The sequence below is a fragment of the Castor canadensis genome, chromosome 3 (assembly GCF_047511655.1).
Source record: "Castor canadensis chromosome 3, mCasCan1.hap1v2, whole genome shotgun sequence".
Lineage (NCBI taxonomy): Eukaryota > Metazoa > Chordata > Mammalia > Rodentia > Castoridae > Castor > Castor canadensis.
The window spans coordinates 112363441-112435529 of record NC_133388.1 but is presented as its reverse complement, the minus strand read 5'-3'; the positions used below and the strand labels follow the sequence as shown (position 1 = coordinate 112435529).

Genomic DNA, 72089 nt, shown 5'->3' with positions numbered 1-72089 from the left:
GTCTTTCTTGATCTTTGTCTTCAGTAGTTTATAATTTCCTTGTAGAGGTCATTCACATCATTTGTTAAGTTTACTCCTAGGTACTCAAATTTTTTTTTTTCAGGCTATTGTGAATGGAATTTTTTCCATATGTTCCTTCTCAGTTTGTTCGTTGTTGGTGTGTAGAAAAACTAATGATTTTTGTAAGTTGATTTTGTATCCTGCCACCTTGCTATAGCTTTTTGTGGTGTCTAGGAGTTTTTGGGTAGAGTTTTTTGGGTCTTTAAGGTATAGGGTCATATCATCAGCAAATAGGGATATTTTGACAGTTTCTTTATCTATTTGTATTCCTTTTATTTCTTCTTCTTATCTAATTGCTCTGGCTAGGAGTTCCAGTACTATGTTGAATAGGAGTGGGGACAGTGGGCACCCTTGTCTCACTCTTAATTTTAGGGGAAATGGTTTCAGTTTTTCACCATTAAGTATGATGTTGGCTGTAGGTCTGTCATATATAGTCTTTGCAATGTTGAGGTACATTCCCTCTATTCCTAGTTTTCATAGAGCTTTGTCATGAAGTGGTGTTGGATCTTGTTGAAGGCTTTTTCTGCATTTATTGAGATGATCAAGTGGTTTTTGTCTTTGCTTCTGTTAATGTGTTGTATTACATATATAGATTTGCATATGTTGAACCACCCCTGCATCCCTGAGATGAAATAGCCTTGGTCCTGGTGAATTATCTTTCTGATGTGTTGTTGGATTTGGTTTGCCATTATTTTATTGTAGATTTTTGCATTAATGTTCATTAAGGAAATTGGGCTATATTTCTATTTTTTCAAGGTGTCTTTGTCTGGTTTTGGGATGAGAGTAATATTGGCTTCATAGAATGAGTTAGGCAGTGTTCCTTCCCTTTCTATTTCAGGGAACAGTTTAAGGAAGGTTGATATTAGATGTTCTTTAAAGGTATGATAGAATTAGGAGAGAATCCATCAGGTTCTGGACTTTTTTGGGGAGACTCTTTATTGCTGCTTCAATTTCATTTTGTGTTCTAGATCTATTCAGATGATAAATATCCTCTTGGTTCAGTTTTGGATGGTCATAAGTATCTAGAAATCTGTTCATTTCTTCAAGATTTTCATATGTTAAACATTTAAATGAGCAAAATTTCTTATTCAGAAAGGGCAATTCATATGCAAACTAGAGAGCTAGGGAAATAAAATTACAATATTATTTTTATTACTTTTACTGTGGTCTGGGTTGCTTAAGTTTTCAAGATCCATCTTTGTTCAGATTCCTGAGTCACATCAACTATTATGAACAGCACATGTAACTCAGCAACAGATCTGGAAGTGAATGATAGGAAGATAGTTCCAGGAGGAGAACATGTTGGCACTTCATTAATGAAGTCCTCCCTGGCTGCCTTCTTCCACATGCACTGCTGGTTGCCATGCAGATTTGGCTTCACTGATGAGGTTCACTTTTCTGTGCTTCTGTAATTCTCAGTTATTCACATGGCATTTTCTGTGACAAATTTCTATTTTTAGGGTCTTGTAATAATTTGGCTGCAGATATAATTTGATATGGAGCAAAAGAAATTGCAGCTTGAGAACCTCTTTTGACCAGATTTAAATTGAAAAAAGGAATGAAAGCCACTTTGGCAGCTTTAATTTACACAATTGTAAAGACATATTTGAAAATATGTTAGACCTATATGACTTTAATTCAAAACACTGTCTGTTACAGCTGAACCCCTGGATAAAGCATCAGAGCTCTGTGCATGCACCGAAGTTGCCAGTGACATGTCCTTCATTTACTTATGATGCTACTTTCTTATCTGCTTATTCCACACAAAAGTTACTCAAACAAAATCTTAGTACCCATTTTTCAATAAATAGCATTGTAGAAAAGTAGACAATCTCTAGGTCCTGAATATTCTCTGATAGAAAGAACTAAGCATATAAGAGGCAGCAGTCTGTTCTTCTCCTTGAAGCCCTAGATATTTATTTTGTTTGTCTTGGATGGAAAAAGAAACAGCTCAGAAATTTAATCATTATCATCAACACCACAAGCACCATTACTGTCACCACAGAGGATTAAAATCAATGCTTTGTCTCTAGAAATCATTCCAAAATGATACTGCTGCCAGAGGAGATGGCAAACTTGTGGCTGTCAAAGCTGGTGACCAGGAATTGTGCCTCTGGAACTCTAGGCACCAGCGCCTCACTACCACAGCTGTGATCCCATGTGCAACTATAACAATGTATACCATTAGCTAATGACAGGGCCCAGGGACTCATCCTACTTACCTTTTGGTACCATCATGAAATGAGCAGCACATCTATCTTCTCAATGCTCAAAAGGGTTATGACTTACCCTTTCTGTAAAAAACCCAAAGCCAGTCTCTACCTACTAGGCAGCCTGAAAATAGCCACATATTGGACAGGTCAGAACTTTTGCTTCACAACCTTTCTAAGCCTGGACAACTCATCATCACTATCACCCTCTTTCCAATGAAGCAACCAGCCAGGGCCAGCAAGCAGCTAGTATCGGGTAGAGTTGTGCATGTCCATGTGCAGATACGACTGCCACCTTCCCAAGATTCAGAGCACAGTCTTATAAAATAGATGTTTTACACTAAAGTTCATAGGTCAAGTAGGGAAAAAAAGAGGAATCTTTGTTTCATTTCCCTCATACAATTTTCACATCAGTTTTTGACACCCAAATCCAAACTCACCTGCAATCCAAGGAACTTGGGGCAAAATTTAGTGTTTTGCATTCCAGTCTCCACAGTAAAGGAAGGCATTTTTTTTAAAAGAAATTTTTGATTCCAAGACATATATTCTGCATCTCAACACACACACACACACTCACACACACATAAACACATATATCAGATACTTGTTTTTATATGCACTTAAGTATGCATACACAAAGACTCTACAATAATAATGATTCTTACTAAGTATCATATACCCTAATATTTTCTATGTGATTCTATTCTCACACTTATCACCATTGAGGGAAGTGAATCTGTTCCAGACTGTGAGAAATCTGCCCTACATAGGTGATAAAATTAATGCTGACCAGCAACGTACCCTATCTATGACAGAATGTCAGAGACAGTTTTGTTTGACTCACTCACATTTTAAACAAGGAAATGAATTGATTGCCCTAAAACCATACAAATATATTAGTAGTATATTTGGAAATAAAAATAAAATAATTTGGCATCTGCACATATTTTTCGAGAACTGATCATTTACTGAGATTTGCCAACCATATCTTATCTCAACCTAGAAAATTCAGAGATGTAGACTCTATGATCAGTCTGATAATGAAAAGAAAGTTGACATTCAAGGAAGAAAAAAACAGCATGCAAGGTGACTCAGTCATCTAATAACAGATCTTGGACATGAATAAAGATTTGTCAGGACTCATGCATGGTCCTGCATTCTAAATTAGTCACTTAGATTAACTTAGTACACATCACTCTCTAGCCTTCATTTCTTTTACTTAGAGGTCACTACATAAATGCTACCAAAAGAAAATGTTATGGAACTGAAAGTTTATTGCACTTGTGTGTACTTAATAACCCCCTATGAATTTGCACATTATCTATTAGCAAAAGTAATGATTAAAATAAAAGTGACAATCATTCCTTTGTCATAGAGTCTTTGATTTCTGCCATTGCTCACATTAGGGCCAATGAGGTTAGATGAGGCCAGTGAGATTAAGCAATTTCTTCAAGGTCAAAAAATGGTAGAGGCAAGTTCAGAGACAGATAACCAATCAGATGTTAAGGTTCACAGGTAAACATAAAACAGTAGGTTGTGGGCATTCAAGGAAGGGAAAGCATACCTATTTGGAGCTAAAAGAAGTTTATGAAGATGATCACATGAAATACATTACTTTAAGGATTAGTGGAATGAGCTATGTGACAAACAATGAAGAAAAATTTTTCCTTATTTGATTATTGGTAAGAAAAGTCTCCAAGGCCAGGAAAGGACAAAGCTCACATGTGGAAGTAAATCGATGATATCTGTGTATGGAGAACTTCCAACTACAATCTCTTTTTTCTTCCTCCCTTTTATACTATCAAATGTCCTAAAGGCTAGTTTTCATTCATCTTTAAGGATTTAGTTTAAATATACCACATCCTGCATATATTTTCAGAACACAGATGCCCTGTAATTTGGATACCCATATTAGCAAATATTTAGTTCAACTATTTTTCTCCCCAAACTGATGTGAGTTCTCTGAATGCACAGTGTCTGGCAAGACATAAAATCTCAACAAATTTCTGAATTAGAATGAATTACTGCAATCACTAATTTTATACATTCATTAGGAATATTTCATAAGAATATCTCCTAGTTACTGTGTACTGCTTCTCAATGTCTTGATAAAATGGTGATCCTGGTAACAAAATGTAGTCAAATTGGAGTAACTATTTAAATATAAATACACACTCACCATATGTGTATGAGTAAAACAAATATTACATGGTGAGTGTTAAGAGCTAGTTTGTATCCCATAAATTTGTAAGTTGAATTCTTAACCACTAGTGTATCAGAATGTCACTATATATTTGGAGACAGGGACTTTAAAAAGATTATTAAGCTAAAATGAGATTATGTGTGATTGCCCTTATCCAACATAGCTGAAGTCCTTACAGAAGGAGGGAATTAGGACATATACATGAATGGGGGAAGTCCCTGTGATGACAGGGTGAACACAGCACTCTATGAGCTAAGAAGAAGAGATCTCAGAAGAAATCTACCTGCTGACACCTTGGTCTCTGTCTTCTAGTCTTCAGAACTGTGAGAAAATAAATTTGTGTTGTTTAAGCCACCTGAAACTAGCTTGGGCACACCCAGGTTTATATTCCTTAAATAAGAAAATGCCCTTATTTCATTTTCCAGGAAAAGGCTCCAGAATCTACTCAAAGTCAGTTTGAAACTGGCTTTTCAAGAACGGACAGCTCAGAAGTCTCCTTACCTGGATTGTTATCATTTGATTTCACAAGTTCAAAATCCTCCACAAAGAGCATGACTCTCACCTGTACCTGTAAAGGGCAGGATAACCATTTACTCCTGCACAAAAGAAGCCTAACACTTCTCCTCAGGCTGTCAAGTCAGCAAGCAGCATTTTCCCTCTTCCATCACATAAATTCCCTCAGGACCAACCCATGGGGAGATGGATTTGGCAATTACCCAATAAAAGTTCATTGCTATTGCTAAGACACTGTGCCATAGTATTGACTTCTATGCGTGCAAGGCAGGTAACCCTTAGTTGGTGATACTCCACTCTATGATATTTCATTACAACAGCACTAAAAAACCTAGATAGTAATGCACGAGAAGAAATGAGTATTCCAAGTCAGCAACCATCAATTCTTATGCTGAACTATGGGTAAGCACGTGACTTCCAAATTTTGAAATACCACTCATCAATTAAACTCACTCTCATTGCTATTTGAGCTGAGAGGACAGTGCTGTGCCCTCAGTTCACCACATAGTACTGTGATGCTAAATGTTTAAGTCACATTCTGTGTGAATAGTATGGATATAAATTAGGCAGCAGTGAGTAAATGGATTTTAGCAGGTAGGTTAGAGGAAAATACATCATAAAAGTGTGTTTTTCACAAAAAATTCACTCACAAGCCATGAGTGAGTTACATATCTCTACTGTTTCATTCCCATAAAGGCATTTCTACACTTTGTCCTCCAATAAGGTAATTTGTCTGTGTTAACACATAACAACTCCAATTCTCCATTAATTTTAGTACAGGAGCATGTATAGGTGAGAGAAATAGCCATTTCTCTTCAAATCATTCTGCATACAGCATGCTTTCTCTAATGTTCAGCAACTCATTTGAACACAGAATCACCTGGTATGAATATAATAATGACTAACATCATGGAAAAATTGCTTTTCTATAATGCACACTTTGAGTGGTGTAGCTCAGGAGTTTGACACTTGCATTCAAGAGACAAGCCTTGAATCCCATTTTATTTTTCTGAATACCTCTGTGGACAGAGGTGATCAGATAAGGAGAGGATTAGGATCCTTCCTTACTTGGTGTGCAATCCAGTCTTTCACTCAATGGTATGGACTTGGACATCTTTTCCCAGTTATTTTCTGTGCTTTCCAAACTTTCAGTTATGATATTCCACAACTTGAAGGCTATCTTTTTTGGCTAATTTCTTGCATCCTCATATGAAAAATTCTTCAACACTTACTGGGGCTGGTCAACCCTGTTAGTTTCCAAATTTAAGGTCTATAATTAAGTTAAGTTAGAACTAGAAATTAATCACTTAAAGTCAATTTTAGTTTTTTTCTTTTTTGTTTCCATTTAGTTTTGTCAGTACTGCTGTGGTTTTATCAGTTGCACTGTCATTTAAATAATCAACATTTGCTCTGTTAATCCCCCCATCTTTAGTCTTTTTTCCATTTTGTTGATTTCTATTCATTTTTCACTCTTATTTCTATTCATTTTTTACTGTTGTTTATTTTAGTATAAATAACAGTAAAGTTTATTAGGAAAGGAATTTAGTATAACAAGATAAGTGTGGGGAAATGGGAAAAAAGAGAGAAATATTTCATGCCCCCTACGATATGGAAATGGGAGCAGAGACACCAAGAGTAAGCAGATGCAGGCAAGGATCACTAGAATCCAGCCTCAACTGCCTTCTAGTCTTGATCCAGATCAAAGCAAGTTTGGTGTTAATTTTTTTTTTTTTTCTGAGGTACTGGGGTTTGAACTTAGGCCCTCACGCTTGCTAGGCAGCCAATGCTCCACTTGAGTCAATCTGCCAGCCCTTACACTCCTATCTCTATTATTTTTTCCTTACCTCCATATACTCTTTTTAGTTCTGTTTTCTTAAAGGGGAGGCCTACACAGTTGATCTTAAACATTTCCTTTGAATGTAAAATTTCAAATCAGTGCATTTTATTTTGTATATGATTTAGATTTCTTTTACCAATATTCAATGCTTCATTTCTATTGCCTCTAACTGAAAGTCTATTTTGATTGGCCTGGTGATTTTTTCAATCTGCACATTATTTACAAAAATGCAATTTAATTTGCAAATATTTGATATTTGTCTTACTATTATTTGCTTTTAATTTCTCATTTCTTTCCCTTAAAGCCAGAGGATGTGTTTTGTTTGGTTTGAAAACATTTAAGTTTATTGAAACTTGTTTTATGGTATGGCATTTATTCTATTCCAGTGAGTACAGTGCTTGAACCTGAGAAGAACAAATGTATCAGAGTTCTTTATCATCAGTTTCTTAACTATCATTAGGTCACAGAACTTGACCTTGACCACAGTTGATCATCTGTTTTGTTTGGTGTTCTGGGAGAACTTAGTTAACAAGATTTCTCCGGAGAGACTTTTCCTCCCTAATCTTCTTGAGTCAAAGCTGAGTATTAGACACCATCTGGTGCTCAGGGAACTTGTTCTGACAGCTGTTCAGCCAGCACAGCAGGAAGAGGCCAGGGTATGGGCTGAAATGACTCTCTTTCTAGGAGGGATCCTCCTTAGAGTTGGGGACACCTTTCTCCTTTCTTATACCTGAATTCAGGCCAACTCAGTTATTCCTTTGATAAAAAGAGTTTAGATATTCTTGTAAAGTTCACTTTATGTTTTTTGTGGGTTTTGCTCATTTGTTGTCTTTTGGTGCACCCTTTTTGCTTTAGGTTATTTTCAAATAGGGTTTCCCATTTTTGGCTGGGTACAGTATCAAACCTCTTTGGTCCTCCTGCCTAGCAAGAATTATAGCTGTGCATTATCACACCCGGCTGGATTGTTTGTTGACATGAAGTCTCATTAACTTTTTGCCTGGACTGACCTCAAACCTTAAAGCTGACAATCTCCACCTCCCCAGTAGCTGGGATTATAGGTGTGAGCCACCATGCCACAGTCTAGATTTGTTTGAAAGTTTGTAAATAATCTGTGTAAGGTGGCCTTGCATCTAGAGCATTTATGGTTTTTGGAAAACTTTGTCACAGACAACCAGTAACAATTAAACCAAGGCTGGAAATCCCAGAGCAGACAGTATAATCTATGTCTATTTATATTTTCTAATTTATACCAATTGATAAATAGAAATTTCTAAAGCTTTTGAGTAGGCTTTCCCTTTTAAACATTTTTTTTTTTGTTTTCATTATGCCAAAGTTTGATCATATATTTTGTAAATCATTTAACAGGCACACATTTCTGCTTATTTCTACTTGATGAATTAGCCCTTTCCTCATTGTTCAGTATTTCTTTTTACATCTCTAAATACTTTTTCTCTGAAACCTACTTTATATCATATTAATATTGTCACTCCAGCTATCTTAAACTTCTGTATGTCTGGTACAGTAGCCCATGCCTCTTGTGCTTTAGGGTTACATTTCAAGACACCACGGAACAGCACCAAACCCTATGTATACTACAGGTTTTTAATACCTAAGAGAAAGCTTAATTTAGAGCAAATCTTTCTAACTAAAGCAAATTGGACACATAAGACTATGGTCAATGGAAACCTTCAGGATGTAGTCCTTTCTTGCCTGTCCTGGCTGTTTCACTTCAGCCATGTTGTTCCTCTTCCTACAATCAACACCCTACACCTGCTCTGTCCTAGGCACTTGGCTTTGTGCTTTCCAAGTATTCAGGGTAAGTCATGTCCTCACATACTCAGGTCTTTAATATCTCTTCATGCAGGCTTCCATTACCCATCTTACAATGTAGCCACCAACAACCCCAGTATTGTCTTCCTCTAACTTTTTATAAAATTCCTTTTCTTCAGGTCCTCATCTCTACATGAAACTGTACTACATGTAATTATTCTTCCTGTCTCTTTATCTGTACTCAAAAAGACTTGATTGTTAATTCTACTTCCAAGTCTAGAACTCTGATTGACATTTCAACTCTAGTTGAAAAGGAGAACTATTTCTAATAACTGATGTTCAATGTGTGTACAAGGGGACAAGCTGGATTAGAAAGTCCTCAGTATAAATTCAATTCATATCGCTTCACTATATTGTAACTGTGCCTGTGGTGCAGCAGATTCAGAACAAAAATAATAGTCTTAGCTGCCTATTTTCAAGCAACTGAATTGCAATATCTGAACTCTGCTTCATATGCAAACTATATTCTCAGAATGCAGCTGGCGTTGATGAGTAGAAATGGCAAACAAAGTTGTGGAATGCTCACTTGTAAAAACAAATGTCCTATGGGCATCGCACCAGTCATTCCTCTCTCAGCAATGCACTTTCTATCAGCAAAACATTTAAAAAGTACATTTATAATTACCAAACCCATGCAATAAAGCATAAGTTATCCATAAAAAAAATCACTGGGACTTTCTAAATCAGTATTTAAAATAGTTCTGTAAGGATGAGTGCATACGCAAGAGCTACCCTTGCTTATCGATAATGAATGGGTGGTCCAGTTGAGGAGACAGTTGAGGATTGGAAAACATGTTTGCAGTTTATTCCCACTCTGTGTTAGAGTACACTCACCTGCAGGTATCTTTGTATTATTAACAATCTAGCCCAGGTGAATAAAAGTAAAGACACAGGGATATTTGTTTTACCAATTCCATGGAGGAAAATAACTGGAAGACAAATGTATACAGACCATGTATACAGGTTGTCAGGAAGATTGTAATGCAGAATTAGAGCAGCTTTTTATAATCAATAGAAGGATTGGACAAGTGTTTTACTCTGTCTTCTTAGAAGACCCTGAATCTCAGAGAGCTAAGCACACTGCTGCAGCATGGAAAGGAGAATATCAGAATTACTAAATGAAAACCCACTGCCCATTCTCTGACCTCAGAAGCTGTCATAGCTAACACCACTCACAAAACTGTTGGCAACAGAAAACTGAAGCTCTGAACTTGCTACTCAGGAAACTGCAGACAACCCCATAGGACAATACTATAGTGTAACTTTCTGGTTGAGTAAAAATACTGAAAGAAGTTACAATGTTTGCTTCAATTCCCTTTATAAATCTCCAAATAAAATACAGCCTGTATCTAGAATCTCAGCTTGAAGAGAATGTTAGAAAGGTAAATTTTAGTTATTAGACTTTACAGCAGAGGTTGTGCTAGAAGGGATACGTGCCAATCAAGCAGTCACAAGTGTACTATATTCAAATGCTCCTATTTACTCATACTGAAAACCTAAGGGAGTGATGTCAGGGAAGAGGATAGAGGACAAAGCCGTGTGGATCCATTTTTCCATCTAGACAATAATTACACTAGCAGAAATATACCAAAGTATAATTTTGACATTTAGAGTCTTTATAACTGCTGATATAACTAGGTGAAGACCTGGCTGATAATTTGTGTTACTTCAGGTCAATTTCAGTAACCACACTCTCCCTGCCCCCATCTCCATGGCATACAGCTATGCCCATGGTTTTCATTCATATTGCTTGAGCTAGGCTCCTCATGGTTGGAGCTCTTTGATTGCTGCCTCTCCTGGCTAAGATACAGCATGCAGGCAGAGGAGCTGGTCTTAAGTGTTTTCTCTAAGGTGCTAAGTGAATACACCTGTTTCTTTCTTTCTCCTTTTCTAATTGTCTTCTTTTGTTATCCAGATAATAAAAAGAACAGGATATTCAAAAGAAACACTACATGTTGGCACTTGTAAAGCTACCTCAGGTACCCAGCAAAATATGCAGAGTCAGACAGGACCTGAGAAGACCTTAAGCTACCACCAAAGCCTAGCTGTCAAGCTACCACCAAAGCCTGGGTGTCAGAACAGAGGAGAGATCTTCCATAATTAAAGAAAAAGTTTTGGAGAAGAGGAAAAACCCAGCCCCAAAGCTTCCTCACTATAGGAATAAAATGTGTAGCTAAAAAAAAAAAAAATTCTCAAGACAAAGAGGAAAATGCAGACTATTTGAGGAACAACATGAATTGACAGGAACTACCCATAATAAAGCCAAGATGTCAACTGTACTAGACACTTTTAAAACAATTGTCTTAGGGATTCACAAAAAGTTAAAGAAAAAAATAAAATGAGAGTAAAAGATTAGAAATATTTAGAAGGAAATATAATCCTAGGTGAATCAAAAAGAAATCTGGAGATGAAACATACCATAAATGTCATAAAAAAATTAACCAGAGTAGTATAAAAGCATATTTGAGCAGGAAAAAGAAAAAAAAATACACGAACTTGTAGAGAGAACAATCAAAATTATTGAGTCTGCAGAAGAAAAAAAAAACATGGAACAAAGCATAAGGAAATTGTAGAACACTATCAAGAGGTTAAACATATAAATTCTTCAGAAGGAGAGATCAAAAAGGGCTGAGATAATATTTTAAAAATACTTTTAAATAATATTTTTAAAACTTTCCAAATTTGAGGAAAGGCATGGATTTAAAAATCTAAGAATCTAAATTATCTTTCAGTTGCATAAACTCAAAGAGGTCCACAGAGAGATATAACAAAACTGTTGAAAATCTGTGACAATTGTAGAAACATATTAGAGAAAATTCAACTTATTATATAAAAGTGATCTTCAATAAGATTTAACACATTTCATGGCAGAAATTTTGAAGTCAGGGACAACTTGTTACTATATTCAAGTGCTTAAAGAAAAAAGACCTCTCAACTTCCAATTTATCTCTAGCAAACTTATCCTTCAAAATGGAGGAAAAATTAGGACATTCCTATAAACAGAAAGTGATGGAGATTTCTTTTATCACTAAATCTTTCTCACAGGAAATGTCAAAGGAAGTTCAATTGAATGTTTACTTGATGGGAGTGTGAACTATAGGACAAAATAAAGTCCTCTCATAAATATAAATACATAAGCAATTAAAAACATAGCATTACTGTCATTTCATTTCATGACTCTAATTTTTGTTTCTAAACTACTTAAAAGACAAATTCATAAAAATAGCTAATAATCTAGGTTATCAATTATACAATGAATAACTCTGATATGTCACATCAGTAGCAAGAAGGGAGTCTTTGAGCTGCAGAGCAACACAGATCCTGCATGCTACTGAATTGTTGGCGTAAATTGAAATTAGATTGTTAAAATAATCGCTATGGTGACCACAAAGAAAGTGCTTAGAGAATATACAGAAAGGAAGTGAGAAGGGAATTAAAATGTTTCACTAGAAAAGATTTAATTAAGCAAAATTGAAGGCAGTAATGGTTGCATTAAGGTACAAAAACAGCTTAAGGCATGTAGAAACAAATAGCAAACCTGTATCAGTAAGTCCATTCCTATCAGTAATAATTTTAGACAGAAATGATTCAAGCTCTCCAATAAAAAGGAGATTGACAGAATGAATAAGTAAAAACTGTGACTGTGTTCTGGCTAAAAGAGCTCATGTTAGAACTAAAGGCATAATATGTTACATGTGAAAGGATGGGAAAAGGTCTCCAAGCAAGTATTTTACATACAGAACTGGGGTAGCTATGATAAAATACAAAAGAAGCTTACAAGAGAAAAATAAAGATAAACTGCATTAGTTAAAAAGTTCAGCACAGTAAAGGAGATGTAATTATGAACATTCAAAGAACTAGTAACAAACATTAGTAGAATTAAGGAGAGATATTCAGAGCGTTACAGTCAGACTTGACAACTGTAACACCCCAGATTCAATAATAGACAGAACAGCCAGATGCCCAAGAAGTAAGGAATCGAAGCCACAGAAACAAAATAAGTCAGTCAGCTTACAGGCACATACACAGCCCTAGTAGAATATGTACTCTTTTTTTTTGAAGTAAAATATAATCTTTAATGTAAAACTAGTCTCATGCTCTATAATTGGTAAAATATCTTCAAATATCTCACAAATACACTTATCAGGACTGTCTGATTATTTTTGGTGTTCACCCAATAAATCCAGACAATAAACATAATTGTTTCTGCACCCAATAATGAGCATTGATTTCCAGATCACAGGAGACGAGAAAACTTCTCCAGGAAGCTCATATACACATTTCAGATGTCCACTCTGAGAGTCCAAGACCCAGAGTTTTCCATCAGTAGATGCTGCTGCCAGCAATACGTCACTGCTATGAGCATGGTCGTGGAAAGCAAACGATGTTGCATATACCCTTGAAGTTGTTTCCAATTTCCACTGGAGGTGACCATTCACATTACAATAGTAGATAAAGTAATCATGGGAACCAAAAAATATTTCATGCTCTGATGCGGACGACACAGTGATGAAAAGATTGGTCCACTGGTAGAAAACTGCTAAACCTGTTCTCCCAAGTGAGTAAAACAGAGTAAATTCCCATCTATATAGCCAACACAAACATACTGTCTGCAACACCGTGGGGAAGAGAAGAATGGTTTTCCACAGGAATGCTTCCAAACTATGTTCCTTGTAGCAGGATTAACAGCCAGTAAAAATCCTCCCAGTGTAGCACAATATAGATGATGTGGAATCAGGTTCAAACAAGGAGATGAAAAGACAGTTCCTTCACATTTTAATTTCCAAGCACACTTCTTTTTATAACTATCTAAAGCATAAACATGATGGTCATGAGATCCAATGAAAACGAGTCCTGTAGCTGGATCCATGGTTGGTGAGCTTTTGACAGCATCTTCAGTGGTAAAGACCCAGTATTTTTCTCCACTGTTACTTTTCAGAACATAAACCAATCCATCATAACAGGCCACTACAATAAAGTTTCCACACTTTGATAAACATGCTGAGGATTCAATTCAACCACCCAAAATCTGTTCCCATTTCACTTTCCCAGAATAAAGGTCAATTGCCTTCATTCTATGAGAATGGGAACCAATATACACAGTGATAGATGACTTATTGACAGTTGGTATTATAACCAAAGGGGAAGAATCTACACACTTCCCTGTGTCTGACTTTCACCTCACATGAAATTCCATCTTCTCAGCCTCTATCACAGGTTTTTCCTCTTCAGAAACTTTTGCAACACAGGACAGATCTTTTGACTTCCCAATAAGAGCTGGAGAGTTTAAGCTATTCAACCTTTGAATATTAATCTGTGAAACTAAATCAGAAGAATAGGCTGGAAGGCAAATGTTCTAACTTAGTTAAAAACCTATTAGTATTCAGAGACAAAATCTGACCCACTTGGCTCAGTGCAATAAAAGCAGTTGTCTCACTGTCATAATTTAAAGGCAAGCTAGACTTCTGATGTGAAGATTTTCCAGTTGCTTCCTCTTGACTCATGTTGCTGAGTTTCCTTTTTGTGGCATACCTCTTGCTGAATGTCAGGTCTTCATCCACAAACACTGTTTGAAGAATGTGATTATAAATCTCTACAATGGAACTGCTGAGAATAATTTCCAGAAGCCCAGGTACTGATGTACCAACAAGACTTTCAATCTCATTGAGGATCTGTACAGACTTGAAGGAATCTCCACCATTATTTGAGAAAAGTGACTCATGAGGAAACTTTAAAGTATCTTATGAAAGACTCAGAATAGACTTCCACAAATACTATAATTTTTCCCAAAGATCTTCTTTTCCATGGGGTTTAATCTCAGCCTTTAAGTTTAGGTAGTTTAAGTAAATCTTGTTTAACTCAGAAACATCAATTTTGCTATGAGATGTAAATGGTAGAGCATCAATCAGAACTAGTTCATCTGGGATGGCATGATTTGGAAGATGTTTCTGCAGTTCTTTAATGATGCACTCCTTTACTAAGCCATCTTTGGACACTATGAAGAGAATTAATTTTTCCTGATTGTACCATGTAACTGCACAAGATTCCACTTGCTGAAGTTCTTCAGCAACCTGTTGCACAAGTTCAGTGTTAAGATGTTTGCCATGATGCTTAATCTGACTGTCCTTTCGTCCCAAGAAAAATATCTCTCCATCTTTCATAGTCACAAAGTCTCCTGTGGCTCGCATTGTGCCAAGAGGAACTGCCATGTCATCATCAAGAAAACACACTCTGTTCTTCCCACATAAAAATACTTGGCCATTGCCTTCTTGAATTGTGAGACCATTTGTATCTCTGACTTCAACTAGTGTTCCAAATAGTGGAAATCCCAGTTGTACAGGCAATTCACATTTTGAAGTAGGATTAAAACTACCCTGGAATCCTGTAAAAAGTGGTCCAAGTTGACACCTCTGTCATGCCATAAATATTTGTGTCTTATTGCCTTCTCCTCTATAGCTTCTGAAAATAGTCAATGATGGAAATGGCTCCCCACCAAGAGCTAACACTCGAAGAGAAGTACTGGCTGATAAAACAGTTGACTTGATAAGCTGAGATCCAAATCTAAGCAATGTTGGTTTTGCCTGTAAAACTGTCACTCTGTGATGAGAAAAGAGAACACCAGCTGTGGGTAGGTAACTATGCTATCAAAGACACGAGGGACATGATGGGGAAAGGGTAGCCAGCATCTTTAATAAATGGTTCTGGGAAAATTGGATTTCCACATGCAAAAATGGGAAATTGAACCCTTATATGAACCACACCCAAAAATCAACCCATAAAGGACCTGAATGTATGAACAAAAACTGGAAATTGCATCAAAAACTCAATCCACAAAAGCAAAACAATTAAATATCCTTCATTGTAGAGGTGTTTTGCCTCATTAGTTATGTTTGTTCCTAGGCATTTAATTATTTTGAGGTGATTGTGAATAGAATTGTTTTTCTAATTTCTTTCTCAGCTATTCATTACTGATATACAGAAAAGCTATGGGTTTTTTTGTGTTGGTTTTATAGCCTCCTATTTTGTTGAAAATGTTGCTTAGATCTAAGAGTCTTTTAGTGCAATCCTTAGGATCTTTTAAGTACTGGATCATATCATCTACAAATAGGGATAATTCTGTTTCTTCCTTCTTATTTCTATCCCTTTCATTTCTTTCTCTTGCTCTGTTGATATGGCTAGGAATCCAAGACCTATTCCTTATTTTAGAAGATATGGTTTCAGTTTTTCCCAATTTAATATGATGTTGGCTATTGGTTTATCATATATAATATATAACCTCACTATGATAAATGTTGAGGTGAATTCCCTCTATTCCAACATGAATGGAACACAGGGACAGTTTGGAGGTGGTGTCCAGTGGGACAGGAGAGGACAAAAGTTCAGGGTGATGGGGGAGGATGTGTGAATATGTAGAAATGCTGTCTACTCATGTATGAAAATAGAATAATAAAACTTGTTAAAAATTATTTTTAAAAGAGGGAAGGGTACAATAGCAATATAGAGGATGAAGTACACAGTTGGTCTCCAGAATCATATTGGTTTGAGACATTTGAATTCCAAATACTGAATTTCTGTTTTTATGGAGGCATTATAGTCAGTTCTAGATACTGAATTCCCTAAATAAGTGGAACCTAAGTTCATGGATATAGAAAGAAAAATTTATTCATGGAAATCATTAGGTATGATAGTAGTGGGTGCATTTACTCAATCAAGTATGAAAATGTCACAGTGAAACCTCATTATAAAATAAATATACATTAATAATTTTTTTGAAAAAATAAGAATAAATAAACAAACATATGTAACCACATCAAACCAAAATCCTCTTCTCAGTCAAGGAAACTATCAACAAAATGAAATGGCAGGCTACAGGATGGGAAAAAATATTTGCAAACTATATATCTTATAAGGAGTTAACATGTACAACACATAAAGAATTCAAACAACTCCACAGCAGGCTTATGAATAATCCAGTTTTTAGAAAGGAAAATCTTTCACCCAACAGACAAGAGAGGAATCCACCCTCTTTGTTGGAGGTGTTTTTTATTATGTGAATGTCTAATATTCATTCCCCCATTTGTTGAGAAGAAGGTTCTTTAGACATTAAATGATCTTTCAATAATCATTGTTGGAGGTAAAATTACATTACAAAAATCTCTATATTTTAGTGTATATATTTGGTGATGCAGGGAACATTCAAATCCCAATAAAACCATCACCACAATCATTATGACAAACACATTGATCACCTCTAAAAGTTTTCTTGTGTCCTTCTTGATGACAAGAACACTTGTTATGGAATACATTCTCCTGACACATTCAAAGTATGTATTGTTAAATTTAGACTCTATGTTACACAATTGGTCTCCAGAATCATATTGGTTTGAGACATTTGAATTCCAAATACTGAATTTCTCTTTTTATGGAGGCATTATAGTCAGTTCTAGATACTGAATTCCCTAAATAAGTGGAACCTAAGTTCATGGATATAGAAAGAAAAATTTATTCATGGAAATCATTAGGTATGATAGTAGTGGGTGCATTTACTCAATCTTCTCTGTCATCATAATAGAAATTGTAGCAAATGTTAATAATCATTTCAGAGAAACTTATAGGCTTAGTCTGTGTAATATAGGTATTTAGGCCAAAAGTAATGATGTTCAGGACACTGCTGATGAACAAGCACTCATAATGTTCCCAGCCAGTATTGCCAGCAGAAGCTTGGTGGACTCTGAACATAAATGCATATTCAGAAAGTGTGCATTTCAGTAAAGGAAAACTGCTTCTCCCTCTAGGATAGATATGCCCAATTTGAGTAAATTGATGTTGGTTGATGACTGTCTTCCATTCTACTTTGCACGTAAGAGTTTTAATTAATTTTCATTATCTCAGTACAATTATCAATAGTTTATCTTTTCCTTCTAAAAATGTTCTGATTAAGTGATAAATTATATTTCTAACTTCCATACAAAGGATCCAGCTTTGGTTTATTCTTTGCACAATTTTTAGTAGTGTGTTAGTCACATCACCCTTGGCCCCAAGAAGTCAATATGTTTTAGCCTTTTCAGAATCTGCTATGGCATCATTCATGAGGATAAAATTTAACACTCTAGGGATAAGTCCTGATAAATCTTCAATTCCATTTCCATGCCCATAGTCAATCCATCTCCTAAATGCTTATCTTATATAGGAGATTCATTCTGGATAAACTGCTGTAATAATTTGAATTACTTTTCTGTTGTGTGTCATGGACAATTGCTTTCATTATTCAACAACATTTGAATTCTCAGTATGTTTGTCCTATGTCTAGGAGGATAACCACCCAGACTTCCACCATTTAATGTATTGGTCATCGAATGCCCAGGGAGCAAACATTTTATTAATCAAGGTTTGTACAGAGACAGTATTCACTACAGTTATTTATGAAAGTGAATTACTTAATACACTTGTGCTCACAAAGACCTTGGACTTGTGTGACAAGGTCCTAGTTTGGGAAGAAAAATCTCCCAAATTCACTCATCAGGATAACCACTCTCTATGACACTAGTGAATTTGGGACATAAGAAGTCCACTATTGGAACTGCTGAGTCCAAGATCAAACCATGATAGCTAAAATTCAAGAATCAGAGATCAGAATTAGAAAGTGTCCCCATGCTACAAACATACATTTCTCTCTACCACTAGTGAAGCCTGTGGTCAGTACTGAAAACTTTAGTCAGCTACTCCCATTCTCACACCCAGAAATGAGAACCTGGACCTTGGAGTCTTACTGCAAGAAGAAAAAGCAAAGTAAAACAGCAAGAAAACAACCCAAAAAGCCCATCTTTGCAAGCCCCTCCACAGCTGCAAATGCAAAACAAGGCAGACAATGGCCTCTTTGTGATTTCTATGTTCTATTTTCACAGGATGCATCTTAGTGTTGAAACTTAATTTTTATCTGGCACCTTTGCTGGCCAAAATTGTGGGAGTGTGTATCTTTGCTTTTCATGTTCTTCAATAGAGGAATACATTGTACAAGAGAGAGAAAAATGGAACCTTAATGCCAAGAGACAGTCTTCACCCACATGTGCCAACCACAAGCACACATTTTATGTCAGCTTGTGCTTTGTCTGTGAGCTTCTTGATGTTGGTGCCCACAAATTAAACATAATTCATACAGTACATAAAGACTCAATAGATATTTCTTTAATTGAACTGGCAGATAAGGTGGAAATACTTACAAATATAAAGCTATACATGTATAATAACAAAAATGATGTTTTTCTGCAAAGAAAATCATGAATGGGGTGAGGCAGGTTTTAAACTAAGCCCTACATTGGAGAAAGGAAGTCAGGACTGCCTTTCCAAGAGGAACTGTTGTTCAGTGAATGGATATAGCAATGTTATAGAAAGACTTAATTGTTTTTACATGCCTGAATAATTTCCATATGGAAAAAGATTTTATAGATTAAGCAGAAGTAGCTAAAACTCGAAGCATGAGGGGAGGATACATTTTAGGAAACAGTCTTTCAACTTAATCTGAGAAACAGATTTCAAACTTCTAAAACCTTCAAATAAGATTGCCTGGTGCTATGTGTGCTCTCTCCTGGATGGTGAGTACAAGGTGAGGACAGACTGAATGGGGGCCTCATTTTGCTGACTCCAGGAGACTAATTGCAAGAAATTCTCCAAGCACATCCCTTCAAAATTGTTTTCTTGCCATGGTCCTACATTTATTTGGAAAAAAAAAATGACTCCAAGATCAAATACCTAAATACCACCCATATTTAATACAGAACTCTTGGAAATTTGAGCACAATGATGAAAATTATATTCAAAAGGATAGATGAGTATAAGGAGTGCTCCAGAACCCAACTATTGGTTAGTATTTGTCTCTGTGCATATCTGGGGGTGTGGTGTCCAGTGCCTCAGGAATGCTAGGCAAGTGCTCTACCACCGAGCCCTTGCCCTTGGTATTTTGAGACAGGATCTGGCCTTGAACTCTGGATCCTCACATTTCTAATTCCAAGTGTTGGGATCACAGGCCTGTGCCACTAAACTTGGTTTAGTGTTTGTTTTTATTGCAGTTCACAGTTACAATAATAAATAAATGAATAAATACTTCAGGAAAAAATATTTAGCTTCCAGGAAAAGAAAAATCAATGAGAAAAATTTCTCCTATGATCTAAATAGCATTTCAAATGGATAAGATGAAAAAATGAGACAGATAGAAGAAGGAGGGGAAAAATAATATCCAAAGTGTAAGAAACCAAAGAGGAAAAGAAGAATGAGGAAGAACAGTAAAAGAAGGGGAGAAAAAGGGAGAGTGGATAGTTAGATTCTACCACAGACTTGGCCTCTAGAATGAGTAATAGTTTTTTCCCCTTGAACTTTTTAATATTTTTATTGTAGAATATAGGACATATTCCAGAAAAAGGAGTGTACAGTCTGGGAGTGTAAACTTTCAAGCCTCCCTTAGGTTTTTAAGCCCATCTCAGTGTTTGTTGAAAACTCTTTGGGGTGATGGGGATATTCCTACCTGGCCAGGCTGTTACACCTATTTAGAAGCCTGGGCCTGAGTGCAGGCTCCTCAACCCCTTGGAGCTCTGCTCTCCAACAGCTCTCCTCATTGAGAGATGCCGTTCTGAAGGAGCAATTTCTTTTACAATATTTACTACCTAGTGGCTTGGCCAATTTGGAAGAGCCACTGTTTAATACTGCCTTGAAGAAGAGGCTCCACTGCAGTATGATACCCTTCATGGTTACTTAAGGAAAAAGAAATCTTGAAGAAAAGCATGACTAGACAGCTACCTTTTCACCAGCCAGTATAGTGAACACCACAAAGAATTAGAAACACAGACACTAAAAATCATTAGATTTCTACACAGAGAAGGGCTTTGCATGAATCCCATTTGGTACCAAAAAAGAAATAAGTCTGATAAGTTACTGTGTGCCTGCAGAGCCATCAGTGGCCGAAACAATGGCAAAACCCACAGCTAGGACATCCATGGGGTAATAGAACACTCCATCTACAAATTCTCCATTGGTATTTCTGTGTTCCATAGTAAGTGAGGAAAGCAAGTAATTGTTTAGGTGGAAGAAGGCAATACTGCCTTGGGGAGTTATACAAATACATTATTTCAAAGGTAAAGATTCAGTTTTCATCTTATTTTCCAAGGATACTTCTTCACTGTGCAGGGGAAGATGACAGGAAACTTGGACCTGAGGAATGCCCTGTCCAAGCCTCCCTATTTGTAATGCACACAGCAAGTCTTCTGGTGGCTCAGGCTTCCTGTACATTATTATTTTAATATCATGCATTATTTGTACCACAGGTAACCATCACAATTTCTGTATATTAACAGTGTATTTGAGATGTATTCGCTACATTGGCTAACATTCTGGGTCACAGCATTGAAGTGGTTTAAGGAGCAGAAAGGAGGAAAAGTAGAAAGATTTTCATAATGGAAGCTCTATCAATGTTTCTGGTGTTTCAGGAATACAGACAAATCTGCTCTGAAATGTATTAGAGCACAAAGAAAAAGAGAACACTCCATATTTGATACCTGTCCAGCATTTCAGTCTGTTTCTTCTTTAAAAACAAATACTCTGAAATCCATATTTTTATTTTCAGATATTTTCAGAACTATGACTCAAAATGTCAGGTATCTAGAAAATTACAGTGTGAAGTTCCAATCTTTGTGAAATATTTTCTTAATTTTCCCTGTCCTTTTCTCAGTTTTCAGATGAGGAAAATGAAACCCGCAAAGCTAAAGTAAATACCTGGGCACTTAGAAATATAATACAAACACTCATCCTGCTTGCCACCTTTTGTGATTGAAAGGGTGGGAATGAGAGACTTTTCTATACTGGAAATATAAACAGTATAATGTGACACTGGTTGGAGTAGAGAGAGCCTGATGGTATTTAGAGTTCAACAAAAGTCAAGAGTTAGAAGAAGAGTTTCTCCAAAATATTTGGGAAAATACTATAGAACAGAGACATACTCCCATGTCATCTCATTTTTTAGCCCCAATATGATAAGCTGCATTCTTACTGACTTATATTTGACCAAGAATTGCTAAGGTGGCCAGTGCATATTAGTTTTCCGATGTGTGTGTGTGATGAGGATACATTGTGAGCACCACTGTTTGAGCCAGTTTCATTTGTGGGGATTTCCCAATATTCTTGTGCTTAAACCTTGATAGTTCAGGCCACTCACTTGGCATGCCTCTTGATGCAATCTAGAGTCCATAACATGAACTGTGTGAAGCTGCTTTTCAGAATGCACAGTAGACTACTTTACAATAACCTCTTTTCCAGTAAGTAGAATGAATGTGCTCTAAAATTACAATAAAAATGCAGCATAGGGAAAAAGCATATCAGTAGCATAATCAAGTGTTAATATTGTATATAATTGAATGATAGACACTTTTATGTTATTGACAGTGTATTAAGTTTGCTTAAACCAGCACCACCAAGAACACATGAGTGATGTGTTGTGCTGTGACATAACTATGGATATGTCAGTGGACTATAGGATTTTTTCAGTTTTATTACAATCTAATGGATCCACTGCATATATGTGGTCTGCCATTAAGTGAAATGTCATTATTTGGCAAGGTGGACCTAATTTGCTTACACTTAAACCTCTAACCATAGACTGTAAAACTGGCTGCCTTTGCATGTATATTCTATCTGTCACCCATGATCTGCTATAAATTTGAATAATTAATTTTCAAGTTTCAGGCCTGAAATTCTTATCCCCACTTTTTTTTTAAATTTTAACCTTTTTACATTTACTTACATGTGTATACATTTTTTGGACTATCTTCCCTTCCTCCCACTTGTGGGCCGTACCTGTTCTTCTCTCTTGTACTCCAATTTTGGCTGTTTCTATAACTTGGCTATTGTAAATAGTGTTGCAATAATCATGGGTGTGCAGGTGCTTATGGAATAATCTGTGTTGCATTCCTTCGAGTATATCCTTAGGCATGGTATTGCTGGATCATGTGGCAGATCTAAGTTTAGTTTTTGAAGAAGCCTCCATATTGTTTTCCAAAGTGATTGTACTAGCTTACATTCCCACCAGCAGTGTACGAGGGTTCCTTTTTCACACATCCTCACCAACATTTTTTGTTGTTGGTTTTCTTGATGGTAGCTATTCTAACAAGAGTGAGGTAGAATTTTGGTGTGGTTTTGATTTGCATTTCCTTTATGGCCAGGGATGGTGATCATTGTTTCATATTGTTTTGGTCATTTGGACTTCTTCCTTTGACAAAGCTCTATTTAGTTCAGTTGTCCTCTTTTTTATTGCTTCATTAATTTTAGGGGAGTTTAGTTTTCTGAGTTCTCTGTATTTTGTTGTTGTTAGTCCTTTCTCTGGTGTGTAGCTAACAAATATTTTCTCCCATTCTGTGGGTGGTCTCTTCAATTTAGAGACCACTTCTTTTGTCCTGTAGAAGCATTTTAATTTCATATAGTCCCACTTGTCCATCCTTTCTCGTAGTTGCTAGGCTACTGGATTTCTACTGAAGAAGTCCTTGCCTATACCTATAGCTTCCAGAATATTACCTGATCATTTTGTATTAACTGCAAGACTTCAGGTCTGATACTAAGATCTTTAATCCACTTTGAGATGATACTAGTACAGGATGATAAACATGGATCTAGTGTCAGTTTTCTGCAGGCAGATAACCACTTTTTTCAACAACATTTGTTGAATAGGCTCCCTTTTCTCCATCATATGTTTTTGGCAAGTTTGTCAAAAATAAGTTGGGCATAACAGCATGGATTCATATCCAGGTCCTCTAGTCCATTTTATTGGTCTTCATATTTGTTTATGTGCTGGTATCATGCTGTTTTTATTGATATGTCTCTGAGTATAGTTTGAAGTCAGGTATTGTAATGCCTCCAGAATGTCTCTTTTTGCTCAGAATTGCCTTGGATATTTGTGGTCTTTTGTGTTTCCAAATGAACTTTAGGGTAGATTTTTCAATCTCTGTGATGAATGTTATGGGGATGCTGATGGGAATTGCATTGAACATGTAGATTACTTTTGGTATTATAGACATTTTTACTATATTGATTCTGCCATACCATGAGCATGGGAGATCTTTCCATTTTCTGTAGTCTTTCTTGATCTCCTTCTTCAGGGATATGTCGTTCTTCTTGTGGAGATTATTTACATCTGTTGTTAAATTTATTCTTATGTATTTGATTTTTTTGAGGCTATTGTAAGTGGAATTGTTTTCCTATATTCTTTCTCAATTTATTCATTGCTGGTGTAAAAAAAGCCTACTGGTTTTTTTTAAGTTGATTTTGTATCCTGCTACATTTGCTGAAGCTGTTTATGATGTCTAGGAGATTTGGAGTGGAGCTTTTTTGGTCTTTTAGGTATAGGATCATGTCTTCTGCAAATAGAGATACTTTGACTATTTCTTTACCTATGTGACTTCCTTTCATGCTTCTCTCTTTATTGGTCTGGCTAGGAATTCCTGGACAGCATAGAATAAGACTGGGGGTTGTGTGCATCCTTGTCTAAGTATGATGTTGTCTATAGTTTTGTCATATATAGCCTTTACAATGTTGAGATAAATTCCTTCTATTCCTAGTTTTCTTAGAACTTTTATCATGAGGTGATGTTGAATCTTATCAAAGGCTTTTTCTACATGTATTTATATGATTAAGTCATTTTTGTCTTTGCTTCTATTAGTGTGCTGTATTACATTTATTAATTTGCATATGTTGAACCATCCTTGCATCTCTGGGATGAAGTCAACTTGGTCATGGTGAATGAGCTTTCTGATATGTTGTTGGATTTGGTTTACCATTATTTTATTGAGGATTTTTGCATTGATGTTCATTAAGGAGATTGGTCTGCAGTTCTCCTTTTTGGATGTGCACTTGTCCAGTTTGAGGAAGAGTATAGTGCTGGCTTCATGGAAGGAGTTAAGCAGTGCTCCTTTGCTTTCTGTTTTTTGGAAAAGTTTAAGGGTGGTGATATTAGTTTTTCTTTGAAGGTCTTATAGAATTCAGCTGAGAATCTGTTAGTTCTTGGACTTTTTTGGGGGTGAGATTGTTTATTGTTGCTTCAAGTTCAATATGTTATAGATTTCTTTACATGGTTGATATTCCAGTGGTTCAGTTTTCAATGGTCATTAGTAACTAGAAATTTGTCTACTTCTTCAGGATTTTCCAACTTATTGGGATATAGGTTCTCAAAGTAGTTTCTGATGATTCTCTGGATTTCCTTGGTATTTATTTTTCTCTCTCCTTTTTCATTTCTCTTTTCACTTCTCATTTTAGACAGATTTGTCAGTGGCTTTTCAATCTTGTTTAGTTTTTCAAAGAACCAGCTTTTTGTTTCATTGATTCTTTGTATGGTTTTATCAGTCTCTATTTCATAAATTTTCACTTTTATTTTTATTATTTCTTTCCTTCTGCTTGATTTCAGTTTTTCTTGTTCTTGTTTCTCTAGCAGTTGGAGATGCAGCATTAGGTCATTTATTACATGTCTTTCTGTCCTCTTAATATCTGCACTTATAGCTATAAACTTTACTCTTAGGACCACTTTGCTGTGTCCCATATCTGGTAGGAGGTGTTTTCACTTTCATTGGCTTCCAGGAACTTTTAGATTTCCTTTATTGTATCTTCAATGACCCACTTATAGTTGAACAATGTGTTATTCAGCCTCCAATTATTTGCATATTTTCTGAGTTCTGGTTTTAATTCACTATGCAGTGGTTATTTCTATTTTCTTATATTTTCTGAGGTTTGCTTTGTGCCCTAAGATATGATCTATTTTGGAGAAAATTCCCTAGGCTTCTGAGAAGAATGTGTGTTGTGTTGTTGTTGAATGAAATATTCTGTAGACATCAGTTAGGTCTATTTGATTTATGGTGTCATAGTGTTCTAGGATTTCTTTGTTGATTTTTTGTTTGAATGACTTATCTATTTGTGATAGAAGTGTATTAAAGTGAGGAAACTACCTCTGTGATGTAGTCTAAATGTGCTTTTAAGGCCTTTATTTCATATTAGATGAAATTTGGTACACTGACATTGGGTTGGTATAGGATAATAATTTGTATTTCCTTTTGATGTATTTACCCTTTTATTAGTATGGAGTGCCCTTCTTCATCTTATTTGACCAATGTAGGTTTGAAGTCTACTTTGTCTGATATAAGTATTGCTGCTCTTTCCTGGGAGTGCCATGGCTTGGTAAATCTTCTTCCAGCCTTCACCCTAAGCTAGTGCTTATTTCTGTCAATCAGATGAGTCTGTTATAGACAACAGATTGTTGGCTCTTCCTTTTTAATCCAGTTTGCCAAATGATATTTTGATCAGGAGTTGAGTCCATTGACAGTCAGTATTAATATTGATAGGTTTGCAGTGATTCCTGCCGTTTAGCTGCTTTTGTTATTTAAGAATTTGATACATGCAGTTGAATCAGTGCTACTCTCTGATTATTTGTCTTTTCTTCTCCTATGGTTTAATACTTCCCATCCTCTCATGGTTTCATTTGCTTTCATCTTCTGTGTGCAGAATTTCCTATAGAATCTTCTGTAGTGGTGACTTGGTGGTCATATATTGTTATGGTTCCTGTTTATCAAAGAAGATTTTTATTGTTCCATCAATTTTGAATGACAGTTTTTCTGAGTAGAGTATCTTAGGACTGAAATAATTTTCACTCAGTGCCCAAAATACCCCACTCAATGCTCTTCTTGCTTGTGAGTCTTCCATTGGGAAATCTCCTGTTATTTTGATAGGTTTACTTTTATACTTTCTTTGTTTTTTTCTGCTTTATAGCCCTAAATATTCTTTCTCTGTTCTCTGTGCTTGCTGTTTTAATGATAATATGTCATGTGGAAGTTCTATTTTGGTTAAGTCTGTTTGGTATCCTGGAGGATTCCCGTATCTGATGGGCAAAACTTTCTAGAGATTTGGGAATTTTCTGTTACTGTTTTATTGAATATATTTTGTATCCCTGTAACTTGCACTTCTTCTCCTTCTTTGAAGCCTATGATTCTCACTTTTGTTCTTTTGATGGAGTCACTGAGTTCTTGCATATTCTGTTCAGAGCTCTTGAGTTGTTTGACTAAGATTTCTTCTATTTTTTCTTTGTTTTTTATTTTATTTATGTGCTCTCAGATTCTGTCTTCTACTTGTTCTGGTTTATTGGAGTGGCCTTCCATTGTGTTTTTTGTTTGACAAATGGGACATTTTATTCTCAAGAATTCTGTTTAACTCCTTTTTCTGAACTTTTCTATGTGTTTGTTCAACTCATCTTTTGTTTTGTGTTGTTATCTTTAATTGATAAATCTCTTTTATTGTGTCCTTTATTTTACTTTTTTGCCTGCTGAAGTCCTCTCTAAGTTCTTTTATTTGTTTCTGTGTCTTCTCCAATTCTTTATTTTTGGTATCTTGCAATCTCTTGAATGCATCCTGTGCATTCTGGTTAACCATATCTAGTATCTTCTCCATGGATTTTTAAGTGATATCTTCCAAGATTTCTTCTTTGAGGATTTTTAATGTAGGTGTCACTGCTTAGTGACATTTATCATTGTTTTGTTGAGACCAGGAAATGGATATCCATTTTCTTCATTTCCCATTGAATCTTGTATTGAATTACTTTTTTGAGGAGAGTGGTTTCCAACCTTCTTCTTCCCATCAACCCACTTGGTGCTGTGCAACTATGTTTCTGGTAGGCTAGTTGGTGGTTTTGATTTCCTGATTTCTTTCCCTGATTTAATTTTTGTGTTGTGACTGACTTAATTCTTAACTAGGTTGATGTATTCTTTCTGCCCCTTTCTTGCAGGTGTAATTTAGAATAACAAATTCACAGATTCAATGCCAGACCAGTTTTTTACATATTATATAGAAAATTCCTTGATGATAATATCTATAAACAGTGGAAGATGGGAGGGGTAATTGTTATTAGTCTAGTTACTGATTTTGGGGTATTGGTGGAAGGTGGCAGTAAAAGGGGTGAGTGGGTGGAGGAAGAGGTATTCAGTTGCTCAGTTTTGTGGCCCTTGTATGTGTTTGGGTGTATTTCTGTTGTTGTAGTGGAGGGTACTTGTGTTAAGCATTGCAGGTGGCTGGGGTTGTATATAGTTGATATAGCTAGCTCATCAGTGGGTGGTGAGTATGTAGGAGGGAGTCATAGTGTGATGACAGGTTGGGGAAGGATAGGAGGGGTAGTTGGATATGGGGGAAAGAGTGAATGAGAAGGGGCAGAAAGAGTAGTTGGGAGGGAAAACAGTGGATTGTAGTGTAGGAGGAGGGAAAGTAAAGAGGGTAAGAATGAGAATAAGAGAATAGTGATGGTGAAGTTAATAATGCAGGAATAATAATAATAAAAATGAAACACAATAAAAAACATCAGATTCAAGAACCACAGAAAGTTTAGTCTTTTGGTAAAGAACTGGAGTTATTCCTTAGGTGTCCAAACATGGTATTGGTGAACAAGTGGAAGCTCTGATGGTCTCACCAGATGACTGGCTTGTGAATAGTATTTGGCCCTTCTGTCCACAAGATTAGTTGGAATTGTGAAGTGAGGTAAGACTTCAAGCTCTTGCAGGCTGGTCAGAGCTATTGTTTTTGCCAGACAGCTGCTGTGCTGTTCTACAGCTGCAGCTCTGATTGTTCATCTCCTTCTGAAGCAAGGTTGTGCAATTCAGTTTTGAATGCTCCCCTCTGTCCAGAAATCAGGTCTGGAAACCACCACCTGCCCTGCTTTGGAGGTTGGCCTGTCACCCCACCCCCACTGTCAGCCTTTGTGCTTTTCCCAATCTCTGCTGAGTGCTTGTGGATCCTCTGGGAGGTTGGCTTCTCACCCCACCTCTGCTCTCATTCTTTTGTGGCTTTATTAGCATTAGTTCACTGAGAGTTTTGTGCTGAGAGTTTGGCTTCTGGCTCCACCCTCATTCTCTAGGGTAGGTTCAGAATTCCACTCCCACTTCTTCTATTGGTGTTTAAATACAGTTAGCTTTTGATGTTTTTCAATTTTGCTGGAGTGGCAGGGAGATGTTCAGTCTTCTCAGGGGCTATGCTGGATTGTTTTCCTGGATGGTGGGTAGGGGAGTCATGTGGTGTGTAATGCTCACCCAGTCATTATGCAGTTTCACACAAGCAGCATTGGAGCCAGCTGGCAGGGAGAAATGACTCCATATTTTGCAGTCCAATGCAGCACAGGGAGGCTTTCCAGGGGCTAGTGGTTCAGGATGTTGCACAGTTTGATTCTGATTGATGCTCTGTCTTCTGCTTGTTGGGAGATAAATATAAAGAGAGAAAAATAAGAAAAGAAAAGAGAAATGTCTGGGGTACTTTAATCCCCAGGGACAGACACACTTTGCTGGCTGTGCTACATGGGATTTTCATGGCTGTTAGGTGCAATGAAATTCTGAGTTAATGGTCAGTCTTTTTATTTTCACCTAGTGTGATGGCAGTTATTATTTTGGTTAGGGGAAATCAGAATTACCCAAGTGTAGCTCCAACATCTCAAGGAGGTGTCTGGTGTCATGGAGCTTAGGATTTCTGGTTCCCTATTCTAGCAGACATTTAGGATCTCTCTGACTCCCACCCTTGGACAAAACTTCATAAAGAGTTTTCAACCAGAAATTTCAAAGCATTCCTTATCTTCAAGATGCTGACATCTTGAATATGTAGTTAGCTAAAGAGAAAACTATGCTGGTTATTCTCCCACACACTTGCCCAGGAGACTTCCCTCAATTGGTAATACAGGCTTTTCTTTGCTCAATATCCACAAAACAACAGTGGAGCTTAAACTCCATGATAAATTATTCCTCATTACCAGAGTTCAATTTTCTGTCTACACAGAGAAATGGACAGTCTAACCAACAATACATCTAACTACAGCTTTCTTGTGCACAGCAAAATGTAGCTGCAGCAGGACCACATTTAAAATGGTTGTTAAATTCCTTTAAATAAGTCAAAAGTAAATGTTAGGAGGTTTTGTAATTAAGCATGTCTTAGCTAACTTTAAGAGATAAAATCAATCTAATATGCGTTCTGTTGTCATTTATTTAAAAGGCTTAAATATTTGGCTATTTATTATCTTCCTTGATGTTGAACATCCTAGTGGGTACGATGTAGAACCTAATTGTAATTTTGACTTGCATTTCCCTAGTTATTAATGATGTTAAGTATAATTTCATACAATTATCAACCATTTACTTTCTTTTCACTTTTTAAATTTATTATTTACTTATTTTGTGTTTTGCCACAGGGTCTCACTATGTAGCCCACGCTGGCCTCAAACTTGTTATCCTCCAACCTCCGTCTTCCAAGTTACTGGGAATACATGCATGCAGCATCATTGGCAAAAATCTTTCTTGAAGAAAGATCTGTTTAATTTCTTTGCCAATGTTTCATTTGTATTATTTGTCTTGTCATTTAGTTTTAAGAGATACTGATATATTTTTCTATATAGAAAACCTTCACCAGATACATGATTTGTAAGCATTTCTCACTTCATTTTTGACTGTGTCTTTTGAAGCACAAAAATATTTAATTTTGATGAACCCCAAAGTGCCTATTTTTTCTTTTCTTTCTCCTGCATTTGATGTCCTACTTAAGAAGCCTTTACCAAATCTATCAAGAAAATGTAATCTTTTGTTTTTTCTAAGAGTTAAGTCTTAAATTCATTTTCAGATATTTTTGTATATCTGTATATTTGTAAGGTAAGGAGACAGTTTTGTTCATTAAAATGTTTGTATCCAATTGTCTCAGAAATATTTGTTGAAAAACTATTCCTTCCCCAACAAATACTCTTGACATCCTTGCATTTGGAATCTCCATTCTAACCCACTGAAATATAAGTCTATCCTTCTGTCAATGTTTTAATTATTGTTGTTCCGTAGTAAGATGTGAAATTGATATACCAAAGACAGGACTATAAAATAGGCACAGTATGTGTGGTGTATTGTGAGGGAGGAGCAAAGGAGATTAAGGTGAAGAAATATGGTTGATAGACTTCATATATTTATATGAAATAAAAGAAACCTCTTGCAATTGCTTTAAGTGGGACGGGGAAAGGGTTAAGGGGGAGAGATAGCAGGGGATGATCTACTCAATGTATAATATAATGCTATTTTGAATTGTCACAATGAAACCACCCTTTACAATGAATATATCATAAGGAAAAAATTTTAAAACAGTAAATGTTGGACTAGTATTAAAAATTAGCCACAGGTAACTAACAATTCTTAGACTGAAGAGAGCCTTTCAAGCACCAATGCAATGTCTTCTCAAACATTAAAGTTTCAAATGCATAATCTCTGTCCCTGATTTCTCAAAAAATGAGGGAAAATTATACTTTGTCCTATATTAGTTTTTTTTTAGATTTTAAGAAATTTGATCAGCTTATTTCATTAACATGTAGTAACTGTATATATTAATGAGATTTACTGTGATATTTTCATACATGTATCATTATGCATTGACCATACCCATCCATCCTTCTCCCACCCCAACTCCCTAGCACTTATCCCAGTCTCTGGTAATCACTACTCAGGATTGCTTTGATTACTCAAAATTATTAAGTAATCATATTGCAGAATTTGCAATTGAGTTTGAATTCTCAAATTCCATTTGAAGTTTTTTTTTTAGTACTGTGTCTTGAACTCATCACCTAAACCTTGAGTCACTCCATTAACCCTTTTCATGCTAAGTATTTTCAAGATAGGGTCTCACAAACTACCCGGGCTGGCTTTGAAACATGATCCTCCTGATTTATGCCTCCAGTAGCTAAGATTACAGTTATGAGTCACAGTTGCCTGGCTTCCTTAAAGTTTTAGGAAATAATTTTCTATTTGTATAAATACTAAGCTAGAATTCTGACAAGGATTACATCAAATCTGAATATCAATTCAAGAAGTATTGGGGTTGGTGGAGTGGTTCAAGTGATAAGAGCACTTTCCTAGAAAGCATGAGGCCCTGGGTTCAAATCCCAATGCCACCACCAAAAGAAAAAAAGAATGAATCATATCTTCATTACATGCATTCTTCTGATCCATGAGCATGGGATGGTTTTTACTTATGTGTACTTTTAGTGTTGTTCAACAGTGATTTATATTTTTGAGTGTGAAGGTTTATATCTTCTGGGTTAAATTTATTTCTAAGTATTTTTTTTCAAACTGCTATAAGTGAAACTACATTTTGAGTTTTACTTTAAATTTGATTATTGCAGAATACAGATAAACAACTGGTATGTACATTGATCTTATGTTGCCTTACAACACTTGTTTTTTCTTTGTAATCATATTTTTCTGTACACTGATGCCATGTCATTTGCAAATATAGTTTTATTCCTTTCCAATGCAAGAAACTATTTACTGCTTTTCCTTGTCCAGTGTTCTGGATAAAAATGACAACAAAATGCTGAAGAGATATGGCTAGAGTAAACATCTGTGTCTTTGTTTTGAACTTGAAGGAAAACATCCAGTTTTTAACAGTAAGTATTTTGGTATTAAGTATAGTCCATAAGTAACATCTAGCAAATTGAAGAGGTTACTTTCCTTCTATTCTGTTGCATGTTTTTATTTCAAAATGGTGTTAAATATTGTCAAGTTATTTTTCTGCACTTACAGAGATCATTTTGTTTCTGTTTCTTTTTCTACTGGTGTGTATATGACCTCGATTGATTTTTAGATGCCAAACTAACTTTGCACTCCTTTGATAAATGGCACTTGGTCATTGTGTATGTTTCTGGATTGAATCTGATAGTGCTCTATTATGGATTTTTCCATCTACATTCATAAAAGCTATTGCTGTGTATTATCCTTTTCTTTTCTTGATTTTTTCTTTTGTGATGCTGCTGATTAAACCCAGGGCTTCACTCATGCTGGGCAATCACTGTAAAATAGTACAAAATATTAGGAGGCAGCTTTAAGACAAATTTACCAGAAGGATCAATTTCTCTCTAAGCCCAGCCATGGCAGAATCCTATAGCTTTTGGTATGCTTTGGTATATTATGTCTTCATTTTCATATATTTCAAAAATATTTTGTAATTTCTTTTATGATTTTTTCCTTGATTCATTGGTTGTTTAGAGAAAATGCTTAACTTATACATATTTAATTGACTTTTCCTCTTTCTGACATTTACTTGTTGAAGTTTATATTTTGGCTGAGAATATGATTTATTCTGGAGTATGTTCCATGTGCACAAGAACAATATTTATTGTGAGATTATTTTATGAAGTGTTCTATAGTTGGCTATTATATTTAGTTGGATTATAGTACACATGTATTCTACTTTTATTAATTATCTCCACTGTCATTTAATAAGTTATTAAAAATGAGATATTGAACTCTCCAAGTGTTATTGTTTCTGTATTTCTCTTCTAATTTCTGTTAGTTTTTACTTCCTGCATTTTGGTTTTCTGTAACTAGGAACATATATCATCACAATTGTTATTGTTTCTTGATGGATTGCTACTTTGTTAGCTGATACAGTACAGGGCAGGACAAAATAAATACATCCTTGTGGTACAAAAGTGACTAAAACAAGGTGAGGTGTGCTGTTGTGTGCACTTACACAACTGTGAATACACCTTCAGTACTAACACCAGAGTTTATAGCTTTTGGTATACTTTTCACCCTACTAGAAGAGGAACTCTTTGAAAATAAGACTGTATGTCTTCTTTATTTGTCTACTAAGTGTTGTAGATCATGACATTTTATATTAAGGTAATGCTGAATGAATGAATGGTTGGATTTTGAAGATGTCAATTGTAATGCAAAGGGGGAATGTGAAGAACACAGGGAAACTGTAATTCAGTCTTCAGGGGTTTACCATGTACCAGGAACACATTGACCTTCATCTTCCAACTGTTATTTCAATGGCAGGTTGGTATAAACTAAGAACTACTCAGGCTACCGGTTTTTAATGACTTCTCCGTCATTGCTCACATGAGGAAGTCCCTGAACCTTGCAGAAATCAATCTCTTCATTAATTAATGTGCTTCTTGTGTCCCAAAAGGTAAGGAATAATAAATACCACAGGACGTGTAAGTGTAAGATGGGAGGTCTATTAAAAGACAGGATTAAATAGACCTTTGCCTTTGCGACCTACAAGATCCAAGGCATTGATCCATTTTTACCTTTATGTTTATTTTTTCCATCTGTAAAACAGGACAGTAATGGCAAACTTTAAAGATTGTTTTCTGGAGAGTATGCAATGCATTTTGCACAGTACCTGACTTATAGAAGGAAACACTTAAATGGGAGCTACTGTCATTATGGAAATGTGATTACTATATGATATTTCTTAGAGAAATTCTTGGGCAGTGAAGCCACATTATTATCACAAAGAGAAAACTTCAGCAAATGATTAATTAACAAAAAGTCAAATAAAATATCATTCTTATAAAAAGCAAAAGGCCAGAATTAGCAATATGTCCTTTTGCCTAAATAAAAATGCCAGGCACATAAGTACAGGAAAATGTTACAAATAGGGAGTATAAGATAATTTTTAGCTTGGTGCCAATGACTTATACTTGTAATTCTAGATAATTGGAAGCTGAGATTAGGATTGTGGTTCCAGGCCAGCCTGGGCAAATAGTTAAAAAAGCTCAAACTCTAAAAAAACCATAGCAATATGGGGTGCAGGTGTGGCTCAAGCAGTAGAGTGCCTGTATTGACAGCACAAAGACCTGAGTTCAAACCATAGGCCCACCAAAAAATTAAAGAGATTAGAAATATATGATTAAAAAAGCACTAAAGTATATTCAAAGGCATATTAGCAATTCTGACAAGAGTCAAAATAGAGGAGTTCTTCTACCAAATAGAAAATAGGCACAGAAAAACTTACAAATCATCATGATTTCTTTGGACAATCCAGATCGGTGTTGTGAAGATGAAGTAACTAGCTTTTAGCTAATCCAGTGGCATGAAAATATTAAAAATGTTTATGCCCGTGGAGGCTTCTGCACAATAGTTTCAGAGTAGTTTCTTCTTCCTCCACCTTGACCTCCAAGTTCTTAGAGGAGAAACTGGACTGATTTTTTGCACTACAAATGAAGTGAAGAAAGATGGTCTGTGCAGTTGCTATGACATAGATTTAAACAGAGAAATAATCAGTCTTTTCCCAAGAAACTCACAAGAAGAATTATGTGATTTACAAGAACTAAGGCACCTGAAATTATTTTAGATTAGACTGTACATTATCAGGAAGGTTGCTGCCATTTCAAAATTCAGATGTTATCAAAAGTTGGTGACAGGGGCACAGAGTCAGACACTGAGTACCTGGTGTGTATCCCTGCAGATATTGCTAGTGAGAACAAAAGAACTTAAACAGTAGGAGCCTAGGGCTCTTCTGTCTAGTAGTTTAATAACAATGCATGCTTCACAAAGTTGTTGTAGACATTTAACAAGCTAATACATGGAAAGTGCATAGACTAGCACACAATACAACATAAGTGCTAAATAATTGTTCAATAAAATCAGTAAAGGAAGTACATATGGCTTTATTGAACAAAGACTATACTTTCAAAATATATGCCACACAATTGTAAGTTGAATAACTTTTAAATAACACATTAACTTAACCACCATCAATTGGATATCATTAATCATATCAACACTAATCCTGTTACTCATAAATATATTTGTGATCACTTTTAAAGAGGATACATGGACTCTGTCTTCAGGGAATTTAGAATCAGGGGTTGAAAGTATCACCATTCAAGTGTCACAATTAAAACTGTAAAGCTGCATGTGACTAATAAAACATGATTTCTAAGATCATTCTATAATTGTTCTTTAGTCAAAGAGGTAAAGAATTTGTATTCTTTTGTTTATTATAAAAATAAAAACATTTTTATTTAAGAAGAAATGTGTTTTTTATTATATACTTCAGTACTTTACCTGCTCTTTGTCACTTAATGTATTTCTTTCATAGGAATTATGTCTGCCAATATGAAAAAGAGACCATATGTATATACACATACATATATATAAATACTATATATATAAACATGTTCATACAGCATATATACACATATATGCACATATATGTGACATAACTAAATATGGCTAAATTATATATGACATACATGATATATAGACATATTTTCATGTGCCAATATGAAAAAATCTATACTTTAAAAGGTATTTTCTACCTGAGAAATATTTGTCATACCTGGCTTAAACTCCAGTGAAATTCCAGCATGCATGCTTATGTCTGGTTGCTGTCATGTGTGAAGAACTGTCAAGTGTCATTGCTCCCTGAGCTGTGGCAGGAGATACACCTTTAGTAAGACTGTCACATTTGGGTGCACATATCTATGGATGATTGTATGAAATGCAGCCCTCTTTTCCAGTGCTGCAGTACACAGCCATTTTTTTCTTTCATTTATCATTATCATGATGTGGGTAATATGTGACATTTACAAACTTTCTTACAATGTATCAAAGTTGAATTCATCCCCTTTCTCATTGTTCTTTATCCCCCTCTTCTTTAGTCCTACAATCATTGCAGCAGGTCTCATTTTTCCATTTACATACATGTGTACACAATACTTGCACAATATTCAACCTCTTACACTGTCCCTGCATATCCTCCCCACTCTCACTGCTGCCAACCCCCCAGGCAGAACTTTTCTGCAAAACAAAGGCCAAAGAACATGTAGATGTCTGAAGACACTCCAGACTTCATGGTCAGCATAGGCAGTTGTTAACTATGCACACATGTGGCATAAAAACTGAAGCAGAATTTAAGTCACATTCACTGGCACACACACACACATACACACACACACACACACACACACACACACATACACAGTAACAAATGACAGTTGATCCCAGCAGTAAGGGAAGAGAAGACTTAAAACAATAAAAAGTCACAGTTATGAGCAGTTATGAGTCAGACACTGACTAAGTGAACAATTGGGTGTATATCAGTTACTAACACAACCATATTAACATTTTTTCTACTACACATAAAGACATTAAGATTCTGAGGGCTTAAAAACTCCTTAAAATGCATTGGTAAGCAAGCAGTCTAGTGGTAAACTCTTGTCCTGTGGAAACCATGGCATGATCTGAAAGTTTGTGAACTCCTTAGCATAAAGGGGACTATAAATTCACAGGAGGTGTCTGCTCCCACCATGGTCTTTAATTTTGCATGTGCTTTGTGAAGCTTGACCTATATTTGCAATATCTTAAGTGTACGTTATCAGCCATATTTTCTCATGCCTATTCTAATATACTGCACACTTTTGAGTCTAAATAAAACACATACATATCATATTACCAAGTGTAGAGATATTAGGATGAAATTCACAAGACTCAGACCTAAAAGATCATGAGAAATAGGAAGGAAAAGGAAGGTTATATAAGAAACAATTGTATTTATGACAGAAACAACAAATCAGAAATTCTTTTTACAAAACATATCATTTTTGCAAGAGATATATCAGTAAAAAATGCTCTAAAACACATATTATAGAAGATATTTAAAACCCAATCTCTAACTAAGCCTGACAAATTGTTATTTTGCATTTGCAGCAAAATAGACTTCACCTTCCTTGGGTAGTGATAGGAAGAAATGAAAGCAGTGTTTTCTCATTTGTTTTCATTTGGAATGGTCTTTGAATGAAATTGAAAATTCAGCTTTCCATCTTTTCTGTCTGAATCTTCACTTTTGACAGTGACTTTTATCAAGTTATACTTCAATATCTACCTTTCCTAAGATGCCCCTTTTGGGTTGTGAGAACCACTGCAGACTTACAGAGAGTGAGAGAGGTAACAAGATGATATTATGAAAAACTTCATGCCAATAACCAACAAATGAGCTGCAATGACAAAACCATTATTTGCCAAAACTGACAGAAACATGAAATGTGAAATGTGAATATCCCTACTTCAAACCATCTTGAAAGCCCTTCCTCACATAGAGCGGTAGGCCTGAGTCTTTACCAGTGATTCTAAACTTTTAGGAATAGAATTTATCTTTCACAATCTTCTTTCAGTAATAATTAAAAGCAAATATATTTGAAATCTCCTTTTGATGTCAACATATTCATGGAAAGAAAAGAAAAGGAAAATTTACAAATCAATCTCTCTTACAATGCAAATTTCCAAAATCATTACTAGGTAATATAAAAATATCAATAAAACACAGCACAGAAAAAGGGTGAATATATCACATTCATATGAAAAAATTTAGTGCCCAATTATAATGAAAAAATATTAAAATCTAGGAATACAGATGATTATTTTGAATTCATGAAGACTATAACAACATGAGACTGGACTCTATACTTTTAGATTGAAATATAAGATTTCTTTATTGCACAGAAATAATTTTTAAATTCACCTCTCACTGTATGTTGCCTTGAGGTTTATATAGAACAACTTATCCTGTTATATATTGTATTTTTAAAAAAATTTTCTTATTTTCCTATAATAGCTGTAAAGAGGAGATATATTGTGACATTTTACATATGTGCTTACAGTATATCTTAATTAGATTCACCCCCTCCATCATTCTCCCTCTTCTACCCTCCACCTTTCTTAGAATAATTTCAACAGACTTCATTGTTCTACTTTCATAAATGATACAAAGTACATCACTCATATTCACTTTTCCCCCCTCTCTGTTTACCTTCTCACTTCCCATGACACCCATCCCCTCACAAGTACAGTTGTACCTTCCTGACCTTCATTTCTGTAAAGAGGCTATGCCATGATATTTCATACATGTATATTTCATTCTTAAATCAGATCAAGCATCTATTACTTTCTTTTTTTCTATTGCCCTGCTCCCCATTATTCAAATAGCATACAGTGCATATACTGTCTTCATACACAGATGCATTGTATTTCAATATTACTCACTCTATCATTTTCTTCCTATCCTATCTCCCTTTAGTACCATCAGTCAGACCCAGACCCACTACAGTCACATCTTCTCTCTGTATATATAAGATTATATGTGTGTTTATGTGTATATTTATCTTATAGGTCTAGCTTCCAAATGTAAGGGAAAACATGTGACCTTTGTCCTTCTGAGCCTGGCTTACTTCACTTAACATGATGACCTCCAATTCCATCCATTTACCCACAAATAACATAATTTATTTCTTTTTTGTGGCTGAATAATGCCCATTATGTATATATACCACATTTTCTTAATCCATTCATCACCTGTGGGATATGTGGGCTTTCCCTAAGCTTGGCCATTATGAATAGTGCTGCAATAACCATGAGTGGGCAAGTGGCTTACATTCCTTCAGGTGTCTGCCCAGGTATGGTATCACTTGGTCATATGGTGGGTGTATTTTTAGTTTTCTAAGGATCCACTATACTGCTTTCCATAGAGGTTGCACTAATTTGCATTACCACGAATGGTGTATAAGGGTTCCTTCCCCCTGACCCCTGCATCCTTGTCAGCATTTGTTGTTGATTGTGTTATTGATGATAGCCACTCTGGTAAGGTGACCTCTCAATGTCATTTTGATGGGCATTTCATTTATGGCGAAGGATGCTGAACATTTCTTCAATTACTTAGTGGCCACTTATCTCTTCTTTGGAGAATTGTCTGTTCAGTTCATTTGCCAATTTATTCAATGGTTTGTTGCTTCCTTGCAGGGTTTGTTTTTGAACTCCCTGTAGAGTCTGGCTAAAAATGTCACATCAGATGTAAAGCTGGCAAAGATTTTCTCATTCTGCATGTTTCTTCTTAAGTCTGGTGACTGTTTCTTTTGCTGTGCAGAAGATTTTTAGTTACATGCAGTCTCACTTGTCAATCCTTTCTCTTAATTTCTGAGTTATTGGATATCTATTCATAAAGTTATTATCTGTGCCTGTATGTTCCACTGTATTCCCTATTCTTTCCTATAGTAGATTCACCATCTGACAGTGTACATTAACATGCATTGTTCACTTTGAATTGATACTAGCACAGGTGAAAAACTCTGAACTAGTTTCAGTCTTCTAGAGATGGATATCCAGTTTTCCCAGCACTTTTGTCAAGTACACTATCTTTTCTTCGACACGTGTTTTGGACTTTTTTGTGGAAAATAAAATGAGTACTGCTGCATTGGTTTGTGTATGGCTCTTCTATTATATTTGTCTTCACATCTATCTTTATGCCACGATCATGCTGTTTTTATCATATGGCTCTGTAGTATAGTTTGAAGTCAGATACTGTGATAACTCCAGAATTACTCTTTTTGCTCAAGATTTGCTACTTTGTTGAATGTGTTTATAAAATATAAGTGTTTTTAGTGGAGTTTTTAGGGTCTTTCAGGTAAAAGATCATATCATCTGCAAGTCAGGCTAATTTGACTTATTCTTTCCCTGTTTGAATCCCTTTGATTTCTTTCTCCTGTCTTATCACTCCAGCTAGGTTCTGGTACCACACGGAATAACAGTGATGAATGTAGACACCCTTGCCTCATTCCTGATTTAAGAGGAAATGGCTTCAGTTTTTCCAAGTTAGTATTTTATTGACTATATGTTTGTCATAGATAGCCTTTTTAATGTTGAGGAATGTGCCTTGGATTCTTAGTTCCTTCAGAGCTTTTATCATGAAAGGAAGTGGCCAATGGCTTTTTCTGCATATGTTGAGATGATGATTTAGGTTCTGTCTTTGATTCTGTTTATGTGTTGTATTACATTTATTGATTTATAAATCTGTGCATCCTTCCATACCTGTAATGAAACCTACTTAATCATAGTGTCTAATCTTTTTTACGTGTTGTTAGATTCTGCTATCAAGTATTTTATTTAGGATGTTTGCATCCATGTTCATCAGGGATATTGGCCTATAGCTTTTCCTTTCTTCTATGCATCTTTACCTGGTTTTGGTAAATAGGGTAATACTGACTTTGTAGAATGAGTTTGGTAGTATTCCTTCCTTTTGTATTTTATGGAGTGGTTTGAGAAGCATTGGTGTGAGTTTTTCTGTAAAGGTGTTGTAGAATTCAGCAGTGAATCCATCAGGACCTGGGCTTTTCTTTTTGGAGTTTCTTTATAACTTTCTTAATCTCATTACTTGTTAGAGATTTGTTTAAGTTTTTAATGTCCTCTTGGTTTAATTTTATTGGGTCATGTGTCAACCTACTCCTTTTTCATTTCCCAGCTTGCTGTAGTATAGGTTTTCAAAATATTCCTGAATGAACTTCTGAATTTAATTGGGGGTCTGTTTTAATATCCCCTCTTGTGTCTCTGATTTTATTAATTTGGATCTTCTCCTTTTTTGATTTTTTTTATTTTTCCAAAGAAACAACTTCTTGTTTCATTGTGTTGTTCTTTGGGTCTCAGATTCATTGATTTTTGCCCGGATTTCTATAATTTATCTCTTTGTAGTACATTTGGGATTAGCTTGCTCTTGTTTTTCTTACAGTCTGAAGTGGATCATCAGATCATTTCAGATCTCTCTAATTTTCTAGTGTGAACTGCCTTCTTAAGACTGCCTTTACTGTGCCCCACAGATTCTGGTAAGTTGTATCCTAATTTTTTATTTGAATCTAGGAATTTCTTAATTTCTTCAATGCTCTATTGACTGTTCAAAAGAATGTTGTTCAATTTCCTTGAGTTTGAATGGTTTGTGGTATTCCTTGGTATTGATTTCTAAACCTAATGCACTGTGGTTTGTTAGGATTCAAATTATTATTTTAAGTTTTTTGTATTTGTTGAAATTTACCTTATGATGTAAGAAGTGATGTATTTTGGAGACATCACCGTGGCCTGCTGAGAAAAATGTGTTATCTATTGCAATAAGATGGACTACTCTACAAATGTTGGTTAAATTCATTTTGTCCACAGTATTGTTTTGATCTAGGTATCTTTATTAATTTTTTTGGATGTTCTCTCTGTAGATGATAGTGGTGTATTGAGCTCTCTCATTATTATTGTATCTGGACCAATCTTTTTCTTCATGATCAGAAGTGTTTCTACTATGATCTTAGAGGTTCAATGCATATACATTTAGAATTATATCTTTGTTTTGGAATGTTCCCATTATTATAAGTAGTGACCTTATTTATTTCTTCTAACTGCTCTTTGCATATGCATAAAAGCGTTTTATTTGATATGAAAATAGCTACTCCTGTCTGCTTTTGATCTCCACATGCTTTGTATAACTTTTTCCAACCTTTTGTATTTAGTTTCTGTGTGTGTTTGTTTGTGGGATGTGTTTCTTGTAGAAAAAAGAATTTTGGATCTTCTTTTAATACAGTCAGACAATCTGTTTCTTTTGGTTGGAGAGTTAATTCTGTTTACATTTAGGGTTATGATTGAGAGGTATTTACTGATTACTGTGTTTCTATTCCATTTTTTTTCAGGTTGAGTCTCATATTTATTGTTCTTTACCTTTATCAATGTTGATCTTCAGGTTGCACTGGTTTACTAAGTTTATCATGCTTGACACCCACCTAACTCTCCTGGGTTCATCAATTTACCTTTTGAGTTTTATTGTTTCCTGAGCTCTCATGTATGTGACTGTTTTTCTTCTCTTCTGTGTGTTATTCCCTTGAGTGTCTTTTGTAATGTAGGACTGGTGGAAATGAACTGCTTTAGCTAATCCTTGACTATGAACGTCCATATTCACCATCAAGAAAGAATGATGGCTTTACTGAATATATGTATTCTTGACTGGCAGTTATTCTCTATTAGAGCTTGAATTTTATTGTTCCATGCTTTTCTGGCTTTTAGAGTTTGTGCTGTGAGGACTGAGATTATCCTTATGTGTTTATCTTTATATATAAGTTAGCATTTTTTCCCTTTACCTTTCAGCATCCTTTCTTTGTTCTCTAGTATTAGCATTTTAATTATAATATAATGTATGGGTGATCTTTTGTAGTCATGTCTATTTGGAGGTTTAAATGCCTCCTGTACTGGGTATCTATATCATTACACAGATTCTGTAATTTTTTTCTGTCATAATTTCATTGAATTGGTTTCTCATGTCTTTAGTTTGTATCCTTCTTTCACAGTGTCAGTTCTTATGTTTATTTCTTTTCTATATTCCAGAGTTTGTGTATGATCCAATCATTTGTGTTCATTTTTTGTGATTGTTTATGTGTACTAACTCCTCAATCTTGTCCTGATATTTTTCCTTTTGTTTGATCTTGTATGCTGATAATACTATCCACTGTGATTTTATGAGGTTTTCATTTTGAACATTTCTACTTGGTTACATTTCATAATTTCTGTTTTTTGCTGAATTTCTCTTCCATGTTACTCACTTTCATTTCTAGGTCTTAGACTAATTTCTTAACATAATGTATTCATTTATTTGAATCTTCTTTCAGGTCACTGATCAGTATTAACAGTAGGCTTTTGAATTCTCTTCTGACATTTCAGCAAATTTGTTATCTTTGGATTCAATTGTTGAGTTGCTGTGATGGGATTTTTGAGAGGAGACATTGCCTTAGCATCTCAAATTTAAATTTTTACACTTTGATTTGAGCATATGTTAGTCTATGTTTCTCTTTTACTTTCTGGCATAAGCAGAGAACCTTCTGCACTAACAAGGCTAAAACTTCAGCAAGAAATGAAGTATTTGAATGATTAAGAAACAATTGGAATGCATATCTGTTTCCCCACTAATGTTGTGTGGGAACAAAACTCTGATTTCTAGGGAGATGATTTGGGAGCTTAACACAGGTGGAAAGATTTCTTTATTTATGAAATCATTTACCAAAGTATTCAGGACAAATTATTGATTATTTTCACAAATTTTTCCTGAAAAGCTTATAAATGCTTAGTTTTCAATACAGATATTTTCCTAGAAATTAATTATATAACTGCACACTTAAATTACAGATGTCTAATAGTGTGAATTTATTTTTCCATTCAAACTGGCGCTATTATCCTGACATTTTAAATATATCATTCATTATAAAATAATTATTTAGAAATGCCTAGATGTTTGTAAGCATTCAAATCTCAGGTCTAGCACTTTCTAGTACTTTAAGCTTTCATTATCCTACTTCCTTATAAGTATAAATGCACAAACTGATATCCACTTTGCAGTATGGATATTATTACTAAGTTTGAACTGACTACAGTGATGTTTTACAGTATCATGTAGCATAGTGGAAGTAACATTAATTACACCATGGGAAAAAAGAGAGGGTTGTGTCCACATTAGGCACTAATGTGGAGTCTGAGAAAGCAGGTCAGAAATTGATCTGGAAAACAGCCATAAACAGCTACTCTGAATGAGAGTTAATAAATAACATCTCAAGGAGCATGCACAATAAGGAACTCACCTTCCTACAGGTAGTCCTGACTACAGTCCTCAAAGTGTGGGACATCAGGCAACTAGTCATGTGTATGTTCACATCTCCACTAAGCCAGTTATAAATACCGGGTAGGTACCAACAACATAAATAAAGGAATGGCAGTGTTGAAGACCTGTAGGTACCCAAAACATGTGTTCTAAATTTCTGGCCCCTCTCAATGCTTCTGGATATTTAAACTGAGCAAAGCTGATGTTCATTCAACTTGTCCAGGAGAGACAAGTGTACTGCATGTGTCTATGTATTCATATGTGGTCACTGGACAATAAGACAAGGAACGTCCACCTGGGCTCCATGGCTCAGAGGGTTGTTGTGGGAGACTGAGGCAGTGGAATTAACCTTGACATGAGCATGGCTATGTCAAGGTCCTCTTGGTTGATAGGCCCAACCCAGCCAAGGGAAGGCAAGGTTCAGCAAGTCTGCCTTGCAAGAAAAACAGGACATGCCGACCTAGTCAGGATAGCCTGCACTAAATAACAACATACCACAGCTGCTCTGTTCCTGTCACCTATACGAATGGACCCATGAGAATTCAACCTGGATTTCACCCTGCTTTCCATACATGCTGTATAAGTAAATGTGCTTGGAGGAAGGGGGGGTCGCCAGCATTTCTCATCAGGAGTGTTGGACCCATCCAATTCCAGCTTTCTCTATGTCTGTCTTTTTGTCTTTTTCTGTATCCTCAGTTGCCCCCAGTCAGGTCAAGGAACCTACTCACCCTGGGCATGGGAGTTGTATGCAAAAAGGTCACATAATTAACTTTGTCATTCAAAAGTCACTTTGCACTTGGGAATTATAGGTGAGGGAGGTCCAGGGGGTGGTCAACTCCCAGGTCTGACACACTTAGCTGGCAACACTGAATAAATCATTCAGCCTTTCCTAGCCTCTACTTTCCTATATGTAAAATAAAAACTAATAGAACTTCATGCAAACTAGAAAAATTATTAGAAATAATATATTGAAAACACTTGCACACAGCATGGAATATGGTGTAAGTTTGTAGATTATAGGTGTCCTTAGCAGAAGCAGTAGCATTAATAACTAATTCTTTTTAACCCATGATGAAGCTGATATTGTGATTGTTTCTTAGCAATTTTACTTGCGCTTTCCTAAAGAAATCCTTGCACCATCACCAATATAAATGCTACAGCTGGTACTTGTTAACAAATCTTAATTACTTTATATTTAAATTTTAAACTGTTAAACAACTGAGAAATATGTCACAATGTCCTGTCTACATTTCCCACCACTTCATGTGAGCGAGTGACACTCTGTTCTCTGGGACCACAATACAATTACTGCATAAGTTTTAGATGAGTCCTTTCAGCCTTATCTCCTGTGACTGAAAGAATCTACCAGTATTGTAGGAATGATAACAGAGCATAAAAAGGCAGAGGCAGGGTAAAATTTGAATACTTTGGGAACAGTGATTACAGGTTTTTCATGTGGAATGGGGCAGAATAGAGAAGGGAAGAAGGAAGGAAGGGAGGAAGGGAGTAATTTCCATTTTAAAACCTTGCACAAATTACTACCAACTTTCATATTAGCTCCATCTTGGTTTTTTCCCAATACTTGAAATTAAAATTTATCTCTATAATTTTGATCTTGGCAAATTGAACATAATTAAGAACTATTTTCTAAATGAAAATTGGGAGATTAATTTCAAAGACCATGATTTTACCATTTTCTTTCAGAACAATAATTTGATGTCCACTTAATACTAAAACAGGTTAGTTCCAACTTTGGTCTTTAATTATTCTAATTTACAGATGGCAGACTGCAAATCAAAACAGAAAAATGACCTGTGTAGGACTTCTGACAGGGAAATTTTAGGGCATTGTTACAAACTCAAGCAGATGATCCAATTTGATTTAAATCTTCAAGAAGAGGATTCTTACAGGAGATGAAAAGAGAAGGCAGATATCTACAGAGAGCCTGTCTATGGTCAGGTCTCTGTATCTTCAGCATCTTTGACATTGATCAGCTGTGTGTGTCTTGGAAAGGCCCAGATAATCTGTCTTAGCTTGGATTCCCTTCTTAAAAGTGGAGCCTCTCCTTTGTAAGTATGTCATATACCACTTAAAGGACTAAATGACATAATGGAAAATAATAAATTGGCCAAAGTTTAAAAGTAGGATAACCAAAACAAATGTGTCAAACACCACTATCTGTCATTTTAAGAGTGGGGAAATGCAGTTGCCACAAGCTGGGCCAGTACCTGGTGTGAAAACCAAGATCAGGTGATTTGTATGAAAAGTTCTCCTGCAGTGACTGAAAAGAACTCCCAGGAGCTCCCCTTCCCCAGTCTGTAGGAGGGTCTCATTTTAGAGCTGAATAGGATGGTTTTTGTCTAATTACAGTAGTTTCCCCTTATCCATGATTTTCCTTTCCTTGGCTTCAGTTATCCAGAATCAACCATGATCTGGAAATTTTAACTGCAAAATTCCAGAAATAAAAAATTGGTAAGCTTGGAATTGTGCACCATTGTAAGTTATTACTTATTTTACACTGTCATGCTCAAGATGTGAATCTTTTCTCTTTCTAGAGTATCCACACTGTATACTCTACCCTCCAGAGAAAATTTAACAATTATCTCAGCTATCTAATAACATTACCTGTTTAGGTAATATTCACTTACTTGACAAGGCCTTGAAAGTCAAGAATAGTGATTCAGGCAATTGTATTACAGGATATTTTTACAATAGTTCTGCTTTTCTGGTCCCTATTATTAATCACTTATCATGGCTAATAAGGTACAATCACACCATATTCATAGGTATCTATGTTGGTTAAAACAGTTTACACAGGGTTTGATACTATCTGCAGCATTTGACATCCATGGGAAGTTTTGAGGTATATTCCCCATGGACAATGGCACATTCTTGTTCTTTTAAAATCTTCTCCTGACTTAGTTTACAAGCACTTAGATCCTACCTTCACACATTTAATATCCTCTAGATCAGTGAATATGTTACTAAGATTTCACAAAATGCTGAGGGATAGAAAATATAAATAAGTATAATATTTGGATTATCAGGACTCACGTGTGACTTGTGGTATTGGAATAATGGCACCATCACAGGCTCTGTGTCTTTTTTTCTTTTTTTCATGAAAGAGTTTGTAAAAATTTATTGGATGTTTCTTAAGGATGAAGAGGAAGATTTTACACTACATATTACAACAAAAACAATCTGAATATTCTCCCCTGCCCCTACCATGCCCCACCCCACAAAGTTCCATTGCATAAAGTTGACACTTTTTTTTTTTTTTTTGGCAGTACTGGGGTTTGAATTCATGGGCCTCACACTTGCTAGACAGAGGCATTACCACTTAAACTACTCTACTAGCCCTACTTTGTGTTGGGTATTTTCAGGATAGAATCTCAAACTATCTGCCCTGGCCAGCCTTGAACCATGTTCCTCCTGATCTGTTCGTCCTGAGTAGCTAAGATTACAGGCCTGAGCCACAATGCCCAGGCCCCCTATTTTCCTAATCTTAAAATCACAAGCCTCAGCTTTTCTCCCTACAACTCCCTCACCTTTCATCCTCAGCCTCTATTCCTTCCCTCTGCACCCTTTCATCCTTTGAGTGAATGTGTTGCCAAGGATCAAACTGAGGGCCCCTTGGAAGTGTTTTTAAATGAATCCTTGATGTGACCATTTTCTTCTAATTTTATAATCGGGTATCTTCACAATATTCTAGAAGACAAGCTAATCATGGTGGTACCTTATGGATGCCCAACTGAGGCTCCACTTCAAATTAATCAGCATGAACTTGAGAGCCCTGGTCCACTGCTCCTCCATGTTTAGATGGGCCTGATGGAGCAGCACTCCCCACTGCCAAGGGAATCCTCCATCAGTCCTCCCTCCATGTGGATCATGTAGGGCAAGCAGAGACCCTCTTTGCCATTCTCCACCTTCTCCTTGAACTGCTGCATGCAGTCCAGGAAGTCCATCATTGCATGGTCAAACTTGTTATTCAAGAAAACCTTCAGGCTGCCATCAGAGAACAGGGGTAGCCTGGCACAGTCTCCTGTCAGAGACTTGAGGTAGGAATGGTTTTTGCAGGTGATGAGCTGATATCTCTTAACGTTCAGGCCAACCATGTTGTACAGAGCAAGCAGCAGCAAAGTCACCTGTCCCCAGGAAGCAGTGATCTTGTTTTAGCCCATGGGGACACCGGGGAGGCAGCCCAACCTGAAGTTATTGATGATGCCCAGGGGGGCCCTCCTCCCAGATCTCAAAGGTGGGATTGAAGATGTCCATCTGCCTAAGTCGGCACAGCTGGCTCTGGGCATGCCTCAGCTGGTTCTCCAGTCTGCTCAGCTGGTCAGTGAGCTCCAGCTGTTGCCACTTGAGTGCATTGTAGTCCTTGTGGTGCTGCCTCTCCTGCTGGTGCAGGTCACTGGTCTCTGCCTGGGCTGCCCTCAGGTCTGCTTCTGCTTGCACACAGCTATTCTCCACAGCCTCTAGCTCCTTAGCCAGCCGAGCCTCCTCCAGCTCTAGGCCCTGCAGCTCCATCTGCAGACCCTTCCTCTTTGTCTCACCCATCAGCAACTCTGTCTCCAGGCAGTGTCTGTAGTTCTGACTGTCAAGTTCAACAAAAGTTAACTTGGTGTCCAGCTGCTTTAAAAGATTGTCAGTGCACTCCTCACACAGTGGGTGGTCCACATCTTTCTGTACTGAGAGGGTGTCAAACAAGTTTGCAATAGTCTTCTGGACACTGCTCAAAGTTCTTATGAAGACAGCATGACCAGGAGAGTGAAGTCATCAACACTTTTCTTGAAAGTGTCAGAAAGGAGTTTACTGGAGGCTCTGGACTGTGGCTTTCCTCCATCTGTCATCTCTGTGGATGGGCCATCCTCCTCCAGGGCATCTGCTAGCCCCCTCTGTGCTGAGTCCTGTACCTCTGTGGGCTGACTGAGTTTCAGAAGCTGATAGCAGTGCTGGCACAAGAAGCGCATTGAAGACATCATGGAGATACTGACTCTCACCTTGCCACCTCAGTTTCCTACGGTTCCTTCGTCCAGCTCTGTGTCTTTATTAAGCAAAATAGGCTGAGTGTTCTAGGAAGAATGATGGAACAAATAGTCTTATTTGGGTAAGGAAATAAACATTTCCTAAATGGTTTTGTAGAAACTTACACAAGTTTGCATGGAACTCTGAGGTCTGACTGCTGCTGGGCTTTGGGAAGATGTAGGTCAGTATGTTTACCTTATGTTGAGAAGTTCTAGCCATTCTCCATTTAAAACCAAGCAAAACATTAAACTCATGCAACTCAGTGGGTCCCTTTAGCTTATTTGTAATGTTCCAGAAGTAGGTTTTAGATTTCCACTCTTCTATGTTCCTTCCAGTGTATAGATATTTTTTTGTGATACTGGGGTTTGAACACAGGGCCTATACCTTGAACCACTCCACCACTCCTTTTTTTGTGATTTTTTTTTTTTTTAAAGATAGGTTCTCACGAACTATTTGTCCAGGCTGACTTTGAAATGCAATCCTCCTGATCTCTACATCCTGAGTAGCTAAGATTGTAGTTCTGAGTCAACTGCACCCAGCTGAGTGTACAGATTTATGTAGAAGGTATAAGGGATGAGAGAAAGGAGAAGTTCTCAGGGAGGAACCAAACTTTCCCTTTGGTTATCAGGCATCAGTACATGCAGGTGCCCATGAAGTTCTGGGACTCATTGTGTCCTTCCTCTCTCCTTGCCTTCTCAAGAAGCACCTACTCAAGCTGGTAGAAAAATAGCTTCCTACCACCCATCCACTGACCACCCAAAATGTCCCCAGTACTCAGGCAGAATCCCACTTCCCCGACACAAGGACAAGCAGGGCAGATCCCATGTGTGTGGAGCTGGTTATCCAACCTCAGCCACCTGCACTCACTATAAACTCCTGCTACGACCAGTTCTGAAATACGATTTATATAAAATGGCAGATTGCACAACATGCAATGAACTGTATATGGTTTCTCAAAAAGAAAGTGCATCACTGCACTACAACTTCATGAAAACATGTATTCAGGTATTAATTTCTGTCTCATCCTATTTGGGAGTTTTTGAAACTCTTAGGAGAATCTGTCAAACCTCCCACATTCTACAAAACTGTGTTCATGAACATGGCCTCATCTTTAGCCATAGGCTCTATACTAATTGCTAAGAATTTTATTTTGCTATTTGCAGATGTTTCAGAAATACATTAATAAATACAGACTCCATCATGCTTTTTGACTCTTTGTGTTGTGGTAGCTTTGGATACTAGTGCACCCACTTAGCTATTAATAGATTGTGATGAATATGTTAGCACTGAGAAAAACTATTTTGGGCATGATGTTCTTGGGTTTTGAGTGCATGTGTGTATGTGGTGTAGCCATGCCCCAGTTACTAACACAAACCACAACCAGAAGCATGCAGCCAGGGATCAGGGTAGGCACCAAGCACAGGGACTGATACTGACTCAGTGCATCTGCCTGTGCTGCACGTAACGAGGCCACAGCCTACAAACTGTCACTCCAGGTTAAGGAAAACTTACTGTTCATTTTTGAATACTGTTCCAGTCTCCCTAGACATTTCTCACATCATCCAGGATACAAGGTAGTGGAGCTCTTTGCCTTAGAATACTCAGTATGATGCACGTTCACTTGGTGGTAGACACTGTGGGCTTTGAATTCAGCCTTTGTTGGTTCAAATACTGGTCCTCCAACTTCCCAGTGAGGCAGTCTAAGTGGGTGGCTTTAACCTTTGGGAGCCAGTTTCCCCATACCTGAAGCCATTCCTTCTGTCCCTCTGCTGATCCCCTCTCACTCACATTCCCCATCTGCTCACCTTAGGAATTTACTGGGTTTTTTTGCACAGGGAATGAGAAAATCAAATTAGTTAATGCTACAAAACTGTTTATACAGGCTCTGCTGTGGACAATTATAATCAAAACCTTCCTTGTTAGAATCCCCTTGTTTTACTGAGTCCTAATCTCTACTTATAAAACTATCAACCACTCAAAATCTGTCTCTAACCAGGATATGTTCTTCCAGGTCACTGCAGTATTTCTAAGTTAATTGTGTCTTGAGAGCTGAGCTGTTTGTGAGAACAACTTTATTCCAAGTTCTTTCCATACTGACAGCCCTTCAAGCAGCTGTTAGGTTTCTAATCCAAATTTAAGGTACTCTCCAAGTTGTTTTACATTGACATTTATTCTAAAGGGTTTTCATATTCATTCAGTGCCCATAACATCAATGAATGGTTGGTAAAAATTCTGGCATGGCTCATCTCCTCATATAGCAGCTTAAAAATATTACCAGGAGCTGAATTAGAAAAATTCATACAATTCTGATTGGGACCCTCCACACTCAACAGACGTGTGTCCACTCCCAATGTTGGGTTCCAGAGCAGCTTTAAAGCCTGACTGAGGCTCACAATGCATTCTGTGTAAGTGCCACATGCCATGGCACACACTGTCATTCTATATGAATGTATGTGTGTATTTGTTTATTGTTGTAAATGGTTCAGAGCTTGGAGAACATCATTTCTAAAACAAAATGTGATAACTTTTTAATAAGATAAATGAAAAGAACCATAGGAATTGATCTTATATACTATTGACATCTTTCTAGACTAAATAGGCTTATATTTGGGTATTTTATGTGAAATCTTTTCCTAAAAAGTAATGCTGTACTTTCCCTTTGAATCTGTTTTTAAATGTCTTTAGCTATTAGTGATCAGTAAGTAAAATCAGACCATAGAATCCAAAGCAACAACAGCAAAATAAAACCTAAAACACCCAGCATCACCAAGTGTTCTGTTTTTTTAAGTTCTTTCTGTCAAGACTGAGCAAACTTGGAGATTTAAAGTATCTTCTAATTATCATATCTGATTTCTTTCATTTTTTCAAGTACTGTGGGAATTTCTTAATGAAAAAGTCTTAAAATACTCTTATAGATATGAGTAAATATATAAAAAATTAATAGAGATTTAATGTTATCATTACAAACATTAAATTCTTTATGGTAACAGTATTCAAAACCTCTCTTCTTGTTATTTGGAAATATACATTATATTTCAGTCACATTACCATGAAATAAAAACCAGAAATTATCCCTCCTACCTAAATATAATTTTGTACTCATTCACCAATCTCTTCTCCTCCCCATCTTCCCATTCATGCTTATACTCTTTTTATTAAGATATCTGCCTTGTGACATCTTGCTTTAGAAGCTTTATATGTGCTGTACATACATCTATCACATCTCTAAGACTCAATTACACTGCTTATTTATGCACCTTATCTACTTAACAACTCAAATTTCCTGATATCATGAAAAAAATATTAATTACATGACTGAGTGAATCTATAAGGTTTCACTCTTTCAGGATACAAACATATAATACTTCTTCATTTTACACTATATATATGAAATAATTGAAAATTTGGGAATTAAGCTACCCAGGGGCATGCAATCTTATTTTGAGATGTTATGCTTATTAGAAAATGTTAACACAAGCTCTGGTCTCAGAATTTTAACAAAGTACCCAGATGATGAATCAGTCACAGTGTAAGCTTATTCTGCATACAGGAGGAGGTTGTCATCACAGCATAAGGACATCCCTTGTCATTCAGTCAAGGTGAATGTGTGGTGTCTGTCTTCACAAAAGCAAAAGCCAGATCAGCAGCTGGTGGTAGGGCATGATGAAGGTGAGGATGGACGTGATGATGTAAATGAGGATGAAGTGATGATGGAGGTGATGATAGAGGTGATGATGGAGCATGGTGATGGAGCATGATGGAGTATGATGATGTAGTGTGATTGACTGGGATAAAAGAGGGCTTTCAAAGTGAAGATAGAAGTGATGATGGAGCACTATCTCCTCAGAGTTCAGAGCCTCTGGGTACTGATATTGTGGATACTCCCTGCTCAGGCAGATGTCTTGCCAGACCTGAGAGCCACCACATTTCTGCTACTCCAGTGTTTGGACTCACTTAACTCAGCACACCATTTCAGGGGATGATGTAATTTGCTTTAAGATTCGTATATTGTCATCCAGTATACAAACTTCATTTAACACATCATTTCTTCACATACTCATTAATTAGAAAAAGAAAAAATGCTGGAGGCATGGCTCAAGAGGTAAAGTGCCTGCCTAGCAAGTGCAAGGTCCTGAGTTCAAACCCCAGTACCATAAAAAAAAGAAAAAAGAACTGATGATTAGAAGAACTTGTTATGTCAGGAGTACATCTCAACTACCTCACCATTACATACTAATCATCCTAGAAACACTGTTTTACTATTTTAAGATTTGACTGTCAGCCTGTAAGCAGCAGGACTATAAGAGGAGAACAAAAGACTCATCAATGATGGGAAAAATATGGAAAGTAACATTGCGTAAGAACATAATATGTATGCTACAGTTTGAATTAAAACCATTGAAATGTCTTGATTCTGGCAAAAATGGCTATGATCTGCATATAAAAGATCACTAGTTCAGAAACCAGTGCTGCAGTTCATAGCAGGAATTCAGGAAATAACAGTGGACTTCACAGCTTGCATTCCTTAAGGACATCCAGGGAAGAAATGGCCTGCAGAAAGATCTTTTCACTTTATTGGATCCTAAGTGGTTACAGCTCAATGTTCTTAGAAACTAGCAGGAACTTCCTGTCCTGATCTTCACAGTCGTAATAATCCTTTTTTCCAGAAGGTAAGCTAGTTTCCATATGACTATTTTTTAAAAAACACTCTGCCTAATCACAGTGGTTCAGGCCTGTAATCCAGATACTGGAAAGCCCAGATCAGGAGGATCTTGGCTGCAGGTCCTCTGTGGGAAAAGCTGGTGATACTGCATCAAGATCCAGATATCTCCCTGCTGCAGTGTGTGTTATTCACATGGATGTGGTGCCCAAGCAGCAGTCCCTCAATGGCGCCTCCTTTCAGTCATCCAATTGCCAACACCTTCACATAACCAGGTCTTTTGATTGTTTTTTTTTTTTTATGGGGCTCAGTCTAGCCTGTAACTCTCTACGTAGCCCTGGCTGGCCTAGAACTCACAATATTTCTGTTTCAACCTGTGAATGGTGGGATTATAGGTGTGCACTTCCATACTCAAGCTTATTTTGTCTGATTTTGAAACAGATGGCAAACCTTCAGATTTTATTAGCACAATCCCTTGACATCTCTAAAGCTACACTAGAAATGTTCATCCTCAGCATGCCCAGTCTTCACTTGAGCTGCCTTTCCGTACCACACACAGCACTCCTTGTGTTTCTCATTAGTCTCCTTCCAAATACCCAGACTCGCATGTTTCAAGCCTCCCTCCATCATCTTCCATTACCACCCCATGCTATGTACATCCACTTCTCTCTCATCCTCATATTTTGTTAAGAAAATAAAATTTATTGAGTGAATTTTGGCAATTTCTTTTTCTCTTTGTTCTTCTGAGACAAGTGTCTCTGTGTAGCCCAGACTGGCCTAGAACTCCAAATCCTTTTGCCTCCACTTCCATATACTGAGATTACAGGCATGTGCTACCACCCCTGGCAAATTCCCACAATTTTCATACATAATTTGTTGTTAATTTATGTCTGCTCAGAGTCTTTGTTTCATCACCTTCTTCAGCTTGTCATCATAAGTTCTGAATTCTGAATCTCACATAATACGCCTTTTCAAATACATGATATGCATGCATCATGACCCATAACAGAAAAGTAGAAAATATGTAGGATGGTTTTTCTCCAGGAATTCTCTTCTGTTACCTGAACTTTCATTTTCATTCACAGAATTCCAAAGAACAATGTACTCATTGTACATTGTACTCCAATAGGTAATCTTACACTCCTCATTCCAGTATAGCTCAATTCTCCTCACCAGGATTCTACAAACACTCAACTACCTACTTTCCTAACTAAATTACTAAATGAATAAATAAATGCCAGTGACTCCATAGCTAATACTAGGGATTTTGTTATCCATCATTTTTTTTCCTTACCACCTAAGGTTTTATCTTTGAAATCATTCTTTCTCTGGGACATTTTCCACTTCATTAGGTATTTATTTTAATAAACAACATGGAGTCATATATCAGACATGTATATTTGTTCAATATGACATTATCAGTCATTGAATAAGTGCAACTCGAGTGCTCATATTTAAATGATAATGGCAGATCAGATCCATGTCTGAATAATCTTTGTAATGACTTTTATTCACTGTGTTTGAACTTTTTTACTCCCAACCCCCTCACCCTTTTTGGCTCTCATTTACATTGAGCATTTTATGTGATTACATTTAATCTCACTCTTAGCATATCCTTTTCACTTCCTCCTTTAGAATCATATTCAGTGATGTTTGCATTGGTTGTCGGATATTTTACATGTATTTATAGAACAGTTTTTTTGATGAATACAGATACAGAAACATAAATATATATACCGTATATGCAAAACCTATATATATATATATATATACATGTATATTTTATATATTATAATATATGTTACTATGTAGCTTACAATCTAAAACTGCATTATTTTATTGTTGTTCTAATGGTTCCAGCTTAGGCCACTGGGGGCTCTTTCAGTTCTCCCTGACACATCAGTGCAAGTACACGTACGTGTTTTGTACTTGGTTATTTCTGCCACCACAAAATACAACAGCTTCAATTTTTATTTTTCTGCCCCCATCTTGGAGTCAGCCATTTCCTCATGCATCCTGGGCTCCTTTAACTATTGAACTGCATTGTAGCCCAGCATCAAAGTTTTAGGTGTGCCAGTTCCCCTGCTGTGGCATTGCTTTAGGAGCGCTTAATTAACAAACACCCTGTGTGTGTTCAATGTACCTATAAATGTTACAATACCTATACATCTCAGTTTCTACTAAGACAGACATGAGGTCACACTGAATTCGCCAACCTTTACTCTGCACCACATGAATCCTTACAACAATCACTCTAACTCACAGGTAGCCTTCCACTCCCAAAGTGAGCACAGTGGTTCCCATCACTCCTTCCAATTACATAATTATTCAATTCAGGGTATACATTTTAGAATCATTAACTCTGTGGCAAACAAATTTCCCATTAAAGTGGAGTATCCTTCATCTTATAGACTTCACTTATTCACAGAATGGCTTATGTTATTCCACTTCTCCCCAGTTCCTCTTGTAAGGTTGTTCCATACATTTTGTAATAAAACCTAGGTTCTTTCAACACATCCTGCAATCCTGCATTCCATCCTAATATGTAAATAACTTCCTGAATGCTTTCTTTTTAAAACTGACATACATGAAGATTAATTATTGTGTTACAAATTCAGTGAGATTTGAAAAATGTGGTGTCAGGTATCCACTTCTAAAGAACTATAAAGAATAGTTTCATAGTGATTAAAAAAAAAAACAACCTTGCATTTCTCCTATTCAAACTCTGCTCTCCAAACATGGGTGACAATGTTCTGTTTAGCTTTTTCATACAGCATTCTTGATGTTTTCTTTAACATTTGTGATTCACTCATGTTCTTGCATGGCTATAAAAACTTGTTTCTTGGTAGTACTGGATCCTCATTCCATTACAGATAAACCATAGTTTAGCTCATTCTTTCCTCGAGTAAACTGCATTTTAGTACTTCCTAGCATTTAGAGATTGTGAATAAAGCCTCTACTGACATTCAGATACTGATTTTTATGTACACAATTTCAAAATAAGTTAGTTAAATATCTAGGAGTGTAATTGCTTCATTGCATAAGACTATGTTTACTTTTGGAAGAAGCTGCTAAAATGGCTTCCAATGTTGGTTCACCATTTTGAATCCCTTCATTAAGGCATGCAAGCTCTCACGGGTATGCATGCTGCCCAGTCATATCAGACTTTGGGATATTTGGCTTCCTAATAAGTATGTGGTGGTATGTCATTGTTTAATTTGTATTTTCCAAATGGCAAATGAGGTTGATATTATTCGCCATCTGTAATTTTTGGTGAGGTGCCTGTTCAGAGCACTTGCCCATTCTTTAATTTTGTTGTTTTGTGCTATAGAGTTTAAAAAATTCATTGTACATTTTTATATGAGTTCTTACCTTTCTCTTTTGCTTGTTCATTATTAATATGTTCTTTTTCTTCTAGTCTCCTAAGACAGAAACTAAAGTCTTATATTTTAAATCTTTCCAAAAAAAATTTACAAGTTATCTCCCATAAAATTTGGTTAGTCTTGCTTTAATTTTTATTAACTTAACAATATATTTTAAATATTCCTTTAGACCTTCTTTGACCTGGGAGATTTTTTTTTTTAGAAATATTGTGTTTACCACCAAATACCTGATGATTTTTCAACTTATCTTTTCTTATTATTTTCTAATTTAACATTTTGTGGTCATAGAATATAACTTGTTGAAATCTGTTCTTTTTATTTTTAGTGGTACAGGGATTTGAACTCAGGGCCTCATATTTACAGATGCTCTATCACTCAAGCCATGACCAAGTCATTTTGATTTCTATTCTTTTAGAGTGAAACAATTTTTTAAAACATAAGATTTAAATTGTGTAGTCAATGTGAAAAGTTTATGCACAGCATATGACCAAAAAGACAACAGAGGGAAAAACATAGCTGTATGAACAGCAATAAAAACAAATATCTTACTAATCCAATAGAAATCAAGAAGAAAGAAAAAAGATGGAGTGAATGGAAGACCACCAAACTTTAAGTATAAACAAAGTGCTTTGAGTTTAAATATATTGTACTATAAAATTGACAAATTTAAACATGTCAGAATAGATAAAAATAAAATCAAAATTAAGACAACATGAAAGAAAGCCCTATATTCTGCTGACTAAAAATGTACCAAAATATAAGAAAAAGAATAATAATAGAACATAATGAGAGGTGTCTTGAAAAATTAATTACAACTATAATAATACCAGATAAAATATATCTTAAGGACAAACCATAAATAAAGACAAAGAGATATATTTCAAAATCACAAATTCCATGTAAAAGGAAATCTGTATTATTCTCAATTTGAATGTATATAAAGAAGTCTCTTCAAAAATCTAATAGTATAAGAGAAGGAATATATAAGTCTACTGCATACAATCCTCAAAAGATAAAGGAAACATACCAAAAGTCTGAATAGATATAGAGGATTTTAAGGATATTTACTGACGTTATTAAAAGAATTGTTAATTTTGTAGTGATTTGTTATCTGTGCATGGATGATCTGTAATTTACACATGCAGTTAAACATCAATTATTCAGTTAAGAATCTGTGATTGCTTGAGGGGATGGAGTGCAATGGCATCTGAAGGGGGATAGGGTCAGGTGTTATTTTGCCACAGATGGTGACAGGAGGCAAATTAAGCAATTAAAACTAATGTGAAAATGAGATACCAAGGACTTAATAAAGATTGATGACATATTTATAATGAAAAGGTCAAAGGAAGATCATCAGTGTTATTTGATAGCAGTTAGGATGTAGAGGTGAGATGTAGAAAGGACTCATCCACAACTCTCTTGTCCTTGGCTGGGGTAGGAGGATAAACACAGAACACAGGAGGAACCTTATTTGTTTGTATGTCTCTCCTCTTATTTGACATGAATTTCTGCTACCACAGGACAGATGTTTCCTGTCTGTCTTCCAGGTTTGATTGTCAGGTGCTGAATCAGAGTATGTGGTAACTGTAGGGTTGTTCAATGATTCTTTATTTGCTCTCCTTCCTGGATTTTGGGCCTCCGTGGATCAGAGACAACTAAACCTCAGCAGCTCATCTAATGGGCCCTCTTTCCTCAGAATCTTGAGCTACAATGAAGGTGCCAGGTGGGCTCATTCCTGAAGAGACCTTAGTCGAGTCTCATGCTTAAGCTAATCAATGTTCATGGATGTTCTCCTTACATAATCCTGTTAATGACAACTGTGTCACAAAAGTGGAAAATCTAAACGTATTGTACAGGAAGTCTCATATGTTATGCAAACACTGTCAAACTTAAAAGAAGAAAACATGTCTTTGAATCACTTCATATTCAAAATCCTGTAGGTCCCAGCACTTGCAATTAAAAACTTAAGATAACCAACACATCAGATTTTAGCTTTGCAATTATTTAAATAAACTTTTCTGTTATAATTAAGTTCCATACTCAAAAGATGCTTAGTTTCATTGCTTACTTTGCTTTAATCACTAAGCCTGACTAATCACTCTCACATTCTTCATGTCTCTTCTACTTGATTGTGCTTAAAGTTCAAGTTATAGCTTTAAACCTGTTAATATGAAATCTTGAAAAGTTGCCTTTACAGTTATGTAACATTTATAATGCCATATTAATATTGCATCTTAATACACACTATACTAAGAAAATAGAATACTAAACAGGCATTACCTAGGTCTTGATAAATTTCATTGACAGTATAGTAATTGTCTTTTGTAGAACTCCTTCTCTTACTCAAATTTTATAATAGAAAAATATCTAAAACTTTGCTAGAAATATGGCAAATTTTACCCTGTACTGTTTTTTTAAGAAATTGATTTAAGGGACCAGACCAAAACAACATATGAAATTATAAGAATATATACATGTGGTTTTGAAATATCTTAACTTTAAGAATGATTTTTATAATTACAAAGCCAAAAATTAAGCAATGCAATTAATGTAGATGAAGTAGCACTAACAAAAGTGACATAAGGGGATCCATAATAATCAAATTTTGGATAACTGATACTTGATAAATTATTAATTAGTGCTTCATGAAATATATAAGTTAATATTATTATGACCATAAAATGAGAAGTAATGGGTCCTGTTTAGCAGTGTATTGTGCCTCAGTGTGTCTGAAGAGAGACTGTGCCACATCTGTAAGTCATTCAATGTGCACCTGGAGAGAGTATCCTGTCCATGTCCTCCTGTGTACTCCTATGGTTGATGAATTTAGATGCAGAGCAAGCTGCATAGTGAAGGCTTGAGGAGGTGAGGCAGTGCAGCTGGTCTTTAAGAAGTTTGCCAAAGGCCTGGCATCCCTCAGTGTCACAGCCCTGATAGGGATGGGGGGTGCAGCCAAAGGGGAAGGCCTTGCAGAAGTGCAAATGCCAACAAGACAGTTGTCACAACTGTAATGGTCTAGACAATCATGCCAAGGACTGTAAGATGCCACTTAGCCCAGGAGTGCCACTTCTGCCAAAGCAGCAAACATATGGTGGCCTCCTGTCTGCTGAAGGTCCAACAGGCCTGCCCTGCCTCCAGAGAGCCAGAATGGAGCCACCTGGATAGGAGCTGTTCTTTTGCTCCCAGGAGGTTTCAAGGAGCAGGCATACATCCACAGAGTTCAGATAGAGGGGACAGGGTGTTGTGGGGAGTGGCTGTCACTGGCATATGTCTCAGCATCAGCCATCATCCCTGTCAGTGGGGGCTGGAGGGAGGGAAATAAAATCATCCCGTGCTCTAAGGCTTTGGAGGAACCACCCTAGAACCTGCATGTCCATCTCAGGCTGGCCTCTAACCATTGTCTTTAAAAAGTGGCCTGGATGAGGACATTGTTCTCCATTTAAAGAGTAGGTAACATTTACTTGCCAGGGTGTGAAACAATTAAGTGGAAGTCCAGATTAGTGGACTCAGTCCACCAGCTACTGCTGTCTGTGGGAGTCACTCAAGCAAAGCAGCATCTTATCACATCTTGTTTCCTTATAATCGGATCTTGAGATTACAGTGCTGGGAACGGACACAAGCACAGAGCTATGATGACAGGCAAGAAGAGCAGTTGGAGGAGCAGCTGCAGACTGCTGCTCTTAATTCACTCCACCCCACTTTTAGGGCCAACACAATTGCATTCATTTGCTCCCTTGGACAAGTGCCCTGTGGGCCCCACTTTCTCAAGGATGCCAACTGTCGTGTGCAAATGACATGCCTGGTGCATTATTAGCTTGTTTTCTTAATACAAATATTCTGTGTTGTGTTTTTCTTTATTTTTATCTAGGGCCATCATTCCTGTATTGTATTTTCAGAAACAGGAGAAACTCTAAGGATATTTCAGGACATCTCCAGTTCTGAACAGCAGGAATAAAATTTGTTTTTAATACCATGGGAAGCAACCATTTACATAAAGAAAGTAAAGTAGCAAACTGGAATTTCCGCCTACGAAATGTATGAAAACTTCAACATGAACTGATGGACATTCTGTTAATGAGGAACAATAATTATTTCAAATGTAATTTATGTTTTGAAGATCAAGCATTAGTTCTTCAAAATGAATATTTAAACTAATATGCTACATTTTCTATTGATTACTCCGTGATAGAAAATTCTAGTATAGAATTGTTATATAAGCCATGATTACAATTTTTATATCTATTAACAAATGATATGAAACACCTTTAATGTGACAGACCTTCACATTAAATCAGGCATAGTGACACACACCTCTAATCCTAGTAGTCAGCAGGTGAAGGCAGGAGTATGATAAGTTCAAGGCCAGCCTGAGCTACATAGTGAAACTGTCTTAAAAACAAACAAAGGAAAGAAAGAAAGAAATGGAAGGAAGAAAGGAAGGAAGGAAAAGGGAAAGGGGAAGGGAAAGGAAAATAAAGGGATTCAGATTATCCGGAACAAATGAAAGAATTTTCTTTTACTAGGCACACAAGGTCTTAAGACTGTCCAATACAGTTACTGTAACTAGCTGAATAGATTTTCATAAATAGTTGTTCATATAAACTATCCTAGTTTTGTCCCAATTCTTAACTCATTTCAGATTTGGTCTCCCCATTTAATGTAAACTTAAGTACACATCATTCAGGGAGGCAGGATTCTATATCTGTCACATGTAACACTGTGGCTCCTAGGGAAATGTCACTGCAGAGGCTCATGCTACACTTGCCTCAGATAAGTGTGCAACTCTCCCTGAAACAAGATCCACTGGGGAACAGGCTACTTAATGAGATTGCTAATAAAATAAGAACTACTGGAGACAATAAAATGCTCTTGATAATAATTATGACTTATGGTTTATGGTATTTATGTAGATACATATTGTGTCTAGTGAAAAAAGCTAGACTCAGAAAGATCAGCATTGACAAGTTTTCTCCCATATGTGGAATCTAGTGGGAGAAAACAAGAGGAGAAAGTACAAGGAGGGCTGTTAGGGAACAGGAAGAGGATCATGGGAAGTGGTGAGGGGATAAGAGAGGTTATGAGGTGAATATGATCAAAGCATATTATTTGCATGTATGAAATTATCACAGTGGAATCCATTATTTTGTATAATTAATATATGTGAATGAAAAATTTGAAAAAAGGAAATCATACAAAAAAAATCAAGGCATGATATTGGCATCAACTATACAAATCAATAGAACAGAATAGCCTGGAAGAATACCCACACATATATAGTCAATTGATTTTTGACAAAAGTTCAAAGACATATCTATGGAAAATGGCTACTTTTTTTGACAAATGTTCCAATTAAATGCATTCCTATGTATCTAAATCTATTTCTATGTAGTTATAAAGAACTTTCATATATATATATATATATATATATAACAGAAAAAGTAAAGTAGATCATATTCACATATGAAACCTAAATATGTGAAATTTATGGAAGAAATCACAGGGCAATATCTTTGTGTCTTGGGCCAGGCACAGACTTTTTAGATATAAGACCAAAAGCATGAAGAAAAAGAAAAATCATAAGTTTGACTTCATTAAAATGATCCATTCCTTTGATTCAAAAATATATGTTATGATAGTGAAATGCAAGCCACAGACTAAAGGTAGTTTTATGAAGCCATATATATAAAACAAAAGACTTTTATCTAAAATATATGAAGAACTCTCTATATTCAAAAATAGGAAAACATTACACATTAATTTGCCCTGGGCAAATAATGTATGAGACCCAATTTTGAAAATACCCAACACAAAAAGGGCTGGCAGAGTGGCCCAAGTGATAACAGTGCCTGTCTCAAAAGCATGAGGCCCTAAGTTCAAACCCCAGTACCACCAAAAAAACCAAAAAAGTGCTTACTGATATGAAACTCAATCTGTAATAAGTCCTGCAGGGCAATAATGAATCTCAGGTATAGTGTTGGGACAGACTTTAGCTGTGGAGGCTTTAGCTATGCCACTAATTTTCCTCTAGTAAGTTCCGTGAGGATTTTTGGTCAGACAATCCTAGAAACACTACGCTTGGATAGAGAGCACTTAGTACACAAATAAAATGGATCTGAGAAATTCAAAGAGACAAGAACAATACACACTGTTAGTGTCCTCAGATTTTTCTCTACTTCTCTACTTATTCTACTTCTCAGTGCACAAACTGCTACAAACATGGAATGGTGACTTACACCTACACAATTTTCTCTGGAGAATTCCCTGTTGCTGAGAGTTGCTGCTTCACTCTGATGTGTCTCAGTGTTCACAGGAGACTCAGAGCCCTCCTAATCACCCTCACACCTGGAGCATCCACAACTAATTAGCACTACAGTGTACAGTCTGAACAACTTTCTTCATGATGGAATATCTGCATTAAAATTCATGGTCCCAACAGCCCTCTTCACCATCCCCCTACCTGAATTAGCCAAGACTGAGTTTACTGACAATGCAACTGTAGCTCCAGCTATAATAGTTCTTTTCTATTCTGCTTACCTCACTCTGTCTAAATCCCTCCAAGAATCCTACTTTTAGGGAATTTAACTTAAAATTGGCTTTCAACAAATATTACATGTTCTCACTCATATGTGGAATCCAGAATGAAAGGAAATGGATATCAAGGAAGTAAAACACTGACTATGTGGGGAGGAGGGAAAGCCAAAGGAGAGGACAATAGGGGGAGTGTAGCTGTGAACGAAGTGCTTTGTATGCATGTATGAAAATAGAATCATTAAACCTGCTAAAATTGTTTAAGATATGTGAGGGGGTTAAGAAAGAGTAATAGAAGGGTGAATTTGATCAAAGTACATTATAAGCATATAGGGAAATATAACAATAAAATCCCATTGTGTGATTAATATACACAAAAACTTGACTCTCAGAAAATTAAGATTATTCTTTTTCTTCCCACCAGAGTATCCCACAGGAGATATTTATTTGTCAGAGAATATGCTTTTAGGATCATGGTTCTGGTTTGGGAGGGAGGAAGAGTCTAATTTGCATTCCTAATAAATTCACTTAAGCAAAATCAATGATTTCTAGAAAACTATTGAGATGTCTTGCTTAAGGATGGCAATACACTTAGAGAGCTGTGTGGCTGAATATATTTGTTGTTATGGGAACATTGCAGAGTACAATGACAAATATCCAGTATATAAGTCAGTCACTTGACATGGCCTTTTTTCTTTTTTTTTTTTTTTTTGTGGTACCGGCCTTTTTACTCAGCATCTCACACTTAGGCACTCTATCATTTGAACAAGTCTATCATGCCTATTGTATGTTGGGTGTTTTTGATATAGCGTCTTGCCTTTTGCCAAGCTGACCTTGAACCTCTGTCCTCCTGTTCTCTGCCTCCTGAGTAGCTAACACTACAGGTAAGAGTCATTGGTGCCCAGCAACATGATCTCTTAATACAATCAAGAGATGAAGTGAACAGGGTGTCTGAGGCATAACACAGCATTATCTTTTAGGGTAACAATTTTATATCCATAAGTGCATTGCAAAATCACAATAAATTACAAATATATTCAGTACACAAATCAGCAACATAATTGTTTGTTATCATTTTGGTCAATGAAGGACTGTGCACAATGGTGTTCATTGTACTTTTTTTCTGACTGGCAGTGCAGTTGGCTTGCTTACAGTAGCATCACTACACATGAGTAAGGCACCATACCGTGACATTAATATGCATCTGACACCTCTAGCTCAATTGCAGTTATATGGGGTCAATCTACTCTCAGCCAAATGTTATTAGGCAGTGCATGACTGCATTCCGTATTGAATGGGTAACATGATTAAGGAGGTTAACTGCTTAACCATTGTTTGGTTTTTAAAAGAGAATATTTCAGTTCAGCAATAACAGGTAACTTAACCCTTCATAATTTTACAAGTTTTATGTTTTTATAAGTTTTCTTTTCCTGACTTCTCCTTAACCATATATGCCCTTCAAAACCCACCCAAGGTTGTCTCACCACAAATATGTCAGTGAACTTGAGAGGGATTTTTTTTTTCTCTCTCTGCTGTGAGCTTTTGTGATTTTAACTCCTTTGTGTGTTCTAAATATTGAAATAAATCAGTCTGTGTCTTGTAACATTTCTGATTCCCTAGTTTTTTAGAATTCCTCCCAGGATCTCACCAATATGTACTCAATAACAGTGTACCCTGGTGGTCTGTCATCAGAAAATGCGGTCTAATTTAATAACTGTAGGAAGGCACACTTTTCTTGGACAATCTACTTGACTGCAAGTGGCCAAGTATGACTGCCAAAAGGAGGGAAAGAAGGATGTAAAGAAGAGAGAAAAAGAAACTTGACACTAGCTATATTTCAAGGGCTTCCACAGGATGAGCATTAAGTTTAGTGCTCATAACATCTTTATCAGACAAGAACTAATCATTTCATATTTCAAAGCTGGAAGTCTACACTGTTAGTCACACTGTAGTAGCTGCCTTCTTCATAAAGACCAAGATGGTAGATAGCTGATGAACCATGAGACCTTGAAATGCAGGATTTCAGACAAATTCTCCAGATTTTTGTGGCAGCAAGGATAGGATAACACTGTTTTATCTGCCAACTAAGACACCACCAATATCTAGGAGGCACATAATATACATTGACTGTCCCTTGAATTAGTTTTTTATAGTGCATAACAGCCGGGTGCTTTAACAGGCAGGCACTGGCCCACCTGTCTGTCTGCTGGCTTGGAAGTCATTTGTTTTTTTCTTCTCTTTTCATTTTCTTCCTGTCTTGGTTGGTACAGCAAAAACATAATGCAGAGAACTACAGAAAGATCTCTGCAAGCATCTGGATGCCTGGACCCAACATCATATGCATAGACACAGAACCTCTGACTGCCATCTGCCTGCACTGGCCTGGAGCTGACCCAAGTTTGTCTGTAACCCCACCACATGAGCATCCATTTAGAGGGAACCACAAGGTCTAGTGCAGCTGGGGGGCCAATTGCACCCACAGTGGACAAAACTGGTGGCCAAATACATTGAGGGAACATTTCTTCTCTTCCTGGAGGTGAGGGGCAGAATGCAGAGATGAATTTGCCCATGTTTGAGGGTAACTCAGCAGCACTGTGGTGAAAGCTACACATTACACTGCCTTAGAAAAACTTGGAGGGAGCTGAAACTGACAGACTTCTAAGAGAAAAACTCAATTGTAGCTCAAAGACTTGTCCTGTGAGTAGAAGGTGTTGGCAACTGCTCATGTATCATCTCCTCTTGGGACCACTTCTAAGAATCTGCTTGCCCCAGACAGCCAATCCCACAAAGGGAAGCCTGGGCTCAACACCCTGAGCTGATCTCCCCCAAAGCTCTCTGATTGGGAGGGTCAGCCTCCATTGCCACTCAATCCAGCATACCAAACTTAAAAAGGGACAATGTCATGGTCAATAACCCTGTGGAAAACACCAGCATATGAATTTGAAATTAAAGGAAACAGTACAGAACATTCATTGGACTGATTTTTTAAATTTTTTTTAAGTTTTAATTTGAACATTTATTTTCTTCTATTTTACTGTTATCTACTTCTGTCTTCCACTATTTCTAAAAAGCAATTTGCTTAACTCTCTATTGCTCCACTTTCCTCTCTCTCCTCCAATTTTTATTTCTTCTTTTTCTTTCAGTTACTTCCTTTCTTCCCCTTACCTTCCTCTCCCCCCTCCCTTTCCCCCCACTGCCCCAACCTACTCAACACTCACCACCCATGAAATAATCTATTGCACCAACTTTGCACATTACCTCATCTTTCCTATCCCATGGCAATCACCAACAATAGCACCCTCCCCCACAATGACTGAACTGCACCTCGACACACATTAGAGACTTACTACCTTATAACTCCCATGCCTCACACCCCTTTTCCCCTCATCCTACCCTCTCTTCTAGCTCTGTCTTTAAATACCTATCTACCTCTATCCAAACAATCATTATCCCCCCAATTCCCACTGCTTATAGGTAATATCACCAAAGGGCTCTCTATAAATTATGTATATAACTGGTCTGGCATTGAATCAGTGAATTTGTTATTGTTTATTTATAACTCCACATCAGGGAGCAGAAACAGCACATCACACTAGTCAATGACTAAGCCAGTCATACTACAGTAATTAAGAAAAGGGAAAAATAACAGGTGATTAAAACCCCCAAGTAGCCAATCAATAACTGAGAGCACAGCACATTATAGAAACATGGAGAGAATAAGAAGGAAAGGGAATACAACCCCTCATAAGACTAACAATTTAATAGAAGATTTAGTGGGAAAATGAATACTCAGCTGCTGACCCCAGTAGAATGATAAGTGTGTCTAATGAACTCTGTGAGGTCCATAATGATATGCTCAAGGAAGGGCTCAAAAAGGATCTCATAGAAATTGAAAGAAAAATGAAGAAGTAAGAGAGACCAGGAAAGAATCTGTGACCTTTGCAAGCAACAGGTCTTTCTTTAGGAGAGGGGACCTGAGAGGGACCTCTGGCCATCAGAGTGATAGTCTGAGAGAGTTGAAACCATGCCTTCTTACAGGCTGGGGTTTTTAAGCATCTTATAGTGGGGGGATGGGCATTAGAAAAAATGACTGCTAAGTGGGAATAGGGGAGAAAGGGGACATGTTGTGAACATTATCAGGAAGGTCACTGGGGTTGGGCAGCCAGCCATATGTGTTGTTATTCTGTCTCTTTTTTAAAAGGTATCTGTGTTTGCATTGTTTCAGTGTTACTCAATATTCCAACACTCCAGATTTTTTATTATATGTCTATGTGTGTGTTTGTATGTGTGTGTGGGTATGTGGGTGGGTGGGTGTGTGATAAGGGGCATTGGCAGGCTTCTGTCTACTTCATGCTGCGCAGGAATGATGTGGGGAGTTGTTGAGCCTGGAGAGTTTGTAGAAGCATGATGGCTTTAAATTGCTCCCCTGAGGTAGCCCAAGAAATGGCAGTAATATGCTCCTGTAAAAATCTTTGGAGGATATTAATAAGACATGGTAGAAACATTAAAGCCAGACAAATAAGAATGAGAGGGAACCACCAATGGAATCAGCATAAGGAGGAAAGGATATCAGTAGGCTGTGAGCATGTTAGCTGTTCTGCCCTATCTCTAAGTTTTTTTAACTCTGTTTCTAAATATGCCAAATTTATTGCTAAAGAAACAACAATCCTCACCTAAGAAGACATAGGGTCCACCTTTTTCAACTGTGAGGAGATCTAATCCCCTCCTGTTTTTTAGGACCACTGCTGCTAACAAGTTGATCTGATCCTGAATTGCAGAAATCTGTAAGGCAATATTATTAAGGCTTTCTTTTTGAGCTGTGCATAGTTAATGGAGTTGGCTGATTGACACCCCTTATCTGGCCAATCTTGTCCCAAACCTGGTTAATAGTTCCAGTCCCATTACTAGGGGGCTGAGGATAATATTTCTTTTTGTGCATATAAAGCTGACAAGGGGGACAGGAATGATTTCTGAGTCAATAGTGTAGGACACAGGGTAATTAGAAAAACAAGTATACAAACTTCCATCCTGTTAGTAGGTAGACATGTTCATGTGTGGGACCCACATTGACAGAAGGTTCCTACAGAGGGGGAGAGGCATCCCATTAATTCAAAGGAGAAGAGGGGTTCTACTTCTACCCTGCCTTTATTTTGTTCTCTTTCATATGAGTGAAATGATATAGAGAGGGAGGCTGTTAAAAGAGGTTGTAAGAGAGGGGAAAAAGAACTAGTGGGTGAGGGGGATTTCATGTTAAGTCAGTGGGTTGGTAGATAGAGGAAAAGTGGGAGTGAGGTGTGAATAACAGTTTGCAGTCATTTTGGAGAAGAGATTTGGACAGAGTCCTCGTATGTTAAAAATGAGAATGGCATTGAGGAGGAGTCCATTACAGAAGGCTGACATGTCTGTAGTGAAGTTACCCTGGGGGGAGGGGATGAGAGTGTGTCAGAATGGATAAGTTGGAGGTCAAGAAATAGGCTATTTTGATGTGTTTATTCCTATTGTCCCTTTGGTTAAAGAATTGTAATTGACTATTATGTTGGGGGCTGAGGGAAGAGAGTCTGTGTACATCAGGAAGTATTAAGAGAGCCTATGGGTTTGGAATCTGGGAAGTGGGTTCTTTGTATACATAAAGGTGCAGTCCCATATCATAGGAAGAAGTGTTTTTGAGGGGATGGACTGTTGCAATTTTTCTAGTAGAGGTGTTAATTGGAATTTTAAATCAAATAGTCCCTGAGAAAGTTTTAGCATTATTGCTCTGTGAATGGGGGGCAAAGAACACAGAGCCTAGGTAGGTGGAACTCTGATATAAGGTTCCTTTTGTGTTGGTCCATTCTACAAGAGTGGCAGGATGTGCTGTCCAGCCCTTTTCAGTGGATCTGTGCAGATCCAGCATGAGGAGAGATTAAGATTAACAGCTAAAAGTAGATGGGCAAAGGCATTTATCAAGGGAGAGTACCCAGTTAAAAGCAGTGTGACTGTCACTTGTTGCTGGAGAGATAGGGAGAGGATTATCTGTGTAAAGAAAGTAGAGGTAAAGAAGGGAATCATTATGAAAAAAATAGTGAAGGTTAAATCAGAAGAAAAGGCAAAAGTAAAAGAAGAGCATTTGGTTGGGTGAGAACTCAATGAGATCTCCTTGTAGCCAAAGGTCTGAGATGAGCTTGCAAGGTTTTCTTGTGGTAGGTAATAATTGTTAAGTTTGCTTTGGAGAATATGGAAGAAAATCTGATACAGTTGGACCATTCAATTCATCAGTCTCCTGGATGGAGGGCAGAAGGATGATAAGTATCTTGGTGGGTCAAGTCCTGGAGCAGAAGAGAGCAAGAGGGGGTAGTGCATGGCGGGGGAGAGGAGGCTCATTTTGTAGAAGAGACATGTACCCAGGGTTAATGCCCCTGAAGTTTAATGGCAGTGGGATTTGTTAAAATGTAGAGGGCCTTTTCAAGGAAATTTTAAGGGAAGAGGGGGTATTGGTCCCTTGTAATAAATCCATTCTCTGGTCTGTACTGGGTTTGCAGGAGAAAGAGAGGTGGGTTTTGGAAGGTGGGTGTCTAGGTGAGTCCAAAGTGTTGCTCTCATGTAGGGTAGTAAAGAAGAAAGCAGAGGAGGGGGAATGTTAGAGGGTATTATAAGAAGACACAGTGTTACTAGTGGGCACCCATACATGGCCTCAAAAGGGCTAATTAGCAGAGGCTTTTGAGGGAGGGCTCAGGTATGGAGAGGAGCTAAAGGTAGTAGTTTCACCCAGTCCAGCTGAAGTTTCTGAGTGAGTTTGGTGAGTATGACTTTTAGGGTAAATTAGTCTATTTTACTTTTCCAGAGGATTGTGGATTTTATGGGATATGGAAGTGCCATTTTGACACAATATAGGAGGTTAATTGTTGAACAATGGTAGAAGTAAATTTGGGCACATTATCTAATTGTAGTGATGTGGGGATACCAAAACGAGGAATGAGTTCCCTGAAAAGTATGGTGGCCACTGTGGAGGCTTTCTTGTTAGTAGTGGGGAAAACTTTGATCCATACTCTTAAGGTGTCAATGAGGACTAGAAGACTGGAAGATGTCTGATGCATTTAATCGGGTCTGTAGTAGTAAAATCCATTTGCCAGTATGACCCAGGTAACTGACCTCTTGCCTGATGGGTGGGAAAAGAGGAGGGCTGGATGTTTGATACTGGGTTAGTTTTGAAGCATATGTTGCAGGAGGCTGCAATTTCCTTTAGTGTTTTGTGGAATATAAGATTAGGAGAAATATGAGTTTTAATAAAATGAAGTAAAGATAGAGGGTTACAGGTAAAGATAAAGGGGAAAAGATAAAGTAAAAAGAGGTAAAGTAAAGATAGAGGATAAGAGATAAAGATAGAGGGTAAGAGATAGAGTAAAGATAGAGGGTTAAAGATAAAGATAGAGGGTTAAAGATAGGGAAGACTTGATGGAGGGCAATTAGTATGGTTTTAATTTCTTGTTCTGACAGAACAAGTGTATTATTAAGAAACCAGTATCCTTTGTATTGGCTACCCCCTGAGTTTTTAATAGTTCTATTTCATTTTGTGAGTGACTATAATGAATCAGTAGAATGACTTGGGGGGTGTTTGTTGGGCTGCATTTTTAGCTGTGGTATCTGCCAACTTATTGGTAATAGATATGAAGGTATTGCCCTTTTAATGTCTCTTACAGTGAAGGATGGCAACTTTGTGAGGAGGACTGGCTGCATGTAAAAGGGCTGTAATATGTTTTGCATTGTGAATTCTCTAGTTGTTAAGCCCTGTTCTCTTTCATATTTGGTATTAAAATGGATGATAATGTACTTGTATTTTGAGTCTGTATAAAAGATAACTGTCTTGTCTTTTACCCTTTGTAATGCTCATGTAAGAGCATACAGTTCTGCCTGCTGGGAGGTAGCTGTAGAACGAAGGCTATTTGTTACTATTATATTGTATGTATTTTTAATTGGGTGTCCCTGAACTATTGTGTATCCTGCTCTAGCTGTAGAGGTACTGGAGGCCTTTGTAGAGATGTTGTCTATAAACCAGATGGGGGCATTGGGTATGGGGCTGTCTAGGATGTGATGAAAAGTTTTAAGTGAGTCATCAAGTAACTCAATACAGTCATGAGCTGGGGGCTCAGAGTTAGGTGGGATGTTTCAGGGTAAGAGGGTAGCAGGGTTTAGTTGCTGATATCATCAGAAAATTAGATCAGTTTGTAAGAGAAAGAGCTTTGTTAGTAAATAAGTCTTGAATGTTGTGAGATGGCCCAAATGTTATTGAAAGTTACTTTCAATAACAGGTAAATTGAAAGTTACTTTCTGAGCTTCTGGTATTAAAAGAGCTGCTGGGGCCAATATTTTTGGGCAGGTTGTCCAGTTGCTGTAAATGGGATCTAGTTGTTTTGAGAGGTAAGCTAGAGGATCTATTGAATCTCCTACACTTTGCTGCACCAAGCCCAAGCCTTGGTCTTTGAGTGTAGGCATAGAAGAGTAATTTTGTTAGTATTTGGGATGGAGACTGCAGGTGCCCTTGATAAAACTTGTTTGTGGAGATTAAAAGGGATAAGAAGGACAGCATAAAGGATTATCTGGGTTCCCTCTA

At 36.7% G+C, this 72089-nt stretch overlaps 2 pseudogenes; both read right to left on the bottom strand.

Moving 5' to 3' along the window:
• Positions 1–12810: 12810 nt before the first annotated feature.
• Positions 12811–38290, bottom strand: LOC109676904 (beta-alanine-activating enzyme pseudogene; annotated as a pseudogene).
• Positions 38291–47623: 9333 nt separating this feature from the next.
• On the bottom strand, positions 47624–48885 carry LOC141421433 (beclin-2-like; annotated as a pseudogene).
• Positions 48886–72089: the final 23204 nt, after the last annotated feature.